The sequence below is a fragment of the Amborella trichopoda genome, chromosome 1, assembly GCF_054954075.1.
Source record: "Amborella trichopoda isolate Santa Cruz 75 chromosome 1, AtrichopodaSantaCruz75HAP2 v2.0, whole genome shotgun sequence".
NCBI lineage: Eukaryota > Viridiplantae > Streptophyta > Magnoliopsida > Amborellales > Amborellaceae > Amborella > Amborella trichopoda.
In genome coordinates this window covers 2,293,324-2,365,412 of record NC_142336.1, presented here as the reverse complement: position 1 = coordinate 2,365,412, position 72,089 = coordinate 2,293,324, and the positions used below count along the sequence as shown (strand labels likewise).

Below are 72,089 nucleotides of genomic sequence, written 5' to 3'. Positions count from 1 at the left end.
ATGATATTGTTGGAAGTAGTGAGAAAACATATGACAACTTATGGACTCACTGAAGGTATGACATTTGATAGAGCAGAATGACGGATCAGTATTCGTGTAGTCGATCCTAAATAATTGCGACATGGCTCTAATGATGATGATAATATTAACTGCATAATAATAATGATAATTTAATTTTTTGTTATTGATTATAAATAATGAATAACAAAATAAAAAATTACCCCTATACGATATTAGTTTATCAATTGATTGTTGATTTTATCTAATTATATATAATGGAAAAGCATACAAAGACACCAATTATTTTTGGTACAAAATACTCTTATCCGTCAAAGTTCAAATTGGATAGTTGAAATAGTCTCAAGGATAAGACTCAAAGTTAAAAGAAATTATTGAACTTCATGACAAGCCCCAAACCATCCAATTTAATATGTAATGATTAGAATAATTGTGACTTCTTTGTAACGAAGATAAATGGTCTCATAGTATACAATCCCATATATAATTACCTAATGCTATAAGTAATAGTCAAATTAATGATAAATAGTTAATTATATTAAAATTAACAACATAATAATTATCCAACTTAGCTGATAATCTTACGGACATAGATGTCGTTATGAATAACTATTGCATGATATTGAACTCAATTATTTATGCTCACTCTTGGTATCTACGAAAAATATGGGATAATTATTATAAATTAAATGTGCAAGTAAAAAATATATATCTATACTACATTATTAAGCAAGAGTTAAGGAGTGAACACATCCCATAAGAATAAGAAGGGATCATAATACTATAGAGGTTATAAGATAGTTGACTTATTATTAGGTCACATACCCATCTTTGGGGTTGAGGGAGAGACATTATTATTAGGTCACATACCCATCTTTGGGGTTGAGGGAGAGACATGTATTTTTAAAGAAGAGATAGACTTGGAGAGGATATTGATTAAGAGAAAGAATACATAGAGAGGAAATTAAGAGAGAGAGAGAAAAATAATAATCATAGAGATAGATTGGTTTCTATCTTTATTTCTCCTATTTAGGGAGCGAGGGAGATAAGATAACCTTTTTTAAGAAAATTTATATGTTTGTTTAGGAAAAGAAAGTGAGAGTGGTGAGAGAGACGTGGATAGATAGAGCCACAAGGAAAGCCAAAATTATAGGGAGATACAATGAATTGAAATCTCAATAAATATCTTATAATAGACACGGTGTAAGTTATATGATACTTGATGAGATATTAATAGAGAAACATTAGAGAAAGTGGTTGAGAGAGGTGTGAGAGACCTCTCCCATCATATCGAGTAAGACAAAGAGAGAAAGAGAGAGAGAGTAAGCGTGCATTGTTTATTATTATTTTTGTTTATTTGTGTTTGGTATCATTTAGAGTTTTTTTTATTGATTTGTTTATTCTCATAAATATTTTTATTTGTTTATTATTATACAGGTATTTATACTGATTTCGTTATGCTTAATGATGCTGTATACATCTCTAAAGGACTTTAAAGGTATGTCAAAAATTTTGTTTATTTATTTAATATTTATTTATTTTTATAACTTTAACATCATGTATATTATTATGTGATTTGCTGACAATAAATCTCAGAGAATTTTTTTGTTTTTTTTATATTAACTTCTCATACTTTTAATTTTTCCCCATAACTCATCATCTTGCTTTGTTAATAAATTGAATATGAAAGTATAGGGAGATACAATCAATTAAAATCTAAATAAATATCTTATAGTAGACATGGTGGAAATTACATGATATTTGGTATAATATTAATTGAGAGACGCGAGAGAAAGTGATTGAGAGAGGTGCGAGAGACCTCTCCCATTATATCGAGATCGAGATCGAGAGAGAGAGAGAGAGAGAGAGAGAGAGAGAGAGAGAGAGAGAGAGAGAGAGAGAGAGAGAGAGTATGCATTGTTTATTATTATTTTTGTTTATTTATGTTTGATATCTTTTAGAACTTTTGTTTATTGATTTGTTTATTCTCATATATATTTTTATTTGTTTATTATTGTGCAGGTATTGATACTGAATTCTTTATGCTTAATGGTGCTATATACATCTCTAAAGGACTTTAAAGGTATGTCAGTTTTTTTGTTTATTTATATATTGGTGATAACAAAACTCACCCGTAGATTTCACATCCTATAAAGTGTTAGGATAAATCATCATTATCATTGTCATTATTACATTTTTTTAATTAAATGAGATGTGCTACACGAATCCTGTTCCGCCATTCTGCTCTATATTCAAGATTCATAATAAGTTTTGACAAAATTTTACGTTGGCTCGCTACCTAACACAACCCAACCCCTATACCCGGGCATGAGGCGGGTTAAGGGAGAGAGAGGTAGAAAAAAAGACAAATCTTAAATAATTTAAAGATCAAAGGACAAAATCGAACATAAAAAGGATCTTGTTGCATGAATAAAGAGGGTCACCTAAAAAACCTAATTACTTAATACATAAAGGGTTTGTATACAATGAGCCTATTTACCTTTGGTCTAGGAATATCACAATTACGTACAAACATTCAATGTGAAAACCAATAGCTTGGGTGTGCCACAAAGTTCAAGAAGATTTCTTTTGAATTTTGAGCTTGGTCAATGAAATAAATGAACCCACCCAATTGTACATAATGGTCAGGATTAATTATGACCATCTTGTACCAAACGTAAATGGTCTCATTATACTTTCCCAGACATAAAATATATTTCAATTAGGTACCTCCAAAAAAGTTTAAAAATACTTAATTGCCTTTGAGCCAAATTATACAAATATTTTTTGCTTGGTTAAATTATCAAAATATTCTTGATTGTTCAGATTTCTCAATCTTGAGCTGGCGCAATTCTTCATCATCATTATTAAAGGGCTTTACCAATTAATTGGGATCGGCTATACAAATTATAGTATGCCCTTCTATTAAGGGCTATATCTTCATTGAGGCTATAAGTTCCTATATCTTTTCTCATAACTTTCAAATATGTCTTTTTGGGCCTATCCCTTGTTTTTTTTTAACCTTATACTTGATCTAACTTGCACCTCCTAATAAGTTCTGTAGTGAGTTTGCATTGCATATAGCCAGCCTATTTAAGTTTACTGTCTCTCGTCTTATCACCTATTAGTACTACACCTAAATTCTCTCTAATTTATTCATTTCAAATTCTATCCCTTTTTATTTTGTCACTCATCTACCTCAACATCCTCATCTTAGCTACACTCATTTTAAAGGTACTAAAAAATTATAGCAAAGTTTTATGTTAGTTGCCTGTCTAACACACCCTATTTCCTGTTCCTGAGCTTTCATCTACCTCAACATCTTCATCTTAGCCACACTCATTTTAAAGGTCTGAAAAAATTATAACAAAGTTTTATGTTAGCTGCCTATCTAACACAATCTATCTCCTTTACCTGAGCTTGAAATGAGTTAAGTGAAAGTTCAAAGTCCTCACCCTTCTTAGACAAAATTCATATAAAAGTTAAAAAAATAATCCCTACATTTAACGTTCATATAAAAGTTAAAAAAATAATCCCTACATTGTTAAATGTGATTATTTGACCAACTTGATGATTTTACAAAAGATATTGACTTTGTAAGAGATATTAACCCCACTTATATTTTTGCCAATTAAAGAGGCGCATTTTGTACCTTTAAAAGATAAAAAAATCCCGACCCCACATTCAAGGAGAAAAGAATGAACTAGTAGTGTGGCACGTTTAATTTTTTTTTTTCTTAATAAAATTGAAGCCTAATGGACCTCAAATTTAACATGCCCACATGCTGTATACGGAAGAAAAGTTTCAAGACAAAATGTGTGTAGTAGTGTTTTAAAACTTGACGATTTTCTATTTAGATCGCCGATTTGGATGGGAATCAATCAGGATGAGCCAAGTCTAGGGTGATATGGGTCCAAGCTCGGTTCCCCTACTAAACCCCTCTTATATATATATATATTTTTAAAAAATTATTTAATACTTTTTTAAGTCCCCTCTATATCCCAACTCTATAAACCCTTATTTTAATTTTAGTTTTTTTTATTTGACAAACTTACTTTACTTTATTACTAATGAAAAGGAAGAATACAATACAATCAAATATGAATCAAATCGTCATAAACCAATAGTGCCACCATGTTAGACCTTCCTTTAGCAAGACCATCAGCATCTCAATTTGCACTGGCATGTCACTATCAGATTATCATACAAATCCTGTGCTTCAGCTCAAATCGACAATAAATCCCATGGAGGTCTTCTCACCTTTCTTCACGAATTCACAATGAATCCCCTTTGACAATACAATGCAAAGTGGGCACTAATTAATTTTCAATCCTTGCAAAACCACCCTAAACTCAGCCTTATTAGCCGTTACGAAACCACATGGTCTAGCGAAAGAAAGGAGAACCTACACTCCACAAATTTATGCAAATCTAGAATTCCCGAAGCTTACCATCAAAATTTAGCTTTATATTTTTTTCGAGAGGCAGATACCATTATCCTTTGGGATGGAGCCACCCAGAGCCATTATTTACAATGCTATGAAGATTTGTCCACATACCCACTCTCGAAAAAATTCTACCCTCTTGGAACTTAGAACCAACATCGCAAGTCTTGAAGAATTTTCTCCTTGATCTTCATAAAATTAAGAGAAGTCCCATCAAAAGGTGTATGGTTCCACTCTTTCCACACTTCCCATAAAATAGTGTTGTGTGCAGAAACTCTAAACCTAATGGGTTAGTTTTTTGACAAATAAAGTACGAGAAATACAACATGAAACACATACAACAAGAACACAAATATTTATGTGGTTCACCCCAAAAGGGCTACATCCATGGACATGACAAACATAAATTCATTACCAATGAATATTACATAAAAGATTTTGGAACAAACCTCGATAAAAACCCAATCGAACAAACCCTTTTAAACCACTCTCCTTCATTCTCTTTGTTTTTGACAACCGTTACCAATAACACTAGATAGAGACACGATAGCAATGAAAAACTTACTTTCTAACTAAAAGGGAAACAACCCAAAATTTCAATAGGAACAGCTTATCTATAAAAAACAAGTAAGCCTCTCAATTTTCGAGCGTCTAAAAGAGGCACCATCACAATGTTTCTGTCCAAATGAAGTTTTCTTCTCTTTAAGAAGAAATTGCATCTTATGCACAAGAAGCTCTAACTTCCTCACTTTTCAGATTCACCATTTTTGACCTAAATAGGGCACACAAATTCTCTATACTTTCATCACATATATATGAGACTAAAAGTTCATAGTAAATATGAAACTTCCTAATGATGATACATATATATCAAAACCATGAGATAAATCCAATAGTCCTAATCTTTTTGGATTTCTATTTCCTTTAAGAAACTTATCAATATAAATCTCAATCCAATAAAATATGGGAATATCTCAGTCAATCCCATAGCATTTCCTTATGGGTGATTTTGGATAACACCAAATCCAACAAATAGCAACCCTAGATATTATCCAGATAGTTTGCCCACATTTCAGGATTCCCAAGATAGCAAGCTGTTGAAAAGTAAATGCTACAAATTGAGGCAATAGTAATTGAATCCCTATCATTTCAAAAGCCCAAGCCCAAATTTCTCGAAAAAATGGCCAATGAAAGAATAGATGATTAACATTCTCGCCATCCTCCTTACGGAGTACGTATATGTTAAACAAATCTGACCCCTCCTCCTCAAATTATTGGTTAATACTTTTGAGTTTTGACTGAAAGAAAAGCTTAAACTTTATTTAGGTTTTTTTTTTACTTTTTTTTTCCAAATCATCAATTTGGACTAATCCAAACATTCAAACCTAATCCAAATCGCTGATCCAGTAGTTTGACACATATTTGTTGGCAAACGATATGCCCATCAATCCAGATTTTGAAACCCAGGGGCAAACCATTTTTAGCTGTACTCATTCAATCATTTTGACATTTTTGAAGTTTATGAAGGGGCACTTAAAAGATTTGTTAACCATTGCATGCTAATTTCCCCTTTTTTCTTTTTTTTAAATTTTTAATTTAAATTTTTTTAAATTTTTAATTTTTTTTAATTTTTTTAAGCATCTGCAAAAAGCTCAAACATTTCATGCTCCCTAGTCCCCACCATGAAATTCACGGACGTTTTGGTGGGGAGTAGGTTGAGCCCACGAGTTACTCTCACTGGCATTTATTTGGAAATGCTGTGTTTCTCACTTTACTTTTAAGTGGGGAGTAGGTTGAGCCCACGAGTTACTCTCACTAGCATTTCTTTGGAAATGATGTGTTTCTCACTTCAGTTTTAAGTAATTATAACACAGACAAATATGGCACAAACGGGCATGAGAGAGAGAACTCCTATGCAATAGATTTGCAATGTCCACCAAGATGGGAACCGGGCATTGGTTGATTTTGGTTTTGATCGGTTTTGGTGATTTGGTTGGGAATTTTAAAAAAAAATTATATAAAATCTTAAAAATTATGAGATTTATATGAAATACTTTTTTGAATATCTTTTATCAATTTAGCAAATATTGAAAAGTGTTTTGGCCATGAATAATTATGTTTACATTTTTCTTATTTTTTTTTAAATTTCAAAAAAATCCCTAGGCACAAATCAATTTTTTAAAATATTCTTTTTGCTTTTACTTTGTAATTTCATTTGGATGTGCTTTGTTTAATCATGCTTAAAATGTGCTTTTCATATTTTTTATATTTTTTATTTTTTTAATACTTTTTTTATAGCTCAGGATTTACCCGATTCAGCCAGCTGAACCGATAAGTTTACTAGTTAATCGAAACCAACCCTTAGCCGGTTTCCAAGGCCAGTTCGATTTTTCGGACAAGGGGGTATATGCTTAATGAATGAGAGAGAGAAGATGTGTGGCTATGTGATCACGCCAGAGTAGAGAGAGAGTGTATGCCTGCGATTAGAGGAGAAAGAAGAGAAAGGGCATGGGCACCCCAGAGGAGAGAGAGAGTGTTTGGGAGAGAATAACATATCCAAGCCCTAGGTGGCTGGGTGCAGGCGTGATAATGGGTCCGGTTGAGTCCGGCACTGGTCATCCCTGATTCGATTGGGTCTTGGCTAAACCCTATCTACAACCAATTTCCAGAAGATCGAAGATGGAATCTTTTCTGGTTTATGCTTTCAATTAAACAATTAAAAGTTTCGGTCGTGAATGGAAGGTTATATCAAATTAGAGTATATAAAGATGAGTTTGTTGAAACATATTTCTCTTTGTACATCATCAATAGGGCTGATTTGAAATCACACAAAATCCATAAATAAATCAAGAAGATATATAAAACAGGAAAAAAAAAAGATAATAAACTAAAAACTAAAAAAAATAATGAATTTACTTAGAATTTGGTCCATTTGGTAGACTAGAAGTTGAGAATCTTCATCCTCAACTCTGGAAGTTGAGCTAAAAGTACAAAAGGCATATTCTTCGTGAGGCTTTTGGTTTAAAAGTAGGGTTTTTGTTGGTTGTAGAAAATTAGGATTTCTAGATCTAGAGTTTTTCAAGGTTTATAGGCTTTTGGGTTTTCTCTAGGACTTCAGTTATGAATTATGGGAAACTAGAGGAGGGTTTATATACAAGGGAAGGTTTCTATACTTCCTCTATAGCATAGAAGATCTCCCCTACCATCCAGCTGTCCAATTTTGATCAAGAGAGCCACTCACTGTTTGATCTTAGATTTGATGTCTCAAAGTATTTTATTTTCAGTTTTTTTTACAAATTGTATGACTATGAAATTTGGTACGTGCAATCTTCTTGTTGAGGCGCACCTATAAAGAATATTAAAAATATTTTTTCAATAAAATATAATGACCAAAATACCCTTTGAAATTTTCAGGGGTATTTGGTCATTTTATATTATTGAAAATATTGTTTTTATATTTTTCGCTAGTGCGAGTTTAATAGAGGATTGGACGTACAAAAATTGGTGTTAAAATAGTTTGTAGAAAAAAATTAAAAATAAAATAGTGTAGAGACGTGACATTGTGATTGGGACAATCTTAGCCCTCCATTCAGAATGGACGGTTGGATAAGGGGAAGTATATAAGTTTTATGTTGTAGGGAAAACATAGAAAGCTTGCCCTATATACAAAGCTTCGAGTTCCTCTTGGAATAGGAGTCCTAGGGTCTATGTAACTTCCGAGGCTTTTATGGTATCCATAGCCAACATAATCAAAGATCATAGTTCTAAAGCTCTTATTATTCCTACACGCTTATGGGGATCTAGGGGATCTTCTACCCAAAATTGAATTGGAAGAGGTATTATAGCCTAAAAGTCCTTTTCAGAATAGGATTCTTTTTCCTTCTGGAAGCTTTTAGAAAATTCTAGAGTTAAAAAAAAATTTATGACATAAATCTCTAAGTGTAGATTCCATTGTGACCTTCAATGCATATCTTGATGCAGAAAATCCAAAAAAATTCACATGATGTTGCGGATCTTACTGAGTCCAATAGTGGTGGTCTAATATGTTTTTGACGCTTTTTAAGAATTACGATTTAGGTTTTTCTATCTTTCTATAGCTTATCTTGTTGTTCTGGATATGTCTGAATCAATCAATATATCTACATGGCGATTTAGATAGATTTGGGTTGATTTGGCTAGATGCAGGTAGATTTAATGGTTTTCCTAAAAATTGCGGAGTACAGTCTATGGTGCACTAGCGTGGTGTGGTTCTTAGAGTTCAAGGGTTATATGTTTCTAGGATTAGGATGTAAGAGAGAAATTAACTCATTTCAAATTTTGTCTACATACATAGAGCAGACTCGAACCTGTGAAAGGTCCAGGCAGATTGGGTTTGAGTTTAGATGGAAGAAAAATAAAATTTATTGTAAATATTTTACAATATATTGCGCATATATATATGGGGAAAGCTTTCTATGTTCCTCCTACAATATAGAAGTTCTATCCTCCCCCTAACATCCAGCTGTCCATTTTTTATCAAGAGAGCCACTCACCGTTTGATCTTAGATCCAACGTTTCAAAGTATTTTGCTTTTAGTTTTTTAATACAAATTTTCTGAATATGAAATTTGGTACATGCCATCTTCTCATTGGGGTGCACCTATAAAAAATAGTAACAATAATTTTTTAATAAAAAATAATGACCAAAATACCTCTTGAAACTTTTAGGGGTATTTTGGTCATTTTATTTTATTGAAAATATTCTTTTGTATTTTTCGTTAGTGCGAGTTTAATAACGAAATGGACGCCCAAAATTTGGGGCTAAAAAAGTTTATAGAAAAAAAATTAAAAATAAAACAATGTAGAGACGTGACATTATGATTGGGGCAATCTTAGCCCTCCATTAAAAAATAGACGGTTGGATAGAACTTCTATATTGTAGGGGGAACATAGAAAGCTTTCCCATATATATGAACCCGGTTTCTATGAGTCCATATAGAAATAAGGCGCCTATTAAAAATCTATTTTTGAGATGAATTTTTTGACCTAATGTTTAATGACATGTAATCTTTAACATGGAGATATCATGAATATGAAAAAATAATAATAACAGAAATAATAAATCTATTAAGAAAACATTTGGATCGTTAGTTATAATTATTTTTAGATGGAACACCTATTTGCATCCATTTTTAAGATGGATGCTTTATACCTCTGGACCGCATATATAAAAATGAGGTCCAGCCCGCATGAAACAAATTTCCCACACACACACATATATATAAAAGGTGTGGTTTATATAAGGCTGACACCCTAAATAATCAAACTAAGGTGTACATACAAATAGTGGTGAAAAATGTTTATTCTGGTATTGGAAATCTTTATGATCGCCTGAAAATTTATTTTCATATCTAATTATAAAATTTAAAGCTTCAAAATTAGTATTGATTGAGTAGATCTATGAACAACTGAAAATCTTGAAAATTGACAGTCTAGAAAATACATTAAAGATGCACTATTTCCAAGACTAGAAATCTATTTTTTTTTCATGTGCATACATATTGAGGTCAAGATGATCGATTTGAGGATTTTTGGGCATCGAAACAACCTCTTCTAGCAATTTTTAAAGTGCACCTTAATTTGATTGTTTAGAGCCTCATCCTTATATAAACTTTTCCCACACGTTTTTTTTTTTTTTTTGACAAGATTACTTAGCTTTTATTGATACCAAAAAGAAAGTGATGCATTGGTCAAAATAAGATATCTGAAATAATTATATGATCGAGACTTCCCCTTCTCTTCGCCAAATCGTCAGCAACCTCATTTACCTCCCTGAAGACATGCTAAAAAGAGACATCCAGCGAAGAAACTGCGTCCATTACTTGAAGATACAAAGATCTAAGATGCCATGGAGGCCTAGCAAGGCAAGTGTACTAATTTATGACATTCAAATAATCTCCTTCCAAAATCATTGATTTTCCAAATTCCTTTTTTTTCCAAATCAAGAGTCCTTGTAACAGGGGCTGCATGATTTGCACTAACCACACCACATGGTCCAGCATAATATAAAAAAATGTTACCAATATGATCTCTACATACTCCACAAAAACCTTCTACCCCTGGGTTTCCAAGGGAAGAGCAATCAAAATTAATCTTCAGAATTCTATTTGCCTGTGGTACCCATCTTAATCTTAATCTAACTTTCATAAAACGATAGGCGATGAGATTACCCATATTTGAGAACACATCAACATTAAAAGTCCCAAATTGATTAGCCATATTTGAGAACACATATATATTATATATAACAAAAAAATTTATATAAGGAGTCAACCTTATATTATTAAAGTAAAGAACACATCAAAAGTTGTTTGAAAAAGGTTATTTTGACCCTAGAAAATGTTCAAATTGATCATTTTGACATCGAGATGTATGGATGTGAAAAAAAAAGGATTTCAAGTTATAAAAATAGCGAATCTTGTAATACATTATCTGAATCGTCCATTTTAAAAAAAAATCGACTCAATCTACATCAATTTCAAAGCTTTAAATTCCATAATTAGAGGTAACAATAGATTTTCATGTCGTGGCTAGGCTTTCCAGCACCGAGACTGCATCTTAATTATCAATTAAAAGAGATATAGAATACATGACATTACTTCTATACCCACATATCACTATATATCAGTAATTGTTTGAAAAATTTCGCAAATTCGGATTATATCCAATTTCACTACTCAATGTCAGCAAATTACTCTACCTAACTATCAACCAAGTATGATGCATATTTTCTTGCTTTTCAAGAGGTTACAAAAATACCATTTCCTTAGTTTTGTAGCTTAATCATTTTTGGTTCCAAATGTAAGGGTACTAATGACATTTTTCAAAAAGCTATGGAGAATCAAAGTCTAACAGGCTTTCCACAAAACTACCTTCACACGCTAGACCACCACTGAACCGGTAAGCGGTTTTACAGTTGGGTGCACCAAATTTTAGAAAAAAGTGAGCGTTTTAGAGAGCGAAAGAGAGAATTCATTGATCTTTTCTAGAGAGAGAGAGCGAGAGCAATTTGGTGTCTAGAGAAAGAGTGCAATTTGAAGACACAAGAGAGAGAGAGAAAATTGGACTCATTAAGATTTCATCGAGAGCAATTTGTGGTTTAGAGAGAGATTTAGTCTCTCAGTGAGTTTTTAAAAGGTAACTTTGGTGTAAAAGATTATTAGGATGGCTTGCAAATCTATTTGAATAAAATATAAAATTTTAAATTTTAAAAATGATTCAAAATTTTAAATTTTAAAAATGATTAAAATTAAGTAGATCTATAAACACTTGAAATATTAAAAATGGACCGTTGAAATAATGGGAAAAGTTTATATAGAACCTAAGCTCGAAACAATCAAATTAGAGCCTACCTCAAAAATTCCATTAGAAGGGGTTGTTTTGATGTCCAAATATCTTCCAATTGATCATCTCGACCTTAAGATGCACCTTAAAATGTATGGACTTCATAAAAAGTAGATTTTAAGTTTTAGAAATAGTGCATCTTGTGACGCATTTTTGGACCGTCAATTTTTAAGTTATTTAAGTTTTCATAGATCTGCTCGATCTATACTATTTTTAAAGCTTTAGTTTTATAATTAAAGATGAAATTATATTTTATGGCTAGTCAAAGATTTTCAGTATTGAAACCACATTTCTTGACACTATTTGAAGGTGGGTTCTAATTTGATTGTTTAGAGCCTCCGCTCTATACAAACTGCACCCTTAAATAATTGGTGGTAAGATACACTATTTTAAGGACTTAATTTTTTTTTTTGTTTTCATATTCATACATCTCAATGTAAAAAATAATCAATTAGAGGGTTTTCTAATATTAAAACAATATTTGATGATGGATTTTTGAGGTGTCACTTTAGTTCTAAATTTTAAAGTTGTAACCTTATATAAATTTTTTTCATTTGTAAGTTCTTGGGAGAGTGTAAGAGTCTAAATTTTATTGAGAGTTAAGAGAGAAAAAGAGCAGTTTAATGAGAGAGAGCTTTGAGTTAGAGAGAGATAATTTCTAGAGAGAGAGAGAGAAATTTTAGTGAGAGACAGCAACTTGGATTCCCTTAGTAGAAACACTGCAAATGCATGGGTGCAGGCTGAAGCCCCTCTCCCATTGGAAGCATGGCAGACCTCTAAGCCAAGTGTTGGGTCTCAATCTAACCCAAGGTTAATCCCTCAACCCAAGGTTAACAAATCCTAACCCAAGAGAAATTAGAAAATAAAAAGCAAAGCCCATATAAATAAGGAATCAAATACCTTATGAAAAGTCGTAATGACTATCACACCCAAATTTAATTAGCTTAATATCTTTAAGGTTTTCACTAAAGCACCCTTGATATTAGGCCCTAGTTGATTAATATCATTTGTACCCAAAGGCTCATGTTTCATGCAGTGTTTCAAAAATAGGAATTCGACTTCGTTATGCCAAGCGTCTAAGTTCAATTCGGAAGTACGATTCGGGTAACTCCTAGTCAAATAAAGTTATATTTAATAAAAAAAAGTTAAAAAAAAAAAGAAAAAAAAAGAGAGAATTGGCAATTTTGGGCTTTTTATTGTCCGGAACTTGTTCTCAGAGTCGATTTAGTGATCTTTAAATCACTAATTATACCATGAGTATACATACCTTAATGCATTACAAATTTTTCTACCCCCTAAAAATATGCCCCTTATTTTTTTATTAGTCCCATTTTTGTTTCTCTTTTGTGTAACAAACAAGCAATTTTTCAATTTTCCAAAATCTACAACTATTTTTAATACTTAGTTTGAACTACTAGAAAAAAAAGATAAGACACGTATGGAATAAAAACATATACAGGGATAAAATGGGAAAAATTCAAACAAATGTGCTCTCTCTCTCTACTTAAGCAGTCATGACCCCTCTCTCTCTCTAAGCTGGTGAACCAATTAGGTGAACCAAGCTAGAGAGAGAAACCCACATATAATATTTTTCTCAAAAGAATCTGTAAATCCCAAATCTGAGTTCTTAGCAGAAAGGTTATAGACGAGGCCCCAGTTTTAACAGAGCCACCATTTTTGCTGCTCCTCTAAATTTAGCAGAGTCATCATTTCCTCAGAATGGAGCGCCAACACAGTGCCAGCCCTGCTCCTCAAGTTCATGGGGACCAACCTCCAAAAACTACTCCAAAACCCAAGACCAGAAGAATAAGAAGGACTGTAAATGGTGATCAGAAGCGCCATTTCGGCAGCATCCCAGGAAGAAGAAGCTCTATATACAGAGGAGTTACAAGGTGCGATAGAAAATTTAGCCGAGTTTGTTTATGTCTCTGTTTGAGTGGTTTTTTATATCATCATTCGATTTTGCTATTTATTTCTTTTGATTCGCGTTAAAATTAACGATCGAATGAAACTGTGATTATGGCCTTAGCACCCCAAGTTGGGTTTTTGATGCTAAATTTAGCAGATGTTTTTGTGTAATAGTTTAAAAAAAAGGAGAAAACAATTTTTGGGAATTACCAGTTTTTTATATATCTTTTCTTTTTCTCTCTTATAAATTATATGCTTTTTGGTAATTTATTTGCATGTCTTCATTTTTGGCAGGCATAGATGGACAGGGAGATATGAAGCTCACCTTTGGGATAAAAATTGTTGGAACCAGGTGCAAAACAAGAAAGGAAGGCAAGGTAAAAATAAAAGCACAAAAAAAATATAAAAAAATAAATAAAGACATCAGATGAATGATACTGTTTTTTTATTTTATTTATTTTTCCTTTTTTGGGCTATGATAATGACTCTCGTTTTTTTTGCATGATCTCTATATGCAACAATCATTATTGGGTGCTCAGTTTACTTGGGTAAGTTACATCAATCTCTCTCTCTCTCTATTTCGGTGTCTCTATCTATCTACTTTAAGGTTTTTTTTTTTTTTTTCCATGCTTTTTTTTTTTTAATGTTATATTATTGCATGGGTTTAACTTTTGAAAAATGCAGGGGCATATGATGATGAAGAGGCAGCTGCTCACACATATGATTTGGCAGCCCTTAAATATTGGGGGCCCGGAACAATCCTGAATTTCCCTGTGAGTAATACAAATTTCAAAAAATAAAAAATAAAAGAAAGGCATTAAATGTCAATGTAAAGTGATTTATAATATTGTAATCATCATACTAATCACTATCATCATCAATAAGATATTGATGGTGACAATAAAAATATTTTTATTATATATTAATATTATTAGTCTTATTGCTGTTATTATTATTGCTAAGAAAATTGATCAAAATAAACTTAGCTTAGCAACTATTTATCATTTTATCCATTTTCAACTATTCCAACTCATGATCAGGACTGATTTGATGGGGTCTTTAGAAATAAACAAAAAATATAGGTAAAATGTAAATAATTCATCTCTTATATTACATTTTGATAAATGTCCATTATTATTTTCACTGTCAGTATATTAATACTATGATTTTACATGGTAATGGTAAAGTTAAAATGTTGGTTATTTTGCAGTTAAGTACGTATGCAAAGGAGTTAGAGGAGATGCAGCATTTGACGAAAGAGGAGTATTTGGCCACTTTGAGGAGGAGGAGCAGTGGATTTTCAAGGGGTGTCTCAAAATATAGAGGGGTGGCAAGGTCAATTAATTAATCTCAATTTTTAACATTAAATAGAAATTTTTTTTTCAAATTCAAACAATAAAAATGGAGCCAAGTCAATAAATAGGTGTAAAGCAATCAAATAAAATATACTTTTATGTGTGTGAATGTGGACATGATCACATTAATGTTATACGGTACTTAAAATGTTATAGTGAAGCACAATTACGGTACTTAATGTTAAGATCAGAACACTTTTTTTTTATTATAAGCTCCTTTAGGAGTATAATGTATATTAATTCACTAAGCAAAATAGCTATTTGGGACAATCTTTTTTTATCCGAAAATTTGAGATCCACGTAAGGATCACTAGATAATTATTTTGGAAAAAAAAATCGATTTTGAGTTTTTAAACACTTAGATGTTGCCTTAAAAAAATTGGACTATCCTTGTTCAACTAATATTATTTTTTCAAGGAATTTTTTTTTTTTTTTTTTTGAAAATTTGTGTAAGAGGTTATATCCCCAAAATTTGGGGCCCTAAAAATACTCATAGCGTAGTATTTACCTGAGGGAGCAAAGGGACATTATGGTACCCCATGGAAGTATCAAGTATTTTGGCTTTTGATTAACTTACATGCATTTGGGTTTTGCAGACACCATCACAATGGAAGATGGGAAGCAAGAATCGGCCGAGTCTTTGGCAACAAATACCTCTACTTGGGGACTTACAGTATGCCTCCTTTTCTTTCTGCCTTTTTTCTCTTTTTTCTTTTTCTCTTTTTGATAATTGATTAATTCCATTTTTTTTCTTGGGTGAGTATTTATTTGATTGCTATATTCTATATGAATTTCTATTTCTACAAATATTTTGCCACTATTAAAAAACACTATTCCACACAACAAAAGCATGAATATTGATGGATATTTTATTATTTTTCCTTCATATTATGTATTTTCTAAATTCGGTTTATTCTCTTTTGTAATTTACACCTATTCAACTTTTTTCTAATTTGGTAATTTTTTTCTTGTCTTTATTTGAACCCCCATTTGAAATGGCATGCAAAAAATGCATATGTGCACGTGTAGGGATCCCTCATACATTTATGACAGAGCATATAACACGTGTGGGTAACCCACGTGTGTATTCACAACTGGATATAACGGTTTGTGATAAAAAAGACCACTCCTGTTTATCATTTGAGAAGAGACCCTATGATCCAAACACCATGAGGCATATATAATCACATGTGCCTGTTTCCATCCAAAAAGTGAATGGACGGTGATGGAGAGTGAGTTGATCAATCACTAGGCTCATCATGTTCTACTCGCTCTCTCTCTCACTCATGATATCAATGGTGTTAGATTCGCTTCGCTTCAACCTGAAATGGCCAAAGTATTCGGTTTCATGCCTAAATCAAACCGATGCAAAACAGTCCTTGATTAGATGGAATATCAGAAAAATAAGATTTGGTCAAAATATTCAGATTTGGCAAGAGTACCCCACATTATTAAAATTTTCAAATATATATATATATTAATTAGGAAACATCATTATATTTAAATTTTTTAAGAATATGTTCTTTCTATATTTGTTTGCCTATTTTTTTTTTTTTTTAAAAAAAAATCTACAAGTGCACTCAAAGAATTCCCTGAATTTGAAAGAGCTGAAGCACTTCCTTTTTCAAGCAAATATGATAACATTCCTCTCATTTTCATCAATTAGGTAGTGATTACACTTGCAACATTTTCTATGGTCATGTGGATCATAGCATACTTCCCCACACACATTTTTGTTCATGGTACACCAGCCCAAAAGGGGAAGTGTGATAAAAGATATCTTTGGTGGTTAACAACCTTTGAAAATGAGCTATAATAATTTTCTCCCAACTTAAGGGCAAAAGTGTCATCTCACAAGAACTATACTAGAGATTAGAGATTTGTAATTAATGGCAAGATTTTTTTTGTCTCATTAGAAGTAATCTAGATATGTTTGGAATGAGCTAAGGCATTTTTTGGGTCAAAACTCAAAAACCATGGGGAAGACCCCAAGGAAGAAGGTAGTTTCACAAAAAAAAAAGAAAAAAAAAGAAAAAGAAAAAAAAAAAAAAAAAAAAAAAAAAAAAAAAAAAAAAGGGCCTTGAAAGACCATTTCCTATCTTATTGGGGTGGGTGTAAACCCCAATATATGGTTTTATTGGTAAGGTAGCTAACATCTTAAATTTGAAAAATTATGGAGTAATGGCTACAATTGGGTCCAAATAAGATTATAAATTGAAGAGAAACATCTATTATTATTTTTTCTATTTTAATTACATCCTCAAAGTTTCTAGAAGGCAAGAAAATCTCTCTCTTTCTCTCTTCACCCCTTTTATTAGTGTGTTTGTGCATGCTCAAGTGCCCTTTTCCTCTACTTAGATTGTGATAAATGAACATAACTACTAAGGTTATAAACAAATAGATATAAGTGTTAAACACTAATTCTAAAATTGACTTACGCGTTAAACACTAATTTTAAAATTGACTTTTTAGACCTGACATATATATGCATATTTAAGCTATTAGAGACAAATATACACAACTGGAGACCTAAATAAGTTCAGAAATGCCAATCTAAAAATAGCATTTCAAGCATGACCCCTCCACATATCATCTAGTTAACGGGGGAGGTAAAATTTTAAGTGACACTAGGTATTTTCATGATGAAATTTCAAGAAGAAATGTTTAATTGTCTAAATTTTGAAGTGTTTGACATACGTGTTGTATCTTTAGTATGCATCCATTGTCAAGAATAAAAAGAACCGTTTAAATTTTTTATAGTATGGGGATACAAGTATCCTCTTTTTACAGTATCAAAACCACATTTCTCTACACTATTTGAAGGTGTGTTTTATATTATTGTTTAGAGCCTCGGATCTATGCACACCGCACCCTTAACTAAATCGGTCTCTCTCGCTCTCTCTCTCTCTAATAGGCACCCAAGAAGAAGCGGCTGCGGCCTACGACATTGCAGCCATCGAATACCGAGGTTTGAACGCTGTGACCAACTTCGACCTCAGCCACTACATCAGATCACCATTCCCTCAGCCAACCTACACCTTCGAGGACTCACAAACCCCGAAGTTCCCAATGATGGCCTCAACAAACTTCCAAATTCCCAATTCGGACTTGTGCGACGCTATGGTGGGCCCCGAGTTCCCGAGCGAGCAAACGTGGGCCCCACAAGTGGATTGCAGCTTCAATGGCTTGCCTGACTCCACCACATTTGAGGACATTGACTTCCTCTTTGATAACTCACAAGAAGAAGGGGTATCTGAGGAGAAAGAGGCGAAGGGCAATGTGGATAATACCTTACAAGCTTCGGGTAGTTCGGAAGGAGGGAGGGAGGCAATGGGCCTTAATCATGGAGACATGAGTTCCATGAATTCAATCTCTTATCCTTGTCCCATCAGTATTTGCTCTTGAGCTGGTGTAGTGTAGGGGTTGAGAGAGAAGGAAGGTTGGATTGGTGTTCTTCTTTTCATTGGTTTGTTGTCTCATTAGGATTCTCAAATGATAAAGGGGAACCTTTGTCTTTGAGGTTGGGTTTTTATCATTGTTTGTTGGACCTAGAGTTTAATTTGATATTTCAGTTCCCTTGTGAGAGGTTTCTCTCTCCCCTCTTCATTGGAAGTACTTGAAAAATCGAACCCGCCTCGAAACTGGCCAAGGGCCAGTATCGAGTAATCGGTAAACCGGCTTAATTGGACAAATCCTAGGTTAAAAAAAATGTTAAAATATATAAAAATTTTTAAAAAAATATGAAAACTATATTTAAAGCATGATTAAATAAAGTACATCAAGTGAAGTTGAAAGTTAGTGAAAAAATTGATGTTAAAAAATCGATTTATGTTGAAGGGTATTTTTGAAATTTTTTAAAGAATGGGAAAATATAAAAATAAGTATCAATGGCCACAACACTTTTCGCTTTTTGTCAAAATGATGAAAATATTAAAAAACATATTATAAACAAATCCCTTATTTTTTGGGATTTTATAAAATTTTTTTGATTTTTTTTTAAATATCCGACCGGATCATCAAAATCGATCAAAATTAAAACAGAAGAGTGATTGATTCTGATCTAACCGAGCAGTTCCGATTTGACCTGTCCGATTTTACAAACACTAGAAAGTGGTCTCTCTCCCCCTTCAAGGGAAGCATCTCTATTTCCATCACTCTCTCTCCCCGCTTCACGAGTACTCTATTTCCCCTTTCTTGAGAAATCCCTCTCTCTTTTGTGCACATTCAAAAAAATTGGATCTCTCGAGGTGGACACAGTTGGAGTACATTGACCCTTATATAGATGTGCATCATCTCTCTCCGTGATCTATTTTTGAGATGGATTTAGAATTGGGAGTATATAATCTCTAATATGGGATCGTTAATATGTAAAAAAAAAATTTTAAAAATTAAAATTAATATTTTGTGAAGGATAAATTTTGATCGCTACTAGTCTTACTCTTTTGGTGGGACTACCTCTTTTTGCATCCATTTGGTACATATGAAAATATTTGTATAATAGTATTTTCAAATGAAAAAATTCCTACATGTGATTATTAAGTGCGGGAATTTTTGCACCAATTAGCTGCAGGATTGGTATAAAAATGTGTTGAGACCAATTGGTGTAAAAAAACTCCTCCCACATTTAAATGTATAGAGAGCTCTTTCATGTGAAACTACTTTCGCAAAGATACTTTCATGGATACTAAACATGCCCTAATATTGAATTAGGTCCCCAATTGCGCAATACATTTTTCCTTTGTAAAATAATATATGTTTGACTAATGCACGTGTTTGTGTCAATTTTTGCGTAGGGCATTGTTAAAAGAGAGGCTTTGTGTTTATGGTTAAAAATTAGTAATTTTTTACTTTTTCCTTTACATTAATATATATATATATATTTTAACTTTTTAGGGTTAAAATTGGCAACTTTCATGAACGTGATGGCCTGTCTTGTGTTACATGTGCATCTAAAATGGCATAAGGGCCTGTCTTGTGTTACATGTGCATCTAAAATGGCATAAGAAGTAGCCTCCAAACGAGCCACATGAATTGTTTAGTATTGCCTAGATCGGATTGGAAAACAAATTGGTGAAGGGTTTGATACAATCAAAATCGGTCCAACTAGTGGTTGAAGCCAATGTTGTTAGATTTGCTTTGGAGTCTTTTCTGGTTTGGTGAAAAAAATGAAGCAATTCAGTACTTAGGCCGATTCACGGGAAGACTTTGGACTCTTTTTTAAAAAAAAAACAAATTTAGGATAAATAAATTGGATATTTATATTTAAAACATATACTAATAATGAAAAATTAAAAAAAAAAAGTTTTATATAGTTATTTCTTTGTTGGCCGAAGCAGACCCGAATCAGAACGAATCTGGCCACAGCGGCAGCACCAGGCTTTGCTTCTCTTCAGTTTATGCCTAAAATCCAAAGGCTTCGGCCTCTTCAGCCGAAGCAAAGAGAATTTGATAACATTGGTTGAAGCCGTTGGACTAGATTTTTTTTTTAAAAAAAAAAAGAGAAATAGATATAATAATTTCATCATCATCATCTAGGCTTTATCTTGACTATTTGGGATCAGGTACACGTCTCCCGTTCCACCATTCAACTCTATCAAAGGTCATATCATCAATTAGATCATATGTCATCATATCTCTTCTCACTACTTATTTTTCGTTTTAGAGCCTTCTACTTGAACAAAATCTCGTAACTAGTGCTTCTAGGTTGAAACTACACATGCCCAGACCACCTACATCAACATTCCTTCATCTTATCACCTATTGGAGCTACCCTAAGTTCCCTCAGATATATTCATTCAAAATTCTATCATTTCTTGTCTTGCCATTGATCGATCTCATAAATCCTCATATCAACTGTACGCATTCTATGGATATATTGTTTCATAATAATTTAAAACATAACAATATTAAACTTTTTTGTCCAACTTCACTTGACTGGTCTAACTAGTTAAAACAAGATGGTTTGAGATGTGGATTATACAATCCCAAACCTGGTTTGGTCTTGATCGATTCCGACGCAGATTGGCCACCCATATCAGAAATAACTAGGATATAATATATTGGGTTTATATATATATATATATATATATGGAACACACTACGCAACGCTTATAGGCGAAAATGAACAGTGATTTCACCTACCCTATCACCGTCCAAAGTTCATCGTGAGGTCATGATTGTCTTGTAGTGTTTTATTTTTCATTTTTTTCTACAAATCAACATGACTTGAAATTTGGAGCATGTATTCATCAAAAATAGGGGAATATTCTAAAAATATGTAAAAAAAATATTTTGCATGAAAACAATTGACAAAAATACCTCCAAACATTTTTGGTGGTATTTTGGTCAATTTTGTTTTGGCAGATAATGTTTTTATATTTTTATTAGATGCGCCTCAATAAGATGTACATACTCTCCAAATTCCAGATCATTCTGATTTATAAAAAAAAAAATGAAAAACAAAACACTACCAGACAATCGTGATACCGCGATGAAATTTGGACGGTGATGAGGATAGGCGAAATCATTATTCATTTTTGCCTATAGGCATTAGGAAGAATTTATATATATATATATATAACTCTTTCCAACACCTATAAGCGAAAATGAACAGTGATTTCACCTACCCTCATCACCATCCAAACTTCATCGCAAGGTTTCAGTTGTCTGGTAGTATTTCAATTTTTATTTTTTTCTATAAATCTAAATTACTTCAAATTTGGAGCGTGTGTACATATTTGTAAGGCACACCTAATAAAAATATGAAAAAAATAATTCATAAAATATAAATTGACCAAAATACCCCCAATCATTTACAAGGGTATTTTGATCAATTTATATTTTAGGAATTATTTTTTTCATATTTTTATTAGGTGCGTCTTACTAATATGTATCCATGTTTCAAATTACAGATCGTTCCAAGTAGAAAAAAAAAATGAATATTGAAACACTAACAGACAACTGTGACCGTGCGATGAAGTTTGGATGGTGAAGAGGATAGGCGAAATCACAGTTCATTTTCGCCTATAAGCATTTTGTAGTATCTTCCTATATATATATATATATATATATATAAATATTATTAAAAGGTGAAGTCATAATATTATTAAAAGGTGAAGTCATACACAATATACTTGATCAAAACACTGTTTTATGTGAAAAATTTGTGTATTTTTTTTTTAAAAAATTTACTTAACTAAATGACAAATTAGATCCACCCAAAACTAGAATTTTGAGTAGATAAGTGGGAAAGAGATCCTCTACTTATAGGAGGAATAGAACTAAAGGCATCACCTGCTACTAATACCACATATCCCTTGGAGTCCATTCCTTCATAATTTGAACTATAATTTGTTATTATGTGGTATGACTTTGGAGTTCGTGGTGATGGTGGTATATTGTGATGGCAGTGTTACGGTACGATGGTGACAGTAGTTGTGATAGTGGTGGTGATGGCAGTAGTGTGATGGGGCTGGTGGTGGCTAGACCGTAGCAACTTCTAAGGTAGTGATGGTGGTGAAAGCGAGTGGTGGTGCAGTGTTGGTTGTAGTGGTGGAGTGGGTGGTGGAATGGTCGTGGCAAGCCGGCGTTGGCGGTAATCGAGCAGGGGTGGCAGTAGTGAGAGAGGGAGAGAGAGAGTTTGGGGTAGTTTTTTTAAAAAATTTCAATTTGGGAGCTCAATTGTAGTCGCGAATCAATTCAAATTTAAAAGTTTAAACACCCATGGAGTTGAAATTGAAAGAAAAACCTATGTGATCTTTTGCCGGGAAAATATAAATTTTTTTTTTAAAATAATAATAACCCCTTATATTTTTGGCAACAAGATCACTCACAAATGGTCTTATTACAAACAATAGAAATTCCAAAATAAATAACACATCAAAAAAAAAAAATCTCAACTATATGATGTCATTCATACAACCTAATACTGTGCTTGAGAATATAAAATGAAAGAACAAATAAATAAAATAAAAGATGCAGGAGATTACCTTAAATGGGTTTTTTACACCCCACACCGAGTCACCACATCTAATGGTGCGGGATCTGTGGCCTAGCTTCAATCACGAACCGGGATAGCTGATTTCGGCCAAACTAAGTAACCACCCTTTAAAATCTCTAATAAACCATAACCCCCAAAATTTGCTTTGGGCCCCTCTAACTTTTCCAACCTTTAAAATTAACTTAGGTCTAGAGAGGAGAGAGAAAGTACTACCTAAGGTTTTGGATAGAAAAAATTAGAGTGAAATATGGAGGAGAGAGAGTGGGGCATGCCCTTTTAGGATAGAGAGGTGAGAGAGAGGTTGTATAGAGATTGGTGAAGATCACCCCTATTTATAGTGAATATTTAGGTTTAGGGTTTCTTAGGGTTTTTCCATAGTTTGTCTCTTTCATGATATTGAATCTAGATCGTTAATCAAGGTGATTTGTGGGATGAGAGATCTGAGTCATTCATTCCATAGATGGGTCATCAACATTATGGAAGGTATTTAAACCATTATCCCCCTTTTCTTAAACCATTTTCCCATCAATATATTTAAATAAAATAAATATCATGCATTCCATAAAATTGCATGATCCATGTCACATATTCCATAAGGATATGTTAAATATTATCAAGTAAATAAATACTACCAAATATAAATAAGATAAGGTCAATATTTACTATCTATTTAAATTGATCGTATCCCTTTAAAGCAAACTTGCTATAAAACAAAATATGTCATGGTCAATAATTTCCCTTCTAAAATTTTGACCACATACCACAAATCAAAGTTACCAAAACTCAAAGTCTTGAACACCAAGTAATTAAAGAGTATCCAAAGGGTGGGGCGTGCCACCCCTTTGTGGCACATGTGGGCCCCCACCCACATGCCACATGGTGGGCCCATGTGCACTCTGGGCCCCATGGAATTTTATAAAAAGTTTTTTTAAAAAAATTAAATGAAACGAATTAATATATATTTGAATTTTTACAACTTTGTAAAATCAATAACTGTATTTTTATAAGTCTAAAAATCATAATTAAAATATTGAGAGATTCATAAAAATTCAAATAATAAAACTAAAATTATTTCAATAATAAAATGAACATAATTAAATTAATATGATGGGTAAATGATCCATATGGTTTTAAGAATTCAATCTGTAAATATGGGGTACTCCACTTGGAATTGTGGACTACAGACCATACTAACTTTATCGAACCGACTCAGTGTCTCCCATGATCCACAGTTTAAGCAAGGGCTCATTAGCGGGTCACCAAAGTCAGTTCGATGAATCAAGGGGGTCGCAATTCCAGTCTATGGATTACAGGTCCTCCCCTAGAGACAAGTCAAGGTCACCACAACCTGATGCGACCACAGCTCTATGTTGCATAGGGGTATCTCTCACACATGTATACGCTTCACTCAAAGGTGGATATCTGACTTTCCCGAAGGATCTATCGATATGCATGCCGTGTGATGGAACATGGATGAAGTTTGACCCCCGTCTCAGTAGGCCTACCATCACACACAAGGGTCACACAATCCTTCGGCTCACTTATCTAGGCATAAGCTCCGACCTCATCAAGGGCTAACCCAAAACCCTCATCGGTTAATTCTTTAAGCCTAGGTACCTTGGGTTTTCCAACCGACTGGCCTAGATCGATAAGCACAGTCCGGTATAAGCAAATATCATTCGCTTAGTATGGTCATCGAGGGACCACACTCCCACTGAGTTTAAAAGTATTTCAATATACACTCATAAGACCTTTAAAGGCCCACATAAACCTAACATCTCCCACTTAGCCTTTTGAATGCCTCACATTCTCTCTTCCTCACTTTCTCTCATCCCCATATCACTTACATGTCTTACAAAAACATTAGGGACAACTCCCTTAGTCAGAGGGTCTGCAATCATCAAATATATAGATATGTAGCTGATCTTGATCTATTTCAATTTCACATCATTTTTTAGGTGATAAAAATAAGGCTTAATATGCTTGGAGTTTTGGTGAAATCGAGGCTCCTTATAGACACAAATAGCCGTAGTGTTGTTGCAGAAAATTCGCACTGCCTCACAACATACAGGATGAAAATTAAGTTGATTAATAAACTTCTTAATCCATATGGCCTCCTTGGCTGCTAGACATCGTGCCACATACTCGGATTCCATGGTGGACAAGGCCACAATATCTTGTTTCTTTGACTTTCAAGAAACCGTACCCCCTCCAAGCGTAAACACATACCTAGATGCAGACTTCTCATTATTTGGATCCGCGAGATAGCTTGCAGATGAATATCATTCTATTGCTATTTCAGTTCCCCCTTATATGTGAGTGCATAGTTCATGATCCCCTTGAAATATCTAAAACTTCTTTTTACAGCTTTCCAATGCTCCTCTCGTGGATTACTTTGGAAACGGCTCACCAGACTTATGACGAAGGACAAGTCAGTCCTTGTTCCCGTCATAGCATACATAAGGGACCCATCTGCGCTCTTGTATGTCACTTTCTCTATGACTCTTATATCCATGTCTTCAGTAGGATACATCTTATTACTAAGGTTTGTCTTTTTGTCAATTGGGGTAGACATGGGCTTATACATATTCACATCAAACTTTTCCTGAATCCTCTTAAAGTAGGTTGCTTGGGAAAGTTGGATAGTCTTCTCTCTCCTGTTTCTTATTATCTTGATGCCAAACCCATATGAAGCTTCTCTAAGATTCTTCATATCGAAGTGTTGTGCAAAGAAATTTGTCGTCTCTACTACTAGGGCAATTGAGCAACTAATAATTAACATATCATCCACATATAATGATATAAATACCACATAACTCCCACTAACCTTTTGATATATGCAATAATCTGCATTATTTGTGGAGAACCCTGCAAGAGCAACGGTCTCTTGGAATTTTATATACCACTGTCGCGATGCTTGTTTTAGGCCATAAAGTGATTTATTAAGTTTGCATACCAGGTTCTATTTCCCTTATCCTCAAATCCCTCAGGTTGGGTCATGTAAATTTCTTCTTCTAAATCCCCATTTAGAAAGGCTGTTTTGACATCCATTTGATGAACCTCAAAATCAAAATGGGTTGCTATAACTATAAGGATTCGGATAGATGGAAATTTGGCAACAAGGGAAAAAGTTTCCTCATAATCTATCCCTTTTTCTGGGTGAAACCCTTTGCAACCAACCTAGCTTTATATTTTTCTATTTTCCATTCATAGTTCAACTTTTTCTTGAAAATCCACTTAGAACTAATGGCCTTACGTTTTTGAGGTAGGGGGACTAATTTCCATATATGGTTTTGGTTAATGGAAGCATACTCATCTTCCATGGCTTCTATTCAGTATTCCCTTTTAGGACAGGTCAAAGCTTCAAGGTGAGTTCTAGGTTCTGAATCTGGATCTTTCTCAACCTTATCAAAATGTTATCCAAGGTAGACAAAATGTTCTAGGCAAAGAGGTGGTCTGTTGACTCGGTTATTACGTCTCGGTTCAGGTAACGGTTCACTTTCTTTTATAGAGAGTTCAGGATCAGGTTGGGTTGGTTTGAAAGTTTCAGGTTCAGGGTCTCGAACTACATCATTGTTTTTGACCTCTTCATAAAAGTCAGCTTGTTTTCTACTCACCCTTGCTTCAAGGAACTCTTCCTCGAAGAAGTGAGCATCACGACTTTCAATAACCGTAACTGTTTCAAGGTTGTAGAATCGATACCTCTTACCATAATCTGGGTTACCAATGAAAATGGATTTGACAGTTTTAGGTTACAATTTGGTTCTATTTTGATGTGGGATAAGGATATGGGTTGAGCAACCCCAAACTTTTAGGTGTTTAAGGGAGGGAGAACGACTTGTGAAAATTTCGTGAGGAGTAAGTGAGACAGCTTTTGTGAGAGTCTAGTTAAGGATGTAACATGTCGTTAATACGGTTCTCTCCAAAACTTCAATGAGAGATTTGCATGCCCCATCATACTTCTTATTATTTTCACAAAGGTCCTATTCCTTCTCTCAGCTACACCATTTTGTTCACGAGTATAAGGCATGGTGTACTGATGTTTTCAATGCACAATTTTTTGAAAATGTCAGATGAATATTCTCCCCTCTATCGGTTTTAAGGACATTAATTTTCAGGTTGGTTTGATTCTCTACTTGGGCCTTATATTCTTTGAATTTTTCTAGGGCTTTTGATTTTGCATGAATAAGGTACACATGGTCATATCGCGAGTGGTCATCTATAAAAGAGATAAAATATCTTTTTCTACTTTTGGTGGTCACATTCATAGGTCCACATATGTCACTATGAATGATTTCCAATATACTAGTAGCTCTATTTTCTCTGGTGGTATTTTCCTTATTAGTTTTCCTTGCACACAAGACTTGCACACTTTCGATAAATCTCCCTTATAATTTTGAAGAATCTCATCCCTTTTTAATCTCTCAATTTGTTTGATATTAATGTGTCCTAACCTCATTTGCCATAGGGTAGCATCTAATTTATTAAGGAACGAGACATATGCAACGTTCTCTTTTATTTCAATGGTAAAAAGCTCGTCTACAAGTCGTCCAGTCATGATTATATCTTTCCTCTTCTTGACCACCACTTTCTCCCCAATGAAAGTGGTTATGAATCCAGCCAGAGATATATTAGTAATCAAAACCAAGTACTTCCTCATATCAGGAGCATAATGTTTGTTTTAGGATCAAGGTGCTCTCACTCTTCAGTTTCAGCGCAAAATCTCCAACTCTAAAAAGATCAGTCTTTTGATTTCCTCCCATATAAATATGTTGCTGTCCTGGTCCCATGGGAGTGAAAGAACGGTAACCTTCCTTGATGTTTGTGACATGGGTCGTAGCCCCTGAGTCAAGACACCAAGAAGCTCTCTTGGGGTCAGCTAGTATGGACTCGAAAACCATACATGCCAATTCCTTGTTAGTTATACCAGATTTGTTGAACCGATAACTATTGGCTATGTGACACACCTTTTTACAAATAAAACCAGTTCGAGTCTCTCTCTTTGCTCCATTATTTTCAAAATCTCTTCATTTGAAATATCTTTTATTCTCAAAATTATTTCTTCCCTTTCATTTCTTAAATTTAAAAGATGGTTGAGATTTTACCATGTGCACAACATCCCTTGGGGTTTACCTTGAACTCCTCCTTTCTTCCTCAGATTTGATGGACGTGATGAGTTCTTCCAATTTTGGTGCTTTTCTTCAAGCAGAGATGGAAGATATGAAAGTCGCCCATAAATTAGGAAGAGAATTCATTAAATGAATCACTTGCGTAGATTCATGGGGCTTCATGCCTGTATCTTCCAAATATCTGACTAGCGCAAGAAACACGTACACATGATATGCAAACTTGGTACCTTCTACCATTTTTAAATCATTGTACCTTATCATGACCATAGTTTGCTTCATGAGAGAGGGTTCAACATACTCTCTTTCAAGTTTATCAAAAATCTCACTTGCAGTAAAGATTGACTCGTACTCAGAAGCATACGAGTTAGTCATGGCACATAAAAGAATGTGCTTGCATATCAAGTTCCTCTTCTTCCAATTGGCGTACTCATATTTGATTATTTGAGATGAGTCGTCAGTTGGACGACGAGGTCGATCCTTAAAAGTACCTCATGCAAGTTTTCTTCATAGAGTACAAATTTGATTTTTCTTTTCCATGAAGCAAAGTTGGTTCCATCAAACTTTGTTTTCAGGATCTCAGAGATGAAGATACGAGCAGCCATTATATTTTTATTCTTAAGCAAAAATAAGAAAAGACTCTTAATGGCAATCAAGTAAAACCTTGCTCTGATACCAATGAAAGAAAAACCTACGTGATATTTTGCAGGGAAAATATAATTTTTTTTTTAATAATAATAACCCCTTATATTTTTGGCAACAAGATCACTCACAGATGGTCTTATTACACATAATAGAAATTCCAAAATAAATAACACATTAAAAAATAAATATCAACTACTTGATGTCATTCATATAACCTAATATTGTGCTTGAGAATATAAAATAAAAGAACAAACAAATAAAAAAAAAGATATCAGAGATTACCTCAATCGGGCTTTTTACACCCCACACCGAATCACCACATCCAATGGCGTTGGATCTATGGTCTAGATTCAATCACGAACCGAGATAGCTGATTTCGGCCAAACTAGGTAACCACCCCTTAAAATCTCTAATAAACCATAACCCCCAAAATTTGCTTAGGGCCCGTCTAATTTTTCCAACCCTTAAAAAATTAACTTTGGTCTAGAGAGGAGCGAGAGTACTACCAAAGGTTTTGGATAGAGAAAATTAGAGAGTGCAATATGGAGGAGAGAGAGTGGGAAGTGCCCCACTAGGAGAGAGAGAGGTGAGAGACAGGTTGTGTAGAGATTGGGAAAGATTACCCCTATTTATAATGAATATTTAGGTTTGGGGTTTCTTAGGGTTTTCCCATAGTTTGTCTCTTTCATGATATTGAATCTAGACCGTTGATCAAGGTGACTTGTGGGGTGAGAGATCTGAGCCATCCATTCCATAGATATGCCATCAACATTATGGAAGGTGTTTGAGCCATTATCCCCCTTTCCTTAAACCATTTTTCCATCAATATATTTAAATAAAATAAATATCATGCATTCCATAATGATCCATGTCACATATTCCATAAAGATATGTCAAATATTATCAAGTAAATAAATACTACCAATTATAAATAAGATAAGGTCAATATTTACTATCTATTTAAATTGACCATATCCCTTTAAAGCAAACTTGCTATAAAACAAAATATGCCATGGTCAATATTTCCCTTTTAAAATTTTGACCACATGCCACAAATCAAAGTTACCAAACCTCAAAGTCTTGAATACAAAGCAATTAAAGAGTATCCAAAGGGTAGGGCGGGTCAGCCCTTTGTGGCACATGTGGGCCCCCACCCATATGCCACATGGTGGGCTCATGTGCATTTTGAGTCTCCATGGAATTTTATAAAAAGTTTTTCTTAAAAAAAATTAAATAAAACAAATTAATATATATGTGAATTTTTTACAACTTTGTAAAATCAATAACTGTATTTTTATAAGTCCAAAAATCATAATTAAACTATTGAGAGATTCAAAAAAATTCAAATAATAAAACCAAAATCATTTCAATAATAAAATGAACACAATTAAATTAATATGATGGGAAAAGGATCCATATAGTTTTAAGAATTCAATCTTTAAATATGGGGTACTCCATCTCCAACTGTGGACTACAGACCACACCAGCTTTATCGAACCGACTCAGTGTTTTCCATGACCCACAGTCTAAGCAGGGGCTCATTAGCGGGTCACTAAAGTCAAGTCGATGAATCAAGGGGTCGCAATCCTAGTCTGTGGATTACAGGTCATCTCCTAGAGACGAGTCAAGGTCACCACGACCTGATGCGACCACAGCTCTATGGTGCCTAGGGGTAACTCTCGCACATGCATACGCTTTACCCAAAGGTGGATATCTGGCTTTCCCGAACGATCTATCGATATGCATGCCGCATGATGGAACATGGATGATATTTTCGCCCTTGTTTTAATAGGCCTACCATCACATAAGGGTCACACAATCCCTCGGCTCACTTATCTAGGCATAAGCTCTGACCTCATCAAGGGCTAACCCAAAACCCTCATCGGTTAATTCTTTATGCCTAGGTACCTTGGGTTTTTCAACCGACTGGCCTAGATCGATAAACACAGTCTAGTATAAGCAAACATCATTCGCTTAGTATAGTCATCGAGAGACCACACTCCTACTGAGTTTATGTTTCACTATAATAAAAGTATTTCAATACACACTCATAAGGCCTTTAAAGGCCACATAAACCTAACAGAAATGCGGGTGATAAGTTTTAAAATATGCCCAAAGCAATTTAGTTTTGAAACTGAATGGCACTCCAATAATTTGTTAAAAAAAAAGGAGCCTAAATTGAGGGATACTAAGATAAACCCTTATAACATGTTGCATTTTCGGTAAAAATAATTTTATGATATATTTTGTTCTGGTAAGTATGTTTTTTTTTTTAGGATTACATAACTATGAGACCATTTATCTGTAGTACAAGGAGGTCACAACTAGTCTTAACCATTAGCTGTCCAATTGGATGGCTTTGTGGTGTATCATGAAATTCAAGAAATTTTTGTTGGGCTTTGAGTTTAATTACAAGTACATTTGTAACCATTTGATTTGAAATTTGATGAACAAGAATGATTGTGACCTCTATATGCTAAAAGTAAATGATCTCATTGTATATTTTTTTTTTTAGGTAAGTAATATGTTTTTGTAATGGATACGATTTGTACAGAGCCTAGGCTCTAAACAATCAAATTAGAGCCTATCTTCAAATAGTATCGAGAAATTTGGTTTCAATACTGAAAATCTTTGTGATAGCCTTAAAATATAATTTCATCTTTATTTATAAAGTTTTAAGCTTCAAAAATAGTGTAGATCGACAGATCTATAAAACCTTGAAAATCTTGAAATTGACGGTCCAAAAATGCATTACAAAATACACTATTTTCAAAACTTTAAATCTAATTTTTTTCTTATGTCCATACATCTTGGTGTCGAGATGATCAATTTGAGGATATTTAGGCATCAAAACAACATCTTCTAGTGAAATTTTTGTGGTAGGCTCCAATTTGATTTTTTAGAGCCTGAGCTCTATATAAACTTTTCCCTTTTGTAATACATAATAATTATAAGAGAAATGATCCTATAGGACTGTCTCCCACTCATGTGTGTAGGATTCTAAAGGATCACCATTAAAGTTGGCACGGATATCTAGAAAAGGTCTCACACCCATGAGATAACTTTTCTAAAGATCCGTGCCTACTTTAATGGTGATCTTTTAAGATCCTACACACATGGGTGAAGGAGGGTCCTATAGGATCATTACTCATAACATAAAAATACAAAGCCCTTAAATGAAAAAATAGTGTAAAACACTTTGAGGAATGTATTGAAGTGTAATTTATGAAGATATTTCTTTAAATTACCGATATTAAAAATCCTCTAAAAATATGAATATTACGTTCATAATAATTTTCATATTTGTTTTTGTTGTTTCTTCCCAAACTGCGATTACTTATGAAAATCCAAAATTATTGGAGCTTTTAAGGGGGAAAAAGGAAAAAAATGTTTCACCTTCAGGGCCAAAGATTTCTTGTAAGAACTTCAAACTTTGAGAATTTGAAATCAAGCAAACTACTTCGAATTCTCAGAATCCGAAGTTCTCTAAGAAAAGCTTTGGCCTCTAGCTAGCCTTGTAATCAATGCATAAGTGTTTTGTTACAAGCATTAAACCTCCAAATTGATATAAATGTAATAATATGCAACCCGGACCCGAAGTTATCAACCCGATTGGACCCGAACCCGGAACCAACCCAAATATAAAATATTTTATAAATATATTTAAATATATACATGTATTACTTAGAGGGTGTGGTTTCTATAGGTTGCAACTTTAAACAATCCAATTAAGGCGCACCTCCAAATTTTATCATAACATGTATTTTTGGTGAAAAACATTTTTAGGATTATCTTAAAATCTATTTTCATATCTAATTATAAAATTTTAAACTTAAAAAATGTTTAAAATCAAGTAGATCTATAAATATATGAAAATCTTGAAAATAGACTGTCTAGAAAATGTATTGCTATATATATTATTTTTGGGAATCAAATATTTTTTTTTTTTTTCATATTCATACATCTCGATGTCGAGATGATCAATTAGAGGTTTTTTAAACGTTAAAACAACCTGATGGATTTTTGAGATGCATCTGTGATTTTACATTTTAAGGTTGCAACCTTATATAAAGTTTTTCCTTACTTTGACTAAAAATATATAATTATATTTATTTAAATATTAATTAAATAATATTAAAACATTATATATTAAATATTAATTGTATAATAATACTATTCGGGTTGGGTCTGGGTTGGGTCCACATGAACCCAGACCCAAATAATGTCCGGTTCCAATATTTGGACCCATACCCGACCTGCTGGGTCCAAGAATTGGATCCAAACCTAGACAGGATCGGGTGTACCTGTCAGGTATCGGGTCGGGTTTGGGTCAATTGCAATCCCTAGGTTTTGGTAGCAAGGGCAGATTTGATGTCCTGCTAATGTGTGTTGGCCATTGCGTGTTATTTTAGTAGTTTTCTCACAAAGTTAGTGCACATGATGTGGTTGGACCAATAAGATTTGGACTAGCATTGTAAAAGTGTAAATCCTTTTGGGTGATTGGACAAATTTGAATTATGAGTAGTCCATCAACTATTTTGCCTTAATTTTTTTAGAGGGACCTATTCTAAGCTGGTTACCTCTCTCTTCGAAGGATGCATTCTCAAGTCTCTCTCTTATATGAAAGCATTGTCAATTGCCAAGTTTTTAGAGGCTTAAGAGAAACAATAATAACAGCGTATTGAGACTTGGTCCACCACAAGAAGGGTCTACAATAAAAGTTTATAACCTTGTCGATAAAAGTTTATTACCTTATCAATAAATAAATAAATAAATAAATAAATAAATAAAAGTAAAAGAAAAGAAACTTTATAACAAGAAGGGTTTACATATAACGGATGGGGGTTTAATGTCGGGCAATGGGCTGCGCACTCGGGCAGGTGTAGGTCAAGCTAGGGCCCTGGTCTAGCCCAAGCAAGGGCTGACTCGACCCATTGCTAGGCTTAGGCTTGGCGCATCGCTAGCTCTAGGTGTGTCTCCACTCAAATGTAGACTCCTTCCTGAAGTTTATTAGGCCATCGAAATCATGAGTCTCAAATTTTCTTTAGAATTTCAAAAATAGACTATTTTTAGCTTTGTTTTGGGATTGTTTTTTTTTTTTTTTTTAATTTAAATTATTAGATTTGCGGTGTTTTTGTGAGCTGCAAAATCATGGATCTAAAACAAAAATGCATATAGAGTGACTTAACATGTGCTACAAATCATAATTCCATCTGTAAGATGGTTTTTTCCATCTGCTACAAATCACAATTCCATCTGTAATTTTGTAATTTTTCGAAGGGGATATATTTGAATAGGGATCGACCAAAGCCTTTTCGATTCGAAGGGAATATATTTGAATAGGGATTGACCAAAACCTTTCCGGCACATAATTTGAAGGGTGTGACTCTTGCAAGGCTGTAATGTCATACAATTTGCTACAGTAGTACCTCAATTCCCCACAAACAAGATTATGGTGTTGAAAACCCTTGAGTTGGCATGTAAATATATTTTTGCTCTTGATTGTGGAATTAGAAGTTCCAAAAATAATGGATATCTAAAGACTTGAATGAATGGTAGAAATAGTGTAGCAAATGGACCATTTTTAGTACATAAAAGAACATGATTGATTTGTAGGCTTTTTGACATAAGAACTTGCCTTCCTATCACATAATTTCCCTATTTGAGCTATGGAAAGTCACCTCCCTATCACATGCTTTCCCTAGTGTTGAATACATGATAATTTCATGAAATATAATTGTTACATGATAAAATGTTTAGGATGGAGCATTGGAAAAAGTTGGGTGAAATGCGGGTAGAAAACGGTATGATTTGGAAAATTAGGATATCAAACTTTTCTTGTTTTCAGGCACATAAGAGTACTATCTCAAGATGATATTTGCCCCCCTTCGATATAGTATTTGTTGTGTATAAGAAAGGCTATTCGTCCTGGGGATATAGGAAAACAAAGATGTATTTTTCGATGTTCTTAAGCTCTATGCACCCGAGCTTAGAACCAACACAATAGACACCAAAGTCTTGATAGTTTAGAGAGAGAAAGAGATAAATCGAGTGGAGAGTGGGAGTTAGCCCATTGGTTTGCTTGTTGGAATTGCAGAGAATGGTCTCTTGAGAGAAACTAAAAAAATGTTCTAAGTGTGTCCAAAAGTTTTTCCTCACAAGAAGGCCCTTGTTATCGAGCACCAAGAGGCTGCTCAATTAGTGTTGTGGTGGTTACATGCATAACAGCTATTACATGAATTGCATACACCCCAACATCTACAAGTTAGATGAGTTATATGCACTTGAATACACCCCAACATCTACAAGTCATGCATCACCCAATAGCTACAAGTTACATGAGTTGTATACACCCCAACATCTACAAGTCATGCATCACCCAATAGCTACAAGTTACATGAGTTGTATACACCCCAACATCTACAAGTTACATGAGTTACACGCACTTGAATACTACTGTTACCAGTGTTCACAAAATCAAACCATAATGGTTAACCGGACATGGGCCTGGAAGCGATTTAACCGGCCTAACTGGTAAACTGGCCGATTCAATCGCTTTAACCAAGCAAGCCCCCAATGATAAAAAAATTGTCAAAAAAATAAAAAAGATACAAAAAAATAAAATATGAAAAAACATATAAAAAATGTGATTAAAACAAAACACACTCAGATGAAGTTGAAAATTAATGAAAACATAGATTTTAACGAGTCGATTTGTGCCTAGGGGTATTTTTAAAATTTTCTGAAAAAGATAGGAAAATACAAAAGTAAGTATCAATGATTAATTTTTTTTAAATCTTTACCATAATGTAAAGAATATTAAAATAGTGTTAAAAAATAGACTTGACCAGCTCTTTTTTTAAAAGAAAATGATCCTTCTTTTTTAAAGAAAATGAAGAAAATATTATGTTATATATAACATAGGCCCTTATTTTTATCAACTAAGTAGTAAATGACATATTGGTTAGTGGGTCTAGCAATAATAAAAAGAAAATGATCGTTTTTCAAAGAAAATTATTTTTTTTTTAAAAAAGAAAAAAATTATATTATATACTATAGACCCTTACTTTTATCAATAGTTGGCATATTTGTTAGTGGGTCTAGTACAAATAAAATGAATTTGGCTTGAAAGAAAACAACGTCGACGGTGGGAATCAAACCCTAAATCACTACAACATTATGATAAAATTTGATATGAATTTGAAGTACTATTCTATTTAAAGTTTAAAATACGATTACAAGCCTCCATCTCATCAACGGTTAGATATCCGTTGGATGTCCCACACTCTTCGATGGTACATGATTGACACTCTTTGACGGCCAGGTGACCGTTGGGTGTCCGACACTCATCAATGGCTTGGATGTCCCACACTCTTTGATGGCTACATGATCGACACTCTTCGAAGGCCAGGTGACCGTTGGGTGTCTGATACTCATCAACGGCTATCATGCACTGATGTCAGCGTGAGCCATCAAGAGCCCATGTACCCATCACAAAAGGGCCAAGAGGGTGGTTACATGCATCACCCAACAACTACAAGTTACATGAGTTGGGGTGCCCCAAACAACTACAAGTTACATGAGTTAACATGCAATTGAATGCTGTTGTTGTTACAAGTGCCTCGATCTCATCAACGGGTGGGCTAGATGTCTGTTCGATGTCCCACACTCTTCCACGGCTAAGTGACTATTGGGTGTCCCACACTCATCAACAGGCTAGATGACTCTGTTGTATCCCGCCATGGCTGGTTAGCGGTTAGATCCACCATTTTTGCGAGCATTGCTTGTTACAAGCCTCAATCTCATCAACGGTTAGATGTCCGTTGGATGTCCCACAGTCTTCGATGGTACATGATTGACACTCTTCGACGGCCAGGCGATCGTTGGGTGTCGGACACTCATCAATGGCTTGGATGTACCGCAACCTTCGATGGCTACGTGATCGACACTCTTCGACGGCCAGGTGACCATTGGGTGTTCGACACTCATCAACGACTATCATGCAGTGATGTAAGTGTGTGCCATCAAACGCCCTTCATGAGGGTGGATACATGCATCACCCAACAACTACAAGTTACATGAGTTGGGGTGCCCCAACAACTACTAGTTACATGAGTTAACATGCACTTGAATGCTGCTGTTGTTACAATCGCCTCCATCTCATCAACAGGTGGGCTAGATGTCCGTTCGATATCCCACACTCTTCGACGGCCAGGTGACCGTTAGGTGTCCGACACTCATAAACGGCTATCATGTAGTGATGCAAGTGTGTGCCATCAAACCGCCCATGAGTTAACATGCACTTGAATGCTGCTGTTGTTACAAATGCCTCTATCTCATCAACGGGTGGGCTAGATGTCCGTTGGATATCCCACACTCTCCAACGGTCGGGTGACCGTTAAGTGTCCGACACTCATAAACGGCTATCATGTAGTGATGCAAGCGTGTGCCATCGAACGCCCTTGCACCCATCAAAAAAGGGCCAAGAGGGTGGTTACATGCATCACCTAGATGACTCAGTTGGATCCCGCCACGAGCCCGACCGCCTCATGCACTGATGCGAGTATGTGCCATCAAGCGCCATTATCTTTTCTTTGTACTTAAAGTGTATTATATGGGAATGAGTGCTCTTAAATACACCTCAATAAACGCTCTCATCTTCAATGTGGGACTCAAACCCACAGCTTTCTCTCTACAAAGCAATTTAGGAAAGAATAATAAAACCATAATTAAAGCAATTTAGGAAATAATAATATACCATAGTATTGTTTTGAAATACATATAAGTATTTTTTAAACCAAAAATACTAACATAGAGTGTATTCATGTAAAAGCAAGATCACAAGCACAAAAAATGATCCCTGGATTAGGAAGACTAGATGCTTTCCCTAGTTTTTTTAAATATTAATCATTTGATGAATCAATGGTTATACTCTAAAAAGCTTAGGATGGAAGTAGCCATGTAGAAGAACCAGACACTAGACAAACATAGGGGTGCCAACCTGTTGGGATCGGGGTCGTGTTGGACCGAATCTAAACCCAGATCCGACCCCAATAGTGTTCAACTCCAATATTTGAACTCAGAATCAACCCATCATGTCCAAGTCTTGGAACCATACCCCGACCCGGATCTGATTAAGATGCCTGTTCCGAGTCCATTGCCATTTCCGAAAAACACTAGACACAAAGAGATCAAAGAAGAAAGCCAAGTGGTACAATAGCTAGAGGCCATTAAAAGACACTACATTTGCCCACAACTTTTTACCTTTTTGCTATTTCCAGTTTTAGCTTTAAACACTTTCATGGTAAAGTGTGAGATAAAAGTCGCAAAAGTGGGGCTTAAGGTAGCAACTAAAGTTGTTATTTTAACTCCGAGAAATATCTATGAATATGTCCAGACAAAATAATATGTGTAGAGCTTCTGCTGGATCATATTGTACATAACTTCCTTAGGCGGAAGAGCTACTCACTAGGATTTCTTCTTTTTGAAAATTGGGATCTGCTTACATTACCATATAATTATTTATAAAGGAAAAAAATTATTTCGATTTTGAGTTCTTAAATACTTAACTCGACGTGTTTAAAAATTGGATGGTCTTTGTTCAATCTTATGATGTAGGTTGCATTTGATTTTAGTTTTTTTTTCTATAAAGTTAGTCGAATAGCTGGTTGGGGTTTTTCCCAAGGAAGTAAAGGGAAGAGTTGGTTTCTTAATATGCACGATCATTAATTTAAAAAACTATGGTTTTTTAATAATAAAAAACTATTTTAAAGTTTATTTTCAGATTATTTATAACCTTCATTTCATTTATTCATAGATAATCAAATTCACACTATTTCTTAAGATGCAAAATCATGGATAGAGGGTAGAGATTCACTCTATGAGTAGAGATACATCTAGAGTGATTTAGCAGGGGACCCATTCAAATACAATCATATTTAAATTGTTATGTACTTTAAATAAGGGAAAGTATAGTTTGGGGTTATGAGGTTTATATTCTTTCTATTAAATCTCATTTAAAAATATATTTTCGATCTTAAAAATATATAAATTGATTATTTTGACCTTAACAAAAAAAAAAAAACAAAATGAATTTTATGTATTAAAAATTATATATTATATTGTAACTTTACGACCCGCCCACTTAAAATGTTCTCAGATCTACTTGACCAACACCTTTTTCTACTTGACCTACACCATTTTTAGGGTATCAAATACCATATAGAGAACTATAGGAAAATAGATTTACAGGACCTCACAAACCTTTTCAGAGCGTGCAGTTTGGTGGCAATTTGAGGCTTTACAATACATGGTAGAGCTGCGGGCCTACCAAAAAACAACCCCTTAGAAAAGAAAATCAAGAAGTGGAAGTGTCTTCGGTCATTTTCTTTTTTCCTCTCAAAGAGAGAAAACGGAAGTTTCACCTCCCAGAAGAGTAGTTTCGTCATTTTCCTATTCTAGAGAGAGAGAGACTGTAAGGACTTAGAGAGAGAAAATACTGGTAGGAGAGAGCGAGAAAAAATTAGAAATGACCCAGGAGCAAATCTATTAGAGAAAAATATGGAAAAGTATAGAATCAAATAATCTTCATATACCCCAATTATATATTGTTATGATCTTGGTGGCCTTAAAATTTTAATTTGATCAAGGCCTCTTTGCTTTGCGTGCGAGCTCTCCCTCTCTCTCTCTCTCTCTCATGCCTTGCACATGAATCTTTCTTGGGCTTACAAAAACCCCATATGGTGATTTGCCCTTCTGGGTCCTGGTTAGTATGCCTCTCAGTCCCTCCTTTTGAGCTTATTTATGTTTTCTATTTTCAATTCTATATTGTTTATTCAGATAACAATGCGTAGGCATCCCTAATTTTCTTCCTTTTTTGTATCTTTTTTGTCGTTGTTGTTGGGTTGATTCGAAGAGCGTATGGTTTCTTTTGGAATTTGTTGGTTTAATTTCCATTTATATGGGTTTTGTTTAACCTTTTTAGGTTTCAGTTATTCTGCAGAGTCTGAGAAATTGTTTGGTTTTTAGTTGAATAAACCCATGTTTGGTATGTGCATAATGGCCTTAAATTTGATATGTATACCAATATGTAAAAAGAAATAGTTAAATTTTTTGAGCATTTTATAAGTAAATTCTTGTAGAAAATATTTCAATTCCATGCCTCTGGAATCATTTGTTTAGGATCTTAAAATTAAGAATTGGGTAATTATTGTGATTCTATTGAATGCTTCATGAGAATACCCTTCTGTAATTCATGTTCCGAAAAGAAATTTGTTACTTGTGTCGAAAAAAATACTTGATGTTTTTTTTTTGCTTTACTAAATCTTCAAAGTGGGAACTTTCTATTTTTTTATTTTTATGTTTATTTATTTATTTTTGAGCTTAGAATGGATCTGTTTTGATGTGAGGATGTGTTCCTTGCAGCTACTTCAAATCAAATATGCAGTCAAATATACAGGCTTTTGCATAAATCAATGTGACTCACTGACATGTGACTGATGTTATGGATGTTAGTCAAATTCCCTATTGTTAATTAACTGAAAAGGAATGAAACCAGGGCAAAAATTTTGGAGCGGGATTTGGAAATTTCATTTGGGTCTTTGGCTAAAACCATCCTAAACTTCTATTTTTGAAATGGTTTCAGTTTTGTGATTCAGTGAATACAAGAAAAAGTGAAAGAAAATAGAAATGGGGTGTACCTGTTTTTCACTTATCAATGTGCTTTGGTGGTTCTGATTATTGCAATAGAGATATTTAGTTTTTTGCCCCTTGGTGATGTGCTTTAATTTTCTCTTTGTTCTCCCTATTTTGTTTGATCATATATTGCCATTGTCTGACTAAAAGGGCTTATCACTTCTATGGCAGTAGCTAGTAATTAACACCAATTAAAATAGAGTTATGACATCAAGAACGACTCTAAGGCGAAGGCTGCATCATGGGGATGTTGATGGAAAGAAACATGAGCATGTAGATGCAGGAAGAGCCGACTCGCTAAATGAACCCCTACTTGGTGATGACCGATATGGTCGAAGTTTTTCGGAGGTAACTTGTGCACATTCTTTTTCACTTTGATTGCTCTTGTAATATAAAAGAAATGATTTCCAACAAGAATGAGCTAATGCTTGTTAAATGAAGTTTTGTTTCATGAAGCATGCTTTGTGATCCTATTAATTCACCAAACAGTTACTGGTTTTGTGATTTCTTTGTGCCTAAAGTGTTTTTGTGCATGTTTTGGTTGCATCTGGATTCTGGAGTTGATAAAAGCTCGGCTACCCTCATCGGTAACTATATTATATGTTTGTTTATTTCCTTCTGCCCCTTCATTCTCATTCTTTCTTGGGGCCTAGAAATGATTGAGCGCCACAAACATGCTAAACACTCTAGATTTTGTAAATCTGACCTGTCATAATCTTGGGAACTTTCTAGTTATTTGCATCCCTTTTTCCTGTAATTGTTAACCTCCTGCAAAGAACGGGGCATACATTTTCAACAGGGAGCATTTACCAAATGTTGCATAGACCTGATGCAATGAGAGGACTTGAAAAGTAGGGCTCAAACCAAGTTTTTATTGGTTGAGGTTTGTATCTTGGCATGAAATTTGTTGGTCCTTTTATACTTGAGGCTGCCTCTCCAAGAATTATCAATTGGTTTAGGAGATGAACAATCAGATTGACTCAATATGGGATTAAGCTCGAGAGTTATTGGTTGAGACTTGTATATTGGTGTCAAGTTTAGAGCTTGTGAAATTGAGGTGACTCTGGAACATTATCCACTGGTAGGGAAGGGAATGTCCACTTTGCAACTCTGTACTGTATTTGATGGAGCTGATTTCATCGATATATCAGATATTTTCCTTGTACCAAGAGAGTCCAACCAAATCAATGGTGGAACAATGGGCAAACCTTCGGGGTATCTTTTGGGGTTAGGTCTCTAATATTTTCTGCTACCATAGTGTCATGATGCTTTATTTTCTCTTTCTTTGTAACATGTCACTCCTGTTTGTTTTTTGGTTGTGATCAGTGTACCACATGTCACTTCTGTTTTTTTTGTTCGTGATTAGTGTAACATGTCAGAAAGCATCCAAACTATATTAGTGTGGATTATTTTCTCTTTCTTTGTTTTTTTGGTGTAACATGTCAGAAAGCATCCAAACTATATTAGTGTGATTAGTGTAACATGTCAGAAAGCATCCAAACATGTCAGAAAGCATCCAAACTATAACACATGCTTTATTTTCTCTTTCTTTGTTTTTTTGGTTGTGATTAGTGTAGCATGTCAGAAAGCATCCAAACTATATTAATGATAACCCAAATATCTTTTTTGTTTTGGTTGTGATTAGTGTACCACACGGCATGTTCTGGTTTTCTACTTTCTTTGTTCGTTTTTTCAAGAGGGGGGTTACATATCTTGACCTTGTACAGCATGGCGTATGTCTGCGCCTAATCTACTGTTTTTCCATGAAATTGTTTTTGTTTGTTTTTTGCCCTTATTTTATGTGTTCCTGTATTACATTTCAAGATATAAGTTTTTTTATTTTTTGGTGTATGCAATACTGCAATACTCATGCTAACAACCGGCTTTCCTATATGATTGATGGAAATCTTTTCCTACTTTCCACTTAATTAATCTCTATATTATGTGCAGAAATATGGTGATTCTAGCCATGAAGATTTCTGGGATGATGAGAGGAGGAAGGAACACCTTCATTGGGCTCATATTTTCTCCCAATTGGTTGCCCAGTGGGCACAATGGTTTGGTAAGTAGTACTGGTTTCTCATTGCAAATTTAAACATTTTTAGGCGTAATGTTTCTAGATTTCATTCAAACCATTTGTAGGTCATTTGGTTTATAATTCTTTATTTTGTTACACAAACGCTTTTACAAAGATGAAACTGACAGTTCTTGGAAACAATAATCATGGTCACTACTGAAAAATTTCTTTGATGTGAAGGACGAGATACTGTAAGGAAGAAATTCACATGTTTGTAGTTATTAGGTACCTTTAACGGCACCTATATTTCATATGTGGTGCTAATATTGGTAGTCTGTGGTCAGAAATGTACACTAATGTAAATAAGAAAGACGCCCAACACCCCATCTATACATGCATGGATATGATAAGCTGAAAAAAGATCATGGAAACTGACAATCCCTTAGGTAGATTTTTAAAAGTTAAAGATGCCCTTATATGGAAGAACATTCATACACAAATTCCTATATATATTTCTGGTGTGATGTTTTACTACTTTTAGATAAATACAATTAATAAAAAATTCTTCTTTCTGGGTAGGTAATGCAATCTGTTATTTTCGGTTTCTTCATCTCCTATTTTTTAGTTGATTGGACAAAAAAACCAATGTTTAAAAAACGCCCATCTGGATCGGCATTGCCTTATCCCGGATTGGGAATTGGTGGATTTGCAGCCGGAACCAGTAGTCATGCCGATTCTGCCAGAATCGTCTGGTACATGATTTATATTTTTCTAGTATTTTTAATATTTTTAAATTTTGAGTCCTTTTTTTTTTTTTTATTGATTGATTCTTGTTTGGGTGAATCAATCGGATCGGCGAAATCAATCTGGATTGGTGACCCGCCTATCCGGACCTGTTTCCTGGACGGTTGGTTTACCCAAAAACTGGAAAAAACTGAAGCCCTTGTCAAAATGAACCCAAATTTTGAAGCATTTGCCTTCCCCAGCCAGACCTGAATGATCTGTAAAGCTAATCGGGCAACATTTGGAGTGGAGCTTGTGAGAAGAACGTCATCCGATTACTGTGATAGAGCCGCATAGATTTTAACTGATTGACCCATAAGTAAAATTTGTCTACCAAAAAATCATATATGCTGGATTTTTCCAGTCTCTAAGTATATTCTTGAGGTGTTACTGGGATGAGTTAGATGCTAAGAAATTTATGTTATTATCCCTTGATTATGTTTACATATTCCTTTATTAGTGGGGGATTCTTTGCATTTTGTGGACTTATGGTAGTGTTTCTTTACTTATTAGGGATTTTGTGCCCTTCTATACCTTGTGCATTATGACAAGTCTCATGAAATTATTCCATTAAATTTACGCTGGACTATTTCAATTTCTTCAGGGTCCATTTGGACATATTAATAGTCTTGTCAAATAAATAGCCCTGCTTACCCTTACGGGTGATCCTAAAACAATGTAGGCTTAAGTGGTCATGGTCATATCAAAGTATGTCCACTTCTTTTGGGAATGGAGGAAAACCAGGTTCTTTTGTTGAAGCAAATGGTGCTATTCCCAAAATTTACTACGTGCAGATGTTGCCTTATTAGAATGCCTGTGTTATATCACATAAAAATGTCTTTGGGAGGAATATTTGATGGTAGTATTTTTTCTTGATCTTTGCAGCAAGCCTTGTGCTTGGTTCGGGTTCGTTGGTAGCAAGGCTGTTACATTATCCTTTTGGCAGTCAAAATGGGAATGATAGTGAAAGTATTCCACTTTATCTTAGTCCTTTGCAGGTAAGATCCATTTGTTGTTTGATCTAAATGATTTTAATTTTCCTAATTCTTAATCTACCAAAGGTGTTCTTGAGTTCTAGAAGTTAAATAACTTGAAGTGCATGCTATAAGAATGTATTGTTTATTTTTTTGAGGAACATCCCACAATGATAGCTGCCGGAGGAAAAATCCCACCAATTCTATAACAATTGTTATTTAAGATGATTTTCATAATTATATTTCCAAGGAGGTTAGCTCTTATATTGCCTTTTAAATGAATACATCCCCTTTTTTCTTTTGAGAATGAATCTATTAACCTATGTTGCATCAATATCTTTTAAGACCGATATTTTCTTGTCATGAGGAAGACAAACTATTATGTGTAGTTCGGCAATAGGATTTGAACTTGGGATAATGTGCTTGGGATAATGTGTTGCGACCAGTGTTTTAAAAATCGGCGACTCGATCCGGAATCGGGCGATCCGGATCGGTTATCGGTTGGACCATTCCGGATCCAGCAATAAAACGGGATCCGAACGATTAGCTACAGGAAATGCAGTTGATGACATCACTTATTCAGATTGATGACATCATGATTTGGACACTTCGATAATTTTTCATATAATGAAGGGTAAACTGTGCCTCCACTAAACACATAACCAATTGCTCACCTACAAACTACATGTGCACGGGTATGGCAGTTGTCAGCGCTTTTATAGACATTAAACGTTTACTTACTTTCCGATGTGGGACAATTGTCCATTCCTCCCATTTCAAATAATCCCATACTCTTTCTCTCTCTCTCCCGTCGCCACCCCCACTTTATGCTAACATAAACTGGCTACTCTCATCAATTGACGGTGGAAGTCACCATTTGTCTGCTTTTGAAATTCCATTGCAGAGGAGTTGCTCTTCTTCGTCATTAGATACTAGGACGAATGGTAGATGGCCAGCCTTTGGATGCTTCCATTTCTAGAAATAAAATCAATGGTAGATGGCCATTATACTATTTTCATATTTAGTTTAGATTGTATTTATAAATAATAAATTTTAACTTTTACAAATATTAACAAATAATTTATTGTTTATTTGTTATTATTACAAAAACTTATTTTATACAGCAATAACAATTTCATATAATTTCAAAATGTATTAAGTTGTTATATAGAAATTCTTGAATCTTGTTTATTATAAATAATAATTATACACCCAAATCCGGTATTATATTTATTAATTTATTTGCAATATAAATTATGTAATGTATTATTTTCTCTGTACTTGTAAACAATATTTTTTGAAGGAAAATTGCTTCACACGGGCCGGACCGCATTTCTACAATATGCAGTCCAGAGGTATAAAGCATCTATCTTAAAGATGGATGCAAATAGGTGGTCCATCTAAAAACAAGTGTAACTACCGGTCCAAATGTTTTCTCAGTATAATTATTATTTCTAGTTTTCAAATTTTTTTTTTTTCATATTCATGATATCTATGTTAAAAATTATATATTATCTAAAAATTAAGATCAAATTATATTTAAAAAAGTATATTTATTGCCAAGCCTGCATTTCTACAATATGTGGGCAAAACAAAAAACTAGTTTATGGGATATTTTAAGAGAGAAAAATAACACTAGCTCATACCACTTTAGAATTTATTTCAAGTTGCTTTATCAATTATCCCACATTGCAAATATGAATTTTTTTATTTATTTTTCTAATTTTATTAAAATATAATTGCAAATTTATGTTACTAATTTCTATATTTCTATGAATACTAATTATTATGCATTAGATTTAATTATTTGTGAGGGTCGTACTATTGTTTTTTGAATCACGTTTATTATAATATTGTAATTCATAATTGTACTAATTACAATGATCATCAAATCTTATATTTATTTACATTATAAATTATGCAATGTATTATTTTTTGTTATAGTTGTAAATTAGATTTTTAAATTAGATGATATTATAAGACAAATTTCAAATTTATTCTTATTTTCGTAGTAAAATGATGATAAAATAATAAAATACAAACCAATAATTCTAATTTCAATGTATAATATTGTATTTAGTTAGGTTTTAATAAATGTTTGATGAGAATCTTCATACAGGGAAAGAACATCTCAATATTCGCATATTGATGCAAAAAAATAAAAGCTATTAATGTAGTACCCTCATTTCTTATTGGATTCCTAAAAAACAACATTTATAATTATTTTTAATAAATTTTTTCAATTTTTTTTTAAGGCCGAATCTAATCGATTCGGCCGATTCCCGATTCGAAATGCCGATTCACCGATCTGGATGGGTTTTTGGGGTGTCCAATCCGGGGCACTGATCTATTTTTTAAACCACTGGTTGCAACTGTCAACACCCTAACTAATCAAGCTGAAGTTCGGCTCTTGAGAGGAAGAGAAACTTGTGGTTTGATTTGTATACCTTATCTTAGCTTTCTTGTGAGTAGCAAGAGTGATATGAAGTTCCACGATCTTAATTTTGGAAGGTGAACAAGGTGAGGAGCCAAGGACATTTTATGGTTTGCTTAGGTAAGAATACTAGATCAAGAATTGAATCATTTGAAATGAATAGAGAAGTATCCACCATGTTTCTCAACTACAGACTGTGCCGCTTAATCGTAACTGAGTAAACATTCATCAATATAATATCTTGCATCCACTGTTGAAGTTGGAAGGTGGATGCTCTGGTTGTGTACAATCTACCACACTGGTAGTGTTTGGTAAACCAGCTCTTATGTTGCAAGGATATGGTATGAGAAGTAGTGTCTGACTTGGGTTCAAAGAATGAAATTCACATACCTATATTTTTCCAGGTCTACTACGACACATCCACACAAACCATTGGTTTCTATGTATGTGCATATGTACGTATGTATGTAAGTATGACATATAATAATAAAATTTTAAAATAAAAAAATTAATTAAAAAATAACGAAACATTATTTTATATAAAATAAACAATGTGGGTCAAATCAAAGATATGTATCTCCAAATTATACAGATAGGTGTCTTACAAACAGACACTTGTGTGGACACGTGTGTCTTACAAAATGGATATGCATGTCTTGTTTGTTCTGTGGACTAGTGTGTCCACATACCAGACATGCCTCGCTGTGAAATCCAAAACAGTGGAATGGAAATTTTTAGACATGCATGTTGAAATGGATTTCCCATGTCTGTATGCATGTAGCAATGTTCAAAGATGCGGATTCGGGTGACTTGGCGTTTTGGGTGCCTGGCCGCGTAGGCGCCCGCCCAGTGATGGAGTGCCCTCACCAAAATTGAACCCCTACCCCAAACAAAAAAAACAGGGGAGTTCTTAAGGCATGGTTTTAAGTCTTTGGAATTTTTAGGGCAATTTTAGAGCCCAAACTCCTCGTGAAATAGACAAAAATGTAATAATACAATCACATAACAGATTTACGGATACAAGTCTCAAAGAGATTGTAACATGTAAGACATTAAAATGCTTGAAATCCTAGATATCATTGTTGGAAACTAGAAGTCTAGATTAGAAACGATATACAAAATCAACAAGGCGAATAAAAAAACAAATACATTAAGTCATCAACCAAACATGTAAATATATCGTAAAAGAAAAAAAAGGTAAAAGAAAAAGGGTGCGGTTTGTATAGAGCCTAGGCTCTAAACAATCCGATTAGAGCCTATCTTCAAATAGTGTCGAGGAATGTGGTTTCAATGCTAAAAATCTTTTTGATAGCCTTAAAATATATTTTCATATTTATTTATAAAGTTTAAAGGTTAAAAAATAGTATAGATCGAGAGATCTATGAAAACTTGAAAATCTTTAAAATCGACGTTCCAAAAATGAGTTACAAAATACACTATTTTCAAAACTTAAAATCCATTTTTTTCTCATGTTCATGCATCTTGATGTCTAGATGATCAATTTGAGGATATTTAGGCATCAAAACAACCTCATCTAATGAAAGTTTTGAGGTAGGCTCGAAGTTGATTGTTTAGAGCCTCGGCTCTATATAAACTTTTCCCAAAGAAAAAACACATGATTCACAACATAATATGTTGTAACAAAATAAAATCAAAGCCCTCTTTCAAATAATGATAATACTTTAAAAATATCAAAATAAAATCGATGTCGGTGCAAATTTTGTCTATTGGGTCGCCAAAAGTCCTCAAAATCAACTACTAGAAGCTCTAAATCCACCCATGAACTATTGCTTTTGTTTTGGGAAGAAATCGCAAAAATCAAAACTTTATCGATCTTTCGATAAATCACAAAAGAGTAGTTTTTTGGGGTGCCTTTTTCACCCTAAAACGACAGTTTTTTTTTTTGGGGGTTTAGAATACCCCCCAAAACCCTTTTCCCCTTTTTTAAGGGGGGGCAGTTGACATTTTTTTCAACTCTCGCCGAGGGGTTTTTTCGTACTTCCGTAAACTGTCACTGGTCGGCGCCTAGGCGGGCATCAGGATTGTAGCGCCTAGGTGGCACCTTGCCTGCCTAGGCAGGTGGCCGGGGACAGGCCTCATAATTCCACCACCCAGACAACGCCCTAATTGGTTGGGCAGCCGAATTTTCAAACACTGGCGTGTAGAGTGTGTTCGTTGGATTTTCCACTGCCCAGACAACGGCCCAATTGTTGGGCAGCCGAATTTTCAAACACTGGTGTGTAGAGTGTGTTCGTGTGTTGCATTTTCCTAAATGAGCATGACACATGTCGTCATAACGTAGGCTGTCCCTCTAAGGGAAGCCACTTGAGTTAGTTGATGTTGCCAAAATCCGAGCTTCATCCTCAGACATGGTTAGCTACTGTATATAAAATGTTTTGTTTATTTAGCTGATGGTGCATGTGCATTTTCGGAACTTCAAATTGCAGGAAGAGAGACTGAGGAATCTGCAGCAGAGGTTGGAGATTCCTTTCGATGGCTCCTGTTTGGACCATCAGGTAACTGCCCATCCCCTCTGTCTTTTCTCTTTCTATTGTGCTACATTTTAATACATATTCTCTCTTTCTCTCTCTCTCTCTCTCTTCTGCCTGCCCATCCTTTTCTCCCTCCCTTCCTCCATCCATGTAGTTCATTTTAGTTGTTTCATTGTTCACAAATTAAAGATGAGACCATCTTAAAATGTTTTTTTAGGATGCACTGAGGCAGCTATGGAGATTAGCCTACCCCAGTCGTGAGCTCCCATCCCTTAAATCAGAGCTATGGAAAGAGATGGGTTGGCAAGGCACCGACCCATCAACGGATTTCAGGTAGATCTTTAAATCCAGGTATCTTAGTTGACATGATGGGTAAAAGAATAATGAAAGCACGTCTTATTTCTGTCTCTATATGGAGTTGTCCTTTGGCGTGGAAATTTATATTGGCTCTTTTTTTTCAGGGGTGGTGGATTCATTTCACTTGAGAATCTTATTTTCTTTGCAAAGAAGTACCCGGTCAGTCGATCATTTACCCATTCATGGCTATCTCAAATGCTTTTTCCTTTTTGTTTCTATTTGTGGTTGCGATTTTCCTTCCCTCTTTATTGGTAAGCATGGGATTCAAGCCCGCGATGTGGAGAGAGGGAGGGTGGGCTGATTTTGATTGAAATTTTGCACAGGGAGAGAGAGAGAGAGAGAGAGAGAGAGAGAGAGAGAGAGATGATTTTGTTTGTGATTTTGCAGGAGTCGTTTCAGAGATTGTTGCATAAGGAAGAAGGGAAGAGGGCAGAATGGGAGTACCCATTTGCTGTGGCAGGCATCAATATATCATTTATGCTGACACAGATGCTGGACCTTCAAACAGGTATTTCCATAAGTGTTAATATTATTTATGTTATAATTATTATTGGTGTTGTTATTTTGTTGTTTGTAGTACTGGTGGTGGTTAAATATAGTATTAGCAGTAGCAACAGTAGTAGTGGTAGTTGTAGTAATGATAATTATTAATAATGATAGTTATTAATAATTTTAATTTGTAGTGATATATGGTTGTATGAAGTTATAACGAGATACATTCTCATATTTTGTAGATTCTCATTTTCATTGAGATAACACCAAATCCAGAAATTTTAGGATTTTATCTTTTAAAAATGAGTTTTTAAATATGTTTTTACCGTTGTGAGATTGTAATCATAATAACCAAAACATACATAGCTCGTGCCTTTGCTAGTTACTACTATTTAATGAGTGGAAGACAACAGATTGGGACACATGGAGCAAATTACTCCAGATTGTAAAAAAGAAAAGTATATCATACACCACATGGGACCACCCTTAATCTAGTCTGGTCATTGTTATGATTGAATGGTGGATGCCCCTATCTTGCTTGTGTCAAAGACCAGGCGCCAGTTACGGTTTATCATATTGAACACACCTCTGGTGTACAGTACATTTTTTCCCTTTAAAAGTAGGTGGAATAAATGGGATAATTTGATTGTTTTTAAATAGGCAGGCCAAGCACCGTGGCTGGGGTACAGTTTGTGAAACTACTTGCGGAGGACGAGATGGCTTTCGACCATTTGTATTGCATTGCATTTCAGATGATGGATGCTCAGTGGCTTGCCAAACGAGCTTCGTACATGGAATTCAATGTAAAATAATTCATACTCTCATTTTTCTTTTCGGTTTCTTGTTTGGTGAACTCGTTTTTCTTTACTAGGTAAAACTGCACAGTAGAATATGGTGCTTGCCTACCAACCTCTCTCTCTCTCTCTCTCTCTGATGGCTCTGCTCAAGTCTTTTATTTCTGAACCAGTGTAACCTGGGAATCACCCAAGCAGACCGGATTGGGAGGCTGGCGATTCGGGCTAAAATCCCTCCAAACCTCCCACCTCTGCAGTTTCCTCTGCAGTTTTTCTTTTTTATTTTTTAACTTTTCTTTGTTAAATATAGTCTGATCCTAAGGAATCACCTAAGCCGGACCGGGTGAATTGGAATCGAATCCCTGTTGAATGAGAGCCTGGTTTCTATTTTTTAATAAATAGTTTTGAGCTGCTGGCCTTTCTCATATTGCAATGTTCTGTTCTAATGTTTATGATCCCAACTAGTGTTTTTTATTTTTTTGGTGGTTTTCAGGAGGTTTTAAAGTCGACAAGAATGCAATTAGAGAGGGAGCTCGCATTAGAAGATGTTCACAGGATCGAGGATTTGCCAGCTTACACCTTGTTGAGAAGTTAGCCTTCTCTGTGGTTTATCACTGTAAACCTGCTGTGTTTTGCTTTTTTACGTGTAAATTTATGCACTTTCCAATTCCATGAGTAGAGGGGCTCTTAACATGCTCATAGTGGCCTGTTTGCGTGGGTCTTTTACTTCTATTAACTCCCCAGGTCGCGTTTCTAATTCATTTAGATGCCAAAATATCAGGAATTGGGTCTGCTCCTGCTATTCACATTTATCGATGTGTGCTGTAAAATCCTTGGCCAGCAACTGATACTAACTCTCTAAATGCTTGAGACCCTCTGTTTATTGATATGTTAACGGTGGGAATGGAAGGTGGCATTATGTTGTGGCAATCCGCTCGAGATCCTTCGTTTCGTTAATTTGAAATACGGTTAACGTTGCTGCAGACTTCTGAAAGCATCGAAACATGCCTCAAGAGTCTTTGTCCCACGATTAAAATAGCTCATTCACTTGGGCCCTTTTCATAACAGGAGGCTGCAGCTTCTGAAGCCGTGTCTTCTCAAATTATAGTACTTTCTACGTTTGTTAATTACATTGGTTTAGTTGGAAGCAGCCGCTTCCATTGGCCTCCAAATTCGTGACGGTGTTTGAGAACTGATATATGCAGAATTTTACATTTGACAGTTTGAGGTGCTGTTGATTTTTTTGAAAATACTATAAAAAAACAAGTACACCTGTAGGATCCTTGATTATTTATATGCATGGAATTCGAGGGCCTTGACTCTCTTTTGTAAAAACATTGTCAATTTAAATCGCTTATAAATACTTAGAAGGTTTTATTGATTTATTAAATCACTTTTTTTTAGAATAATTCTTAAAATCTCTTGAAAAGAATCTCCTATAGTACTTAAAAAATTTGTAGATAAATGATCTTATAGGATTTTTTTTCAGCCATGTGCGTAGGACTCCCAAAAGATCACTATTAAAGTTGGTACGGATTTTTAGAAAAGTCAAGTTTTACATCCATGTGATAACTTTTTTAGAGATCTGTGCTAACTTTAATGGTGATCTTTTAGAGTTTTACACACATGGGTGGGGTAGGGTCTTATAGGATATTACTCAAATTTGTATTGTCTTTTGAAAAAAAAGCCTTAGTAGAGACGCACTATCAATGATTTTACTCATAGGCTTAAAAGTTATCTTTGATCAAGATAGAACAATTGGGATTTTGTAATATTATTTGAAGCATTTTTTGGTAAATCAGATCAATTTGAGTTTGAAGGTGTTTCTATCTAATTGCAACACAATAAAGATATGAACACGATATTAGGCATGAAATAAAATGACTAAAATGCATTTATAATTTATAGCGGTGGTTTGGTCATTTTATTTTATGTGAAATATTATGTTTATAATTTTTTGGCGGCGTGGCACTTATCCTTAAAATTTTAGATAGAAATTGTTTGGGGAAAAATAATTTTCTTAAAACAAAGCTTTCAATTGTCCAATCAAAATTGGAAGGTGAATAGCCTTTTACGCCCACCAGCAAAACTTCTTAAGGATATAGGATTAGTAGGGTTTTCCTTTCAATAGCATTAAACATTACTTTTAGTATTTTACAAACCCTAGGGATTGAGAAATCATTATATTTATTCAGAAATGCCGATCATACTAGGCTATTTCAGTTCCAAAAGTCCGATGATGCCCCAAAATCTCTCGCCTTTAGTTTTACTCAAGGTTTTAAAAAACGGATTGACTTGGATCGACCTTCTGGATTTTTTATCCAATTTGGCAGATCGACAATCTGAAAAAAATTACAAAAATTAGAGAAAATTATGTACGGACACTATGGGGGGTCAATTACCGAACGGGTACTCATTTGCTTGAAATTACGAGCAACTTTTTTTCTCCGATGGTGTTTTTTTTTTTTTTCTAAGTTACCCTCTTGTCCGGTAATGCAAATATTGGACAGCGGTGTTTTTATTTTCGCACTCACCAGAGTTGTGTTCGAAATACTAGACAACTATTTGAGCTTTCTAACACCTTAAGAGCGTCATTTTGCTACTATTGCTCTCTTTGTTTTTCCTTTTTCTCCTGTCACTCTCTATTTGCTCAAGCCCAAGTCCAACGCTCTGTGCGACCTTCGAGCCTAGTTCTCTCTTTCTCCGCAGAGCAGGCTTATCATGTCATGACTGCTAATCAGTTATGTTTTAGAATTTTTTTATTTTTATTTTGGGAAAATGAGATTTATCTTTTATTTATTTATTTAAATTTTAAATACGAAAAATCTTTCCTTTTTATTCATTTCCATGATCCTTTATTTTATACTTATGGTCATAGAAAATAAACCCCAAAACTAACGGATTTTTTGTTTTATTTAGAAGATTTAGATTATGCAATCTTGTAGAAAATAAACCCCAAATATAGATGTTCGATTACTTCATTCGATCGCAGTTTTTTTTTTATTATCTGGTTATGCTATATGTATATCATGTTTCATTATGTTTTTTCTGATTATGCTAACTATATGTGAACTTTAGATTATCCCATATATATATATATATATATATATATATATATATATATATATATATATATATATATATATATATATATATATACAGTTATCAGAAGTGGTTTATTTTCTGAGGTTTCTGGAGTGTCTTCTGGTGGATCAGGACTATAAGTTGTGACTAAATGATTAAATTCGATTTCATCTGTGTCTGAATTTTGAGTAGATAGATTCTGTAATTCTAAAATTTGAATTCTATTTTTCAACTGTTGTACTTTTTTCTTTACTTCATTTATCTCTTGTTTTAGTTCTGAGATAGAAGGTTCTTTTTGCTTAATGAGATGTTGTTCGCTGACTCTTTTCATAATAGAGGCAAAATTATATTCATCAGGTGTTTTACTGATATGAGGTGTTTTTGCTTTTGTTTTAGCTAAGTTTATAAATTTGGTAATCACAGATCTTTTTTCATCTGGATCTGTAATTTTTTCTATGAGATCTAAAATCAGATTATCTTCTTGTGTTAGAGTATGAAGATTGTGCGTTGGGATGGGACAAGCACAATTTGATTCTTGCATTGGATGGGAAGATTGTTCATCAGAAGAGGAGTCTGAAGAATCTGACGATTCTGTCCATATAAAATCATCTTCTTGGATATTTCCTATTAAAGATTCATTGGAATCTGTATTTGAAGAGGATATATCATCATAATTGATAATAGTATAAAGTTTTGTTTTTAATGATTCATCTAATTGTAAAGCATCTAGTTTCTTCTTTACTTTACATTGGTGTTTATAGTGGCCAAGTTTTCCACATTTATAACATACTGGAATTTTCTTTTTATTTTTAGAGTGGGGAGAAAACTTTTTTATAAATTTCTGTTGTTTAGACTTCTTATATTTTTTATGTATTTTATCAGACCTATATTTTTCTTTCTTATATTTTTTCTTTTTCTTGTACAGTTTTTCCGGTTTATTTTTTCTATCTATGTGATAACCAAACTGTTCGCAAAAATCACCAAGCTCTTTTCGTTTAGTAATTTGTTGTTTATCGAGTTGGCGTTTAAGCTTTAGGTCAGTACACAATGCTAGTCCTTCAGCACATATTTCTGCTGATAATTCTCCTAATGTGTATGCAGAATATATGATAACTCCATTATGTTTCTTTTTGAGTCTTTCTTTGACTTTTTCAGCAAATAGGTAGGGAAGACCTGCTATAAACTTTTCTTTCCAATGATCCAGTTGACAATCTTCTCGTATTAATAATCTTGAAAAGAATACATCCTTATACCACTTGTAATGAGATAGGTAGGACATCTTAGGTTTGACAGCAAATCTTCTGATCTTGCTGCTAATAAAGCTGTACTACCTACAAAGTGTAGAGTGATAGTATAAATTAAAGTGTTTACCGCATCACTTTCTGTATAGATTATTTCTTGATTTTGTTCATTTCTGGCTGTCCATTGCCTGGTATTAGTCGGAATTCTGTTTTTTGTTTCATCATCAACATAAAAGTCCCACCAGCCTCGTAACCAGCCAGTAAATCCATTTACTATTGCTTTGACAACCTCTTGATCCGGATTGCCAGCCATTTTATTTGCGGAGGCAAACATTGTCATATGTCTCATGACATCTAGTATTTTTGGATCTGATAAACCATCTATTGTCCAATTGACAATTGATCTTCCTGAATAGGAAACAGCCTGTTGTATAGCATCTTCTTCTAATTGTACATCAACAGGTGTAGGCCTCTTATAGTATGGTAAAGCGGTGATTGGTTTCCATGTTTTACCATATGCTATCCTATTTAGATCAGTGGGTGAAGTATCCATAAAAGCAGAATCTTGATTATGTAAGGTATCTTCTAGAATTGGTTCCTCCTCTTGGAGCATTAAAGTCTCATGCTCAGGAATCTTCATTTTGCCTTTATCCAATGATTCTGGAATATTGGGTAAAGGTATTGAAATGCTAGGTATTGGTATAGGAATACTCAGTTTTGGCGAAGGAATTCCTTTGATATCTAATTGGGCTAATTTAGATATTAATTGATCCATAAGTGTTTTATTATCTTCTCCTAGATGAAATTTGGTTTTATTGAGTTCTAGAAGAGGTTTAAATAAAACAAATTTTGGAATAGGAGGGGTTACTCCCTTAGGTTGGGGAGTGACCAATCTTTCTATTCGTTCAGTTTGTTTTCCTAACGATTGCATATATAGGTTGGTATAATTATTTTGTTCTACAATATGAGGAATTAATTCATGTTTCTTTCCCATATCCTTGGGTATAACCTTATAAGATGTTGCAATAATTTCATATAAGGATTGTGGTGGTTCTCCTCTTATACTTGGAGGTTTTGTACCTTTTAGGATAATACTTTTCTCAGGAGGATGTATACTAGAAGTAGTAGTTCCATCTGTGCTTACATAAGTTTTCTCTTCAATTGTTTGTATAAGAAACTGAGGAATTTGGATATTATATTGGGCACAAATTTCTTGTAACTAGATAAAGAATCCTTTTGTTGATCTTTCTTTTTTCAGAAATTTATTGTATTTTTTATGAAATAATTCTACTAGTCTGGGTTGAAATGTTTTTAGATACCATTCTCTAATCCCTCGATTTTCTGGGGCTAGATAATCTTGTTTTAGATAGTGAATATCTACTTTCTTCTTTTTTGATTTATATTCTAGATATTCATCTATGTTGATATCTTCTTCAAATTGTAAAGTGAGTATGTGGAATTCTGCTATGTCGGGTTCAGATGAATAAGCAGGTATTACTACATGATCAGTTGTTCTTTTTACTCCTTGTATTTGTAAGTCTGAAGATGTTGTAGGTATTGATGAAGAAGGAAGGATTATAACTTCTAGAGTTGTATGACAAGATTTTCTTGCAGGAATGAATGATTTTCTAATCCTTTTTCTGTTTATTTCTAAATCATCCTATATTATTGGTGTATTAGTTTGAAATTGTATTTCAATATTTCCATCTTGATGTTCTGTTATTTGGTTGGGAATATTATTCCTAGGTGTTTCGTTTGGTTGCTTTTCATTTTGGATTGACCATGTTTGAGGTAGAATAATATCTGACCAAGTAATAGATTTTGAAATAATAGTATTAGATTTTTCTATATTTGTTTGAAATAAAATAGTTTGATCCTTCTTATCTGTTGGCATCATAATATTTGGACAAAAGGTATTCATAACTTTGTAATATATGCGATATACTATAGCTAGGTTTTGAATCCATGAGTCATATTGAATCCATGGGTCTTAAGGTTTATTGTTAATATATCTAATATATTAGCGTCGGTTAATGAGACAGAAAAATTTGGAAAACAGTTAAAATAAATGGGTTCATTACAAATGCTGGATTCGACCATTCCTAGGAGTGAGTCCTAAAACTTATTGTGCCGCGTATCTGTTAGGCATACGAGCACTGAGTTATTTAAACCTAAATGTGTCAAAGGTTTTATGGCTATTTGTATTAATCCAATGTGTAAATACTTATAATTATTTTCTTTATGTTTTTCTATTATTTTTCTGGATAACAGTTGGAAGTCTTCCTGATTTTGTGTTACTGATAGACTTTCCTCAACTGTTTTAATAGCATATCCAAGTTTGAATTTAAATGTTCCTTTTTGATAAATGTCTTTGATAGGTACTTTGGGAATATTTCAGTTTTGTATATGATGTTCAATATCATTTATTATTATCTCTTCCTTATTTTTGACTCTTAGGGTTTGAGATTGGGTTACTGTGTTACCTTTACGATTCCTAACTAAATTTGCATCTAAGAAAGTTGGTCCGAGAGTTAAGGCAAGAGAGGAAAGAAGTCTAGGCAAAGTACCTGTCAAGGCCAGGAAGAGCCGCTTAAGGGAATACGCTGGACCCTTGATCGTCCAGATTGTCATTATCCGCATATATATATATATATATATATATATATATATATATATATATATATATATATATATATATATATATATATATATATATATATATATATATATATATATATATATATATATATATATATAGGAAAACACCCATCACCGTCCAAAATTCATCGCTTGGTCACTATTGTTCGGTAGTGTTTCATTTTTTATTTTTTTTCTACAAATCGAAATGACCTGAAATGAACGGTGATTTTGCCTACCCCCATCACTGTCCAAAATGAACAGTGATTTTGCCTACCCCCATCACCGTCCAAAATTTCATTTTTTATTTTTTATTTCTACAAATCCGAATGACCTGAAATTTGGAATATATATTAATAAAAAATAAGAGAATCTTTGAAAAATATAAAACAAATATTTTTCTTGAAAACAATTGACCAAAAAAAAAACCCTCGAAAAGTTTCAGGGGTATTTTGATCAATTTATTTTCAATGGATAATTGTTTTTATATTTTTATTAGATGTGCCTTAGTAAGATGTACATACCTTCCAAATTTCAGGTCATTCTGATTTGTAGAAAACAAATGAAAAATAAAACACTGTCGGACAATTGTGACCGCGCGATGAAATTTGGATGGTGATGAGGGTAGGTGAAATCATTATTCATTTCACCTATAGGCGTTGGAAAGAATTTTCCATATATATATATATATATATATATATATATGGAAAATATTGAGATTAACCTACTAGCTCATATGAACATATGAGCCGAACGGCCCAGATTCAATCTGGGACGATCTGATGGTCACGACCTCATTTTATATTCTAATTTTAATATTTTTTCCACAAATCCAATTAACTTGAAATTTTAGGTATCCATTCATCAAGGCGCACCTATTAAAAATATTTAAAAAATAATTTGTAAATACTAAATTGACTAAAATACCCTCGAAATGTTTCAAGGGTATTTTGATCAATTTATTTCTTGCAAATTTTTTTTTGATATTTTTATTAGTTTCTCCTATTTTTGAAGAATATATGTATAAAATTTTAAGTCATTTGGATCTGTATAAACAAACTAAAATTCAAATATGAAATAAGGTAGTGACCATCAGATCGGCTCGGATTCAATCTGAGCCATTGGGCTCATATGTTCATATAAGCTAGTAGGCTAATCTCAGCATTTATATATATATATATATATATATATATATATATATATATATATATATATGGAAGACACTATAAATGACTATAGGCGATAATAAACAGTGATTTCACCTACCCTCATCACCATCCAAACTTTATCGCATGGTCATATTTGTTCGGTAGTGTTTTATTTTTTATTTTTTTTTTCAATCAGAATGATTTGAAAATTGTAGTGTGTGTATATCATAGTGAGGTGCATCTAATAATTTATGGAAAAAAATTTAGATATGATGATATCCAAAATCACCCACATAAAAAAATCTCATATTATGTGTGATTGAGATTGGTATTAATATGTTTCCTAAGGAAAATAGAAATCCAAAAAGATTAAGACTTTTAGTTATATCTATTGATTTTTTAGATATATGTACATATTTGAGAAGTTTGTATTTAATGTGGATTTCTAACATTATATATATGTGATTAGAGAGGAAAGAAAATGGGCACCCTATTTGGGTGACCATATCGCAAATGTTACTTCCTCTAGCAACAGAGAGATATGAGCCTCCTATGAATGAGAAACAAGACCAGTCAAAATTAGTTTGCTTGGGGAACTGATTGAGCTCAGTTTCTCGGAATTCTAAAATGAAATTTCTCCTATTTTTAAACAAAGTGTGCTCTTTTCGTGCTTTTACTCCACAATTCTGTGTGAAATTAAAGTTATGAAATCAGTTGGATTTATACAAACCTCATCCAAAATAAAGTATGTTATATGTACTAAATTTTCTTTTTTTTTCCTTGATTAACTTTTCTCCTAAACTATAATGGGCGCGGTTTAGGTTTAGGCGTTGACCTCAACCCTCTTAACCCTTTCAAAGAATGCACTTTTGGTATTAAAAACCTTATGATAATTTTAAAGGGTGCGGTTTGTATAGAGCCGAGGCTCCAAACAATCAAAGTAAAGCCCATTTTCAAATAGAGTCGAGAAATGAGGGTTCAATATAAGAAATCTTTGTGATAGCTTTGAAATACACTTTCGTCTTGAATTATAAAATTCAAAGTTTAAAAAATAGTGTAGATCGAGCGGATCTATGAAAAATTTAAAATCTTCAAAAATTGACGGTACAAAAATGCGTTATTGGATTCACTATTTCCAAAACTTGAAATCCAGTTTTTTGTCAAGTCCATGCGTCTTGATGTCTAGATGATCAATTTGAGGATATTTGGGCATCGAAACAACCTCTTTTAGTGAAATTTTTGAGGTGGGCATTAATTTGATTGTTTTAGAGCCTTGGCTTTATATAAACATTTTCCATTCTTACAAATCTTGAGAATAGCCTGTGCAAATTACGTGATACAAGATGCAAAATTTATAAGACTTAGGAATCTCTCCTTATTTTTTTTATTTTATTTTTTTAACATTGATACATCTCAAGGTTGGGATGATTAGTTGGAAGGTTGTCCAACATTAACACCACTTTTCGGGCAGAATTTTTTAGTGTGCCCTACTTTTAAATGATTTAAAAAAAAGAAAAAGAAAAGAAAAGAAAAGGTAAGCCCTACTTCTATAACATAAGTTCAACGCCTTAGATAAACTTTTTCCGTAGTATATAATCAAGAATTAAGGTTTTAAATTCCTCTTTTCTAACTACAACTCATGGGTTCAAGTAAATAATCAAGCACCCAAAAACAAGAACCCCAAGTTAATGTTGTATAAACGTGCAAAAGAGAGAGAGAAAGTTGCATAAATATTTATTCAAAACTCAAGGTTTGGATAGGACAGTTTTGTATAAATATTTCTCTCAATGGTGGAGAGAGGGATGAGAGAGAGAAGCATGGGAGAGAGAAAGAGCAAGAGAAGCAATTCAATGGTGCAAGAGAGAGAGGGGGCTCTGTATCAATTGATTTGTTTTTGGTTGATTTGTTTTTGTGAATTTTTTATTTTTATTTTTATTAGATGTACCTCACTAAGATGTACACTAGTTTCAAATTTCATATCATTTCGATGGACGTTGATAAGAGTAGGCGAAATCACTGTTTATTTTTGCTTATAGGCATTGGGAAGACTTTTCCTATATATATATATATATATATGAGTAGCGATACTGTGACACCCTACCATACCCAAGTGAGTAGGATCTCAAATGATCACCATTAAATTTTGACACAGGTATCTAAAAAAGTAATCAATAAACCCATTCACCCAAGTCCCAAAACCCATGTGATATTTTTTTAGAGATTTGTGTCAAAATTTAATGGTGATCCTTTGGGGTCCTACTCACAAGGATATGGGAAGGTCTCATAGTGTTTCTCGTTGCTCTCACCTCAAAATTTAATGGTAACCCTTTTAGTTAGAGAGAAAAGTAAGTTTTTCGTTGCTCTCACATCTCTATCTAGTTTTGTTAATAATGGTTGCTAGGAATAAAGAGAAAGAATGGAGAGTGGTATAAAAGCGTTTACGGGACTTGGGTTTTATGTTGAGGTTTGTTCCAAAATCTTTGATGTAACTTTCATTGGAATAGTGAATTTCAGTTTGCCGTGATCGTGGATGTAGCCCTTCCGAGGTGAACCACGTAAATCTTTGTGTTATGTGTTTCACGCTTTATTTCTTATACTTTATTTACTAAATATTAACCCATCGGGTTTAATGCTTTCGCGCGCACAACAGAATTTGCAAGAAAAAAATAGTCCTGTAAAGAAAAAAGATAAGATAGGATGTGATCTATGCATAAAATTAGAAAATGGTAATCATACTGTTAAACTAAAAACATAACATTAACAATAATTTCCTAAAATTTTATATATTATAAATAACTTAGTTTATTACATATTTTAATTTAGGACCCGGTTTCTATGAGGCCAAGCCCGCATATGTACAAATGCGGGCTTCTTAATAAATCTATCTTTGAGATAGATTTTAAGATTCAATGTTTAAGGAAAGTAATCTCTAATATGGAGATCATGAATATGAAAAAATAAATAAATTTTAAGGGCTAATAATAATAATTTTACTAATAAAACATTTTGACCGTTAGTTTCTATTGTTTTTACTTGCATCCATCTTTAATATGGATACCTCACACTTTATGTACTGCATATGTAGAAATGCTGTCCTGCAGCATAAAACAAATTTTCTTTAATTTATATGTAATGGTATACTAAGTTTGCTTTATTAATTAAAAATTTAAGAAGTTAGCATTTATTTGTACCTTATTATGATAAAATGATATTTAAGAAGTTAGATTTTTTGATAGCATTTATTCGCAGTCAGGTTTATGGTAGTTTAGGAGAAAAAACTTAACATAAACTGGACTCTCTCTCTCTCTCTTTGTCTCTCTCTCTCTCTTTCTCTCATTGACATACATATTAGCAAGGTTTAATGAACTACCATAAACTCGACTGCAAATGATCTATCTTATGAATCTCAAAAGATAAGTGCGACTTTAAATTATTAAATCTTAAATCCCTAAAGTATTATGCATTCATGAATTGCTTTGGAATTGGTGTTAATTTTTAGCAAGAAAATCACCCTAACCTCTATAAATATGCACGCACCCTACCTTAGTAGTTAACAATTGGTAAAAGTGAAGAATTTATGTTTTAGGGTACCTTCAAGATAAAGTTGCTCTATGCAGTAGTTTTTCTTGTCCTTCTCATGGCTGCAGGTAAAGTTGAATCTCTCTCTCTATCTAGAGTGGTGTTACTAAGAAAATCTTCTCTTGGACTATGGTCTATCAAACACTTGGTCTTTGTGAAGCTCTCTCTCTACAGTGGTCTCACTAAGAGATTTATAGTTGGGGGTTCTTTTGCGAGATTTACATGATTTGGGCGTTTTACATATCCACATTGGAGTTATACTCATTCACATTTCGCAAAAGAACCCCCAACTTCCCAAATCCTCCCCCACACCTTTTTACCCAATTTTTGGAATTTTTTGGATGAAAATACCCTCTACGGTAGTCTTGCTACCATAACATATTTTCAATGTATTACGGTAGAAGGACTACCGTAATAGTGCGAAGATACATTATGGTACCTTGAGCACCATAATGAACAATACGGTAATTTAAATACCGTAAAGAACATCATGGTACTTTAATTACTATAATACATAATATATTCTTCACGGCCTTCTTAGTTCCGTAATACTTTGAAAAGCTTTTTTTTGCAAAGAAAAAAAATGGTTCTACAAATTCCTAGAGAGAAAAATGGTTTTACAAATTCTAACCCTGGCTTGGATAACAATGCCAATAACTTCAGAAAACATTCGTATAGGGTCCTAGGCAAAATACCCACATGGTTGAATTCCTCTTTTTACTCTCTAGAAATCTTCTTTGAGTTCCTCTCTTTCTCTCTATTGAAATTTGTAGAACCATTTTTTTTCTATGCAAAATACCAACACGGTGGTGCGTAATCTGTATAAGGTACACACATTAAGAAAAAAATAAAATAAAATGTGTCCCTTGGTTTTGATTTTGCAGAGCGTGGGAGGAGAGGGGTAGCCCTGATATTCGCTTCTATTTGAAGCATTTCAAAGCATTACGGTACTAAGAATGCCGTGAAGAATATATTATGTATTACGGTAATTAAAGTATCGTAATATTCTTTACGGTATTTAAATTACTGTAATATTCATTACGGTACTCGAAGTACCGTAATGTTCATTACGGTACTCGAAGTACCGTAATGTATCTTCACACTATTACGGTAGTCTTTCTACCATAATATAATCAAAATGTATTACGGTAGAAAGACTACGTAAAGGGTATTTTTGTCAAAAAGATCCAAAAAATTGTGAACAAAGGTGTGGGCAGGGTTTTGAGAAGTTGGGGTTTTTTTTGTGATTTTATTAAAATTAAGGTATATTAGGGATAATTTTCCAAAAGTAAAAACCACTTGAGAGAGAGAGAGAGTGTGTGAAAGAGAAAAATAGAGAATTTAGATTAAAAAATTAGGACAAGTGGAGACTAAGTTTAGGGGAGGATTTTGCATCACTTGCTATTTGGATTTGTTTATATAGATTTTATTCCTATCTTAATTTATATCTTTGTAGATAAATAAGAATTAAACTCTTTTTTATTTCATTCACACTCTCTATAGACCTTGGATCCTAAATTAATTTGACCTCATGAAAAATCCATCCATTTCTCTCTCTATCTCTCTCCCTCTCTCTAATCAAGATTTACAAGAATTTCTTTTTATATTAATGATTTTTTCCATCTCTCGCACACTTGCATGTGTGCATACACATTGCATGCCTGATATTTATGTCAATGAATGTGCATCAGCATACATACATAGATACATATACACATACATTCATATTCATATATATATATATATATATATATATATATATATATATATATATATATATATATATATAGGGTTATATTAGGGTACTCCGGCATATGGAGTATTTTCTTAATATATTGAATATTTTAGACATTTACTAATCTTACATTAAGGAATGGAGTATATTAAAGAAATAATCCATGTGTAAGAGTACCATAACATAACCCTCATACTTATATATTTAAGAGCATATGATCAATGATTGAAATCATTGAATGATAAAAATATAGGTGAAATGGTTGTTAAATGAGCTGATGTGTGCTGGCAACTGCCTCCAAAGCCATTGTCATAAGGATTGTGATGGCTTTCACAAAGGAGCCAGTGGCACATGTGTCGACAATTTCCATTGCAAGTGCACTTTGTGCTAGTTGTCCCTCTCTCTCTCTCCTCTCCCTACCCTCTCTTTGTCTCTCTCTGTATAACATGAAATAAATGTGGATTATTGTCCCATTTTCTCAGGGATTGATGACATTTTTTTGAATAAATTTTTCAAGGAAAAGTGCTTTTTTCTTCATGTGACTCATTTTTCTTCCTGAGGTTTCTATTTCAGTAGTTTGATTAGATTGATGCTCTCTTTCTTCCTCTCTCTTTCTCTCATTGTCATTGCAAGTGAAATTGGTGCTTTCTCTCTTTGAATAGAATTAACATCTCTCTCTCTTTCTCTCTCTATCTCTCTTGTTGGATATGATGATATTAAAAATCACGCACATAAAAAAAATCTCATATTATGTGTGATTAGGATTGATATTTATAAGTTTGTTAAGGAAAATAGAAATTCAAAAAGATTAAGACTTTTAGTTGTATCTATTGATTTTTTAGATATTTGTACATATTTGAGAAGTTTGTATTTAATGTGGATTTCTAACATTATATATATGTGATTAGAGAGGAAAGAAAATAAGTACCCTATTTGGGTCACCATATGGCAAATGTTACTTCCTCTAGCGACTGAGAGATATGAGCCTCCTATGAATGAGAAACAAGACCACTCAAAATTAGTTTGCTTGGGAAACCGACTGAGCTTTTTTTCTTAGAATTCTAAATTGAAATTTTTCTATTGTTAGAAAAATTGAGCACTTTTCTGCGCTTTTACTCCAAAATTCTTAGTGAAATTAGAGTTATGAAATCAGTTGGGTTTATACAAACCTCATCTAAAATGAAGTATGTTATATGTATTAAATTTGTTATTTTTTGCCATGATTAACTTTTTTACTATTCTATTATGGGCGTGGTTTAGGTTTAGGTTTAGGCGTTGACCTCAACCCTTTCAAAGGATGGACTTATGGTATAAGAAAACCTTCTCATAATTTTAAAGGGTACGGTTTGTATAGAGCCAAGGCTCCAGACAATCAAAGTAAAACTTATTTTCAAATAGTATCAAGAAATGTAGTTTCAATATAAGAATCTTTGTGATAGCTTTCAAATACACTTTCACCTTTAATTATAAAATTCAAATATTAAAAAATAGTGTAGATCGAGCAGATCTATGAAAAATTTAAAATCTTAAAAATTGACTGTACATAAATACGTTACTGGATTGACTATTTCCAATACTTGAAATCCATTTTTTTTCTCAAGTCAATGCATCATGGTGTCGAGATAATCAATTTGAGGATATTTGGGCATCAAAACAACCTCTTTTAGTGAAATTTTTGAGGTGGGCTTAAATTTGATTATTTAGAGCCTCGGCTCTATATCAACACTTTCCATTCTTAAAAATCTTGAAAATAGCCTGTGCAGGTTATCTGATACAAGATGCAAAATTTATAAGGCTTAGAAATCTTTCCTTAGTTTTTATTTTTTTATTTTTAACATTGATATATCTCAAGGTTGGGATGATTAGTTGGAAGGTTGTCCAACATTGAAACTACTTTTCTGGCAGAAATTTGCAAGTGTTCCCTACTTTTAAATGATCTAAAAAAAAGAAATAAAAAAAAGGAAAAAAGAAAAAGTAAGCTCTACTTCACCTATAGGTGCGCCTCTCTAAGACGAAAGCACACTTCAAATTTCAGATCATTCCAATGGACGGTGAAGAGGATGGGAGAAATCATTGTTCATTTTCACCTATAGGCATTAGGAAAACTTTTCATATATATATATATATATATATATATATATAAAATGATACTATGAGACCCTCCTACACCCATGTGAGTAGGACCCCAAATGATTACCATTAAATTTTGATACAGATCTCTTGAAAAGTAATCAATAGACCCATTCACCCAAGTTCCACACCCATGTGATAACGTTTCTAGAGATCAGTGCCAAAATTTAATGGTGATCCTTTGGGGTCCTACTCACATGGGTGTGGGAGGGTCTCATAGTGTTTCTCGTTGCTCTTACGTTGAAATTTAATGGTGACCCTTTTAGTTAGAGAGAAAAGTAAGTCTCCCGTTGCTCTCCCATCTCTATCTGGTGTTGTTAGTAATGGTTGCCCGGAGTAAGGCGAAGCAATGGAGAGTGGTTTAAAAGAGTTTACGCGACTTGGGTTTTTTGTAGAGGTTTGTTCCAAAATCTTTGTTGTAACTTTTATTGGAATAGTGGTTTTCAGTTTGCCGTGCTCGTAGATGTAGCCCTTCTGGGGTGAACCACGTAAAGATTTGTGTTATGTGTTTCATGCTTTATTTCTCATACTTTATTTGCCAAATATTAACCCATCCGGTTTAATGCTTCCGCGCGCACAATAGAATTTGCATGAAGTAAGTAGTTCTGTAAAGAAAAAAGACAAGATAGGATGTGATCTACGCATAAAATTAGAAAATGGTAAGCATACTGTTAAACTAAAAACATAACATTAACAATAATTTCTTAAATTTTTATATATAATAAATAACTTAGTTTATTACATATTTTAATTTAGGACCCGGTTTCTATGTGGCCAAGCCCGCATATGTAGAAATGTGTGCTTCTTAATAAATCTATTTTTGAGATGGATTTTAATATTTAATGTTTAAGAAATGTAATCTCTAATACGGAGATCATGAATATGAAAAAATAAATAAATTTTAAAAGATAAAAATAATAATTCTAGTAAAAAAACATTTGGACCATTAGTTTCCATTGTTTTTCGATAGAACACTTACTTGCATCCATCTTTAATATGGGTGCCTCACACTTTATTTACTGCATATGTAGAAATGTTGTTCTGCAGTTTATTTACTTTATACGTAATGGTAACCTAAATTTGCTTTATTAGTTAAAAATTTAAGAAATTAGCATTTATTTGTACATATATGATAAAACGATATTTAAGAAGTTAGATATTTCATAGCATTTATTCACAGTCGAGTTTATGGTAGTTTAGGAGAACACACTTAACATAAACTGGACTATCTCTGTCTCTCTCTCTCTCATTGACATACATATTAGCAAGGTTTAATGAACTATCATAAACTCGACTGCAAATGATCTGTCTTTTGATCATTTGAATCTGAAAAGATAAGTGCGACTTTGGATTATTAAATCTCAAATCCTAAAAGTATTATGCATTCACGAATTGCTTGAAATTTAAGAACATTACTAGGGTAGAGAGGAACTCGAAGCAGATAGCATGTGCCAAAGGAGCCGCAAAAACCAAAACAGGAGAAGACCAAAAGAGGAAACTATTCTAAGCTCTCCTCATCTGATATGCCGATAAACCGTTGTGTTCAAATTTCCACAAGGCTTCAATGACCAATCTGAAATCGGTCTCCCACGCATAAAGCTTGAGCACCTTCATGTTAACAAGGGCCTCAGTTGTGGGTTTCGGCCTCTTATCTTGTGCCATCCTAGGCTAGGTCTGAAACTTATGTTGAAGTTTTGCCAGAGGAGAGTTACAAAGCATGGTGAGTACTATCATAACCAAAGCAGAAATTGTTACGGGTCCTACTGAATTCAAGAGAAATGCTAATGCGATGCAAATTTGGAGGCTTGTGGTCCATGTCTGATGAAACCAATATGGGAATTCCCCAATCCTATATGCATCCACAGTTACATATTTCATTATTTCACCTGCTGAATGCATAAGTTTTCCCTCATTCGAGAGCCTCAATTGCTTTTGTTAAACAACTGCTGAAAGAACGAATCTGAGTTTATGACATATCTTCTGCAAAATACCCACATGATTGAGTTCCTCTCTTTATCTCTCTAAGAAACTGTCTTGAGTTCCTCTCTTTCTCTCTCTGGAATTTTTAGTACCTATTTTTTTCTATGCCAAATACCCACAAGGTGGTGGGTAATCTGTATAAGGTATACACATTCAAAAATACTATGAGACCCTCCTACTCTCATGTGAGTAGGACCCCAAATGATCACCATTAAATTTTGACTCAGATCTCTAAGAATGTAACCCAAAAACCCATTCACCCAAGTCCCATACCTATGTGATAACTTTTCTAAAGATCTGTGTTAAAATTTAATGGTGATCCTTTTGGGTCCTATTCACATGGGTGTGGGAGGGTCACATAATATTTCGTGTTGCTCTCATGTCAAAATTTAATAGTGACCCTTTTAGTTAGAGAGAAAAGTAGGTTTTTCGTTGCTCTCGTATTTCTATCTGGTGTTATTGGTAATGGTTGCCAGAAGTAAAAAGAAAAAATGAAGAGTGGCTTAATAGGGTTTACTCGATTTGGGTTTTTTGTTGAGGATTGTTTCAAAATCCTTGATGTAACTTTAATTGGAATAGTGCATTACAGTTTGTCGTGCTCGTGGATGTAGCCCTTCTAGGGTGAACCATATAAATCTTTATGTTATGTGTTTCATGTTTTATTTTTCATACTTTATTTACTAAATATTGACCCACCGGGTTTAAAGCTTCTCCACGGATAGAGGAATTTGTATGAAATAAGTAGTCCTCTAAAGATAAAAGACAAGACAGGATGTGATCTATGCAAAAAATTAGAAAATGTTAGCATGTTATTTAAATACCTTCTAAACTGAAAACATAACAATATCATTAATTTCCTAAAATTTTATATATTATATAAGTAACTTAGTTTATTACATATTTTAATTTAGGACCCGGATTCTATGCGGCCAAGCCCGCGTATGTAGAAATGCGGGCTTCTTAATATATCTATTTTTGAGATGGATTTAAATATTTAATTTTTAAGTACTGTAATCTCAAATATGGAGATCGTGAATATGAAAAAATAAGTAAATTTTAAACGCTAGAAATAATAATTCTAGTAAGAAAACATTTGGACCGTTAGTTTCGATTGTTTTTAGATGAGACACCTACTTGCATCCATCTTTAATATGGATGCTTCACTCGCACTGCATATATAGAAATGCTGTCCTGCAGCATAAAACAAATTTTCTTTAATTTATACTTAATGGTAAACTAAGTTTGCTTTATTAATTAAATATATAAGAAGTTAGCATTTATTTATAGTGTATTATTCGTGGCTTTCAGCCTCTTATCTTGTGCCATCATAAGCTTGATCTGAAACGTATGCTGAAGTTTTGCCAGAGAGTTACAAAGCACGGTGAGTACTATCACAACCAAAGCATAAATTGTTACGGGTCCTACTGAGTTCAAGAGAATTGCTAATGCGATGCAAATTTGGAGGCTTGTGGCCCATGTCTGATGAAACCAATATGGGAATTGCCCAATCCTATATGCATCCACAGTTACATAGTTCATGTGATTCATTTTGCTTCTTGAGGTTTCTATTTCAGTAGTATGATTAGATTGATACTCTCTTTCTTCCTCTCTCTTTCTCTCATTGTTATTGCAAGTGAAATTGGTTCTTTTTCTCTTTAAATAGAATTAACATCTCCATCTCTTTCTCTCTCTCTCTCTATCTCTCTTTCTCTTGTTGGATATGATGATATCCAAAATCACCCACATAAGAAAATCTCATATTATGTGTGATTGGAATTGATGTTAATAAGTTTTCTAAGGAAAATAGAAATCCAAAAAGATTAAAACTTTTAGTTGTATCTATTGATTTTTTAGGTATATGTACATCTTTGAAAAGTTCGTATATAATGTGGATTTCTAACCTTATATAAATGAGATTAGAGAGGATAGAAAATGGGTACCCTATTTGGGTCATCATACGGTAAATGTGACTTCCTCTAGCGACAGAGAGATATGAGCCTCCTGTGAATGAGAAACAAGACCAGTCAAACTTAGTTTGCTTGGGGAACTGACTGAGCTCCTTTTCTTGGAATTCTAAATTTAAATGTCTCCTATTTTTAGAGCAATTAAGCACTTTGTTGTGATTTTACTCCACAAATGGTTGTGAATTAGAGTTAACAATTCAGCTGTGTTTATACAAACCTCATCTAAAATGAAGTATGCTATATGTACTAAATTTTTGTTTTTTTGTCTTGATTGACTGTTTTACTATACTATAATGGGCGCGGTTTAGGTTTAGGCTTTGACCTCCACCATCTTAATGGGCCCCATAATGGGCCCTTTCAAAGGATGCACTTTTCGTATAAAAAAAACCTTATGACAATTTTAAGGGTGCGGTTTGTTTAGTGCCGAGGCTCCAGACAATCAAAGTAAAGCTCATTTTCAAATAGTGTCGAGAAGTGTGGTTTCATTACAAGAAACCTTTGTCATAGCTTTGAAATACACTTTCATCTTTAATTATAAAATTCAAACCTTAAAAAATAGTGTAGATAGAGAAGATCTATGAAAAATTGAAAATCTTGAAAATTGACGGTACAAAAAGGCGTTACTGGATTCCCTATTTCCAATACTTGAAATCCATTTTTTCCTCACGTTCATGCATCTTGATATTGAGATGATCAATTTGAGGATATTTGGGTATTAAAACAATATCTTTTATTGAAAATTTTGAGGTGGGCTTTAATTTGATTGTTTAGAGCCTCGACTCTATATAAACATTTTCCATTCTTAAAAATCTTAAAAATAGCCTGTGCAGATTATGTGATACAAGATGCAAAATTTATAAGACTTAAAAATCTTTCCTTATTTTTTATTTTTTTATTTTTAACATTGATACATCTCAAGGTTGGGATGATTAGTTGGAAGGTTGTCCAACATTGAAACTACTTTTTTGGCAAAACTTCACCGTGCTTATGTAAATAATCAAGCATCCAAAAACAAGAACCCGAAGTTAATGTTGTATAAACGTGCAAAAGAGAGAGAGAATGTTGTATAAATATTTCTTCAAAACTCCAGGTTTGGATAGGACAGTGTTGTATAAATATTTAGCTCAATAGTGGAGAGAGAGAAGAGAGAGAGAAGCACGGGAGAGAGAGGGCAAGAGAAGCAATTCAAAGGTGCAAGAGAGAGAGAGGGCTCTCCATCAACTCAGAAAGAGAGAAGCGTTCTAAGCGCACTAGAGAGCGAGATAGAGGGTCTAAGACTCCATGATCCAACAACTCATAACAAGAGAAGCACTCTAGAACTGCAAATTTATTCAAAACTCAAGTTCTAGAAAGGACAATGTTGCATAAATATTTCTATCTTCAACAGTGAAGAGACAGATATAGAGAGAGGATTAGCAAGGATGGGTGCACCAAATTAAGTTGATAACTTGTGCTTTATTGGACTTACAATTGGCGAGGCAATCCACAAGGAAGCATTCCTCTTTTCTAGGAATGATTGAGGTACAGCTCAATAAGATGTATACATGTTCTAAATTTTAATTATTTTTGATTTGTAGAAAAAAAAATGAAAATTGAAACAAAGCCTGACAACCGTGACCGTACGAGGAAGTTTGAATGATGTTGATGGTCGGCTAAATCACTTTTTATTTTCGCTTA

General features: G+C 33.7%; 2 protein-coding genes across 13 annotated transcripts; both read left to right on the top strand.

The window, feature by feature from the left end:
* Window positions 1–13,514: 13,514 nt before the first annotated feature.
* Window positions 13,515–18,702, top strand: LOC18427038 (ethylene-responsive transcription factor WRI1). The gene is made up of 7 exons (XM_011622439.3): window positions 13,515–13,736; window positions 14,047–14,129; window positions 14,292–14,300; window positions 14,437–14,525; window positions 14,963–15,087; window positions 15,704–15,780; window positions 18,022–18,702. The coding sequence occupies exons 1-7, from the start codon at window positions 13,564–13,566 to the stop codon at window positions 18,510–18,512; spliced, it is 1,047 nt and encodes a 348-aa protein (XP_011620741.1). The 5' UTR covers window positions 13,515–13,563; the 3' UTR covers window positions 18,513–18,702.
* Window positions 18,703–39,510: 20,808 nt separating this feature from the next.
* On the top strand, window positions 39,511–51,844 carry LOC18427168 (ELMO/CED-12 family protein). 12 transcript variants are annotated; one of them, XR_016040941.1, is made up of 11 exons: window positions 39,511–39,642; window positions 40,746–40,919; window positions 41,132–41,158; window positions 42,522–42,633; window positions 44,257–44,369; window positions 49,227–49,295; window positions 49,489–49,604; window positions 49,733–49,787; window positions 50,016–50,136; window positions 50,785–50,923; window positions 51,408–51,844. XR_016040941.1 is itself a non-coding variant. In XM_011622379.3 (11 exons), the coding sequence occupies exons 2-11, from the start codon at window positions 40,776–40,778 to the stop codon at window positions 51,507–51,509; spliced, it is 1,002 nt and encodes a 333-aa protein (XP_011620681.1). In that variant the 5' UTR covers window positions 39,511–39,642; window positions 40,746–40,775; the 3' UTR covers window positions 51,510–51,844. The 12 variants fall into 12 exon arrangements, 6 of the variants coding, with proteins under 6 accessions (XP_011620681.1, XP_088702787.1, XP_011620680.1 ...); XR_016040920.1 differs by having other exon boundaries at window positions 41,093–41,158; XR_016040934.1 differs by having other exon boundaries at window positions 40,743–40,919.
* Window positions 51,845–72,089: the final 20,245 nt, after the last annotated feature.

Bases quoted from the DNA above. Each gene is read 5' to 3' on its own strand.
- LOC18427038 (XM_011622439.3), top strand. From the start codon at position 13,564: ATGGAGCGCCAACACAGTGCCAGCCCTGCTCCTCAAGTTCATGGGGAC. The intron at 14,526-14,962 runs GTGAGTAATACA...GTTATTTTGCAG, and splicing joins GAACAATCCTGAATTTCCCT to TTAAGTACGTATGCAAAGGA. The intron at 15,781-18,021 runs GTATGCCTCCTT...TCTCTCTAATAG, and splicing joins CCTCTACTTGGGGACTTACA to GCACCCAAGAAGAAGCGGCT.
- LOC18427168 (XM_088846661.1), top strand. From the start codon at position 40,776: ATGACATCAAGAACGACTCTAAGGCGAAGGCTGCATCATGGGGATGTT. The intron at 40,920-41,092 runs GTAACTTGTGCA...TTGTGCCTAAAG, and splicing joins ATGGTCGAAGTTTTTCGGAG to TGTTTTTGTGCATGTTTTGG. The intron at 50,137-50,780 runs GTATTTCCATAA...GTTTTTAAATAG, and splicing joins GATGCTGGACCTTCAAACAG to GCAGGCCAAGCACCGTGGCT.